The following is a 72,089-nucleotide window of genomic DNA, read 5'->3' on the forward strand; positions in this document are numbered from 1 at the left end:
AAACAAATCAACCAAAGAAATCCATAAATAAATCCGCTAGAACCCCACGATAACGATTAGCCCATAATCGGACTCATCATCAACGTGGGTTCGGATGAAAGCAAGGTATAATAAATGTAGTCTTTATAAACGAATAATAAACAAAGTATGAACAAGAGTATTGGTTTAAGAATAACAAAACTAACATCCAATATTACAACTTAAACAAAGAATCACAAGTTAAAACCAGATCTTCTTCGCCTTGGTTGAATTATGCTAAAACGATCTTCTTATGCCTTCTCCTTGTGCTCTCGTACGTCTCTCTCTGAAAAACGAGCTTATTTATGTATATATAGCAGCCCCATGCAGAGTAGAAGTCTTATGGATCAAAATCAGAATAGAAACATAATTTCTTTTCTCGACCTGGCTCGGCCGCGCGCTTGACCAGCGCGGGCGTGCTGAGCTTCTGGACTTTGGGCGCAGGCGCGGTGTCATAGCGCGGGCGCGCTGACTCCCTATATAAAAATATGACTTCTTCTTTTTCTTAATGATTTGAGCCAGTTTTCCAAGCGCTTTTATTCCAACATCATCCTAACACCCAATTTGCAGTAAAACCATGCTAATTCACCTGATCACCTGGAGAATTCCTGAAAATGCAAAAACACTAGAAAACACATTAAAACACCAAAAACTTGAGTACACATACACCAATTCAAAGTTTTACGGAGCGTAATAAAGTGTCATAAATGCCACTCAACACCAACCAATATTAAATTATATATTAAAGTTATAATGTAGTGTCATTTTTGAATCCTGTCAGAAACATGTATTAATTAATCAATTAAACATGTTTTATTTTATTTTATTAATTTTAGTTACATACTATTAAATATTTAAAGAAATTATAGTAATATGATGATTTATTTTTAATGTATTATTCTTTATAAAACTTAAATTTGCTATTCATATTTAAAATAGACTATATATGAATTTCGTTAAATTTAAATTTAAATTTATATTAGGGAAGAATTTATAATTAGAGTATTTATTGAAATATAAATAAAAATTTATAACGTTTATTAATCTATTCTAAACTATAATAACCTAATAAGGGTATAATTTGTAGTTGGTTAACTCCTAATTTTGGTTATCTCTTTCAGTTATAACCGTTAGATCTTTCAAATCAAGTTAATGAGAATTCTTAGATTTAAGTTTAAAGTTTGAACCAATGTATCAGTTCGAATCCATTTAACAACATGTAATAATAATAATATTAAAGTTATTATGTAGTCTCGGTTTTGAATCCTGCCAGCAACATGTATCAGTTAACAAATTAAACATGCTTTATTTTATTCAGTTTAGATATATATTAAATATATTTAAAGAAATTATATTTATATGATCATTTATTTTTAATGTATTATTCTTTATAAAACTCAGATTTTTTGTTTATTCCAAAAATAGAATAAATTGTGATATATATATATATATATCGTTAAATTTAAATTTATGTTAGGTATGAATTATAATAAGAATGATTTATTAAAATAAAAATAAAAATATTTACTATTAATAATCTATGTTAAACTATGATAACTGAACATGAGTATAATTTGTAGTTGAATAACCCTTGTTTTTTGTTATCCTTTCTATGACGCCCCCAAACCCACCTTTCTGTAATTCAGGTCGTCATGGTACCAAACTTCACACACCTATATTAATATTATAAACCATGACATAATATATCATTCCCTATGGACGCCACTCCACAATCTCATGATCTAGTCTCAACACACACCTTTTTATTACATACATAATAGAAACCCTAATACAGGTCTGTAAGATAAGGTACAAGTCCGAGAAAATCATATTACATTACTACATATAATAATATATAGATATATGGCTAAATGCTGCCACTGCGAACATGCTCCTTCCCTTTACATTGCCTTGCCTGATGATACGAATCATCTGCTTCATTATTTACTATTTTAGGAATATAAGAATAGCAAGATTGAGCAACCGAGCGCTCAATAAGTATAGATGACAAACACAAAATTTAGAAGATAATAATAAAGAATGCCAAGAGCAATAGAAATTCAAATTCAAAAGTGAATAATCAACATCACATCACAAGTTAGTAAAGAAACTCTTATCTGGCACTTCAATACTTGAGTTTTAGATTAACTGGTCATTTTCCATCCCCGATACATCAGTATTGTGATCAACTATCACAGTCTATCGTACTCCTGCGACTCTTACGCTCACCTGATCATGGCTCGTCGTAAAATTGCATAACACACACTTGCTAGCATAAAAGAAGGATTAATGTCTTAACCCTCGATCATACTCGAGTCGAATAACATGTCCACATTTTGGACTGTCACAATAAACACTGTAGGTCAAACCCCACGTTGACCAGTAAAGATGAACACATCTGGATTCAATTTCACCACCCATCTTTATTCACATAACAGAGGATTCAGAAGAATAAAATTACATATCTTAGATCGAACAATGCACCAGGATTTACTTGGTATCGTCATGAATAATATGCCGACACAATTCAATCACGGTGATTATCTCGAAATAATGAGAATAATCATATTAACTGAAATCCCGAATAATTTCAGGATATCAAAGACTTAAAAGTAATTTTAGTTGGAATATATCAAATGGATAATCAATTTATTATTCATGAGTTTTGGAGGGGTTCAATGAATTGATTAAAAATTAAATTAAAATTTGATATGAATTAATAGTCGACCCCAAGGATGGATCAATTTAAGAATTTAGAATAATTTAGACGAGCATAAAACTATATATATTCGTCTTATAGGAAATGAATTAACTGTCCTATACAGTGGGAGCAATCACTTAGAAAATAAAAGTTTTTATATCATTATAAATACGAAAGTTCGGATCGGGGAAAATTTTTTAAAAGAAAACAATTACTAATAAGGGCTCGAATATTAAATATTTAAATATTCACATCCAATATGCAAAACATATTTAAATGTCAAAATAGAAAAGGAGCATAAGAAACTTGCCCTATTTCCGATATTTAGCGAACTAGCCGTAAAGATTCACCTTCTCGAATTATATAATTCCACCTCAGAAAATTTCTAAAATAATAAGCCCATCAAATTATTTTAGCACAAAAATTTCAAAATAAATCCTTTTATGAACCTCAAAAAGTATTTTAATATTTATTGATCACTTAAACTTTTATTTTCTCGATTGCTATTTCTCGTAACTCATATTTCGTTAAAACTCAAATTAAATTTATTATCTATCGAGAGAATTAGTCGGCATTTGAGAATAACTCAATTAGTTATTCAAATAATCTAGTGGTACGCTCGTTCCCAAATTATATCTATTAAAATGTTCTTCCTTTTAAGTGAAGAAAATATCTCAAATTACAAAATATTAATTATTCGCAAATACATTTTTCGATTTAAATATGTCACTTCACTGCACACCTAAAATATTACTTTAATGGGCCAAATAACTCTTATTATTTTCTCATTTTATTTATCACAGGAAACATTCATTTCCGGTAAATCTATTATGGTCATTTAACGGTCTATAGCCAATTCTACACCGTCTCATTTTATTTATAGAACTATACTCCCTCTATCTCTTTCATTTCTATACAATATTAAAATTTTATAATATTAAAATTAACTACAATCACTTTCATCCATCACTTTCTTCCACTACACCCACTTTATATATTAAATATTATTTGGTCGAACACTTCACCCACTTTTCTTACTTTTCTCCACTAAATAACATTTTTTCTTAACCTCCGTGCCAAACCCTCAACATATACTATCTAGTGGGATGGAGGAAGTAATTATTAATTAAATCTCCCACTTTATAAAATATTATTACATACTAAAATAAAATTTCAAAATTAATGTATAGTGGCTGTTATGAGAAATTAATGATATCAGTATATAAACTATCAGAGTTTATTATTAGTATTTCATATCAGGATTTACTGAAGGTGACATCATCAGCATCTGTCTGTCAGTATTTGATGATCAACATTTGACGATCAATATTTAATCACATCAATAGATATCAAAGAAGGAAAGGGAATGCAGAATTCAAGGCGGTGAAGGACTTTACTTAACAGAAGCAATCATACATGTATATTTATTAGATTTCCTTATTGTAATAGAATAGGATTTTTTTATTGATTGTGTAACTGTGCATTATATAAGCACATATTAGGTTTACACTATGTGTGTTACGAATTATTATATCTTTCAGATAACCTAGCAGCTCTCAAGGATAATTGTTCATCCTTTGAGAGAGTACTTTTATAACAGTTTTTATCTGATTAATATAAAAACTGTTGATTCTGTTGAGCTTTATCGAATTGATTGCATAAACTGTATTCATCCCCTCTACAGTTTTATTACAGACCCAACAATTGGTATCAAAGCTTGTTTTTGATATACAAATAATTAAAATCTTAAAATCAATCTTTAATGGCAGACAAAGAACCACAACAGAATCCACCCCCACCCCCAGCCACACCACAGATTAACAATAATATGAGTAGGTATGAGGCTATCAAGGTTTCAATCTTAAAGATTCATGAATATCCAATCAGGAAGGTTAAGATGGCCATGTGCTTGGAAGCTACAGATCCTGAATATCTAAGTAGGATTATGAGGGTCCTCATAGGCCAATGAAGTTGGTAGTAGCAGTTTTTGGTGAAGAAGAAAAGATGGTTGATAAACCAAAGAAGGTCCATACTGCAGGATCTATCATCAATCATGAAAGATGTAAAAGTAAGACAAATTTTACATAGCAGTCTTGATGGTGTTATGTCCAATAGGGTTATTGGATGTAAAACAGCAAAGGAAATTTGGGATGCTTTAGAAGTAAAGTGTCAAGGTATTACTGCTATCAAGAAAAACAGGAGGACGGTACTTACTCAGGAATATGAGCACTTTGACTCAAGAGACAATGAGTCATTAACTGAGATCTATGATAGATTTCAAAATCTGTTGAATGACTTATCTCTGGTCAACAAGGAATATGACTTAGAGGACTCAAACTTGAAGTTTCTACTTGCATTCCCTGAAAAGTGGGACTTTAAGGTCACATCAATAAGGGATAATTATGAACTTGATGAAATATCTCTGGATAAGATTTATGGCTTGTTGAAGATTCATGAACTGGAGATGGATCAAAGAAGCAAGAGAAAAGGATCAAGAACTAGACCAGTTGCACTTAAATTTAAAGAGAAGCTAAAGGAGAAAGGTAGGAGAAAAGGTCACTCCAAAGGAAAAGTTATGATTGCAAAGTCTGATACTGAGTCATCAAACTCTGATGATGATCCAAACACTGATAGTGAATCAGATATTGTTAATGATCATGACAACAATGAAAACATTGAACAAATGGTTGCTCTATTGGTTAAAAGCTTCAAGAAGATGGTCTCAAAAACTTTAAAAAAGGGAAAAGATTTTCCAGAAAGGGTTCCAGTTCCTCAAACTCTGATAAGAGAAATGAAAGAATAAATATTGATTGAAAGAAAATAAAGACTGGAAAATCTGACAAGTCAAAGGAAAGATGTTATAACTGTGATGGAATTAGACTTTGTAGCTGATGGCAGAAAACCAAAAAATGAGAAGAAACAAGCCTTGATCACAAAAAAGAAAAACTGGGATGATTCATCATATTCAGATGATGGTGTGAACTATGCCTTCACGGCAAATGCTGAAACTGAGGCTGGCACTACTGAATTAAAGGTACCTCAAACCACAGTTTCTTTTGATACTGATAATATATGTGAATTAAGATTATTTCTTAAATCTCTACATGTTAGTTATAGATATCATACTTTAGAGAATAATAGAATCAAGAGTGAAAACTTTGAGTTAAAGAAGATGAATGATCATCTAGAAATTGATTTACTTTCCATGCTAGAAATTTAAAAAGAAAGAGATAATGTTGTTTATGTTAAAGAAAGACTGTTAGAAAATCATGCTTATCTAGAAAAGGAGTTAGCTAAAGAAAGAGAGGTAATTAAGCTTTGGACTAACTCAGTAAAAATAACTTAATAGATCTTGGAAAATGGTTATTGGGGATCAGGATTAGGATATGCAAATAGATCTAATTTTGATAAGAAAAATGGAAAATAAACTGAGAAGGTTAAACCAATAAATACTGATAATAAGGTAAAACTGAACAAAGTTCAGCTGAAGCCCATTAAGTTTAATTCAAGTGTTGATGCTGTTAAGTCAATTTATGAGGTAGGTTTAACATCAGCACCTAAATCAAGCTTAAATACTGATAAGATAGAACATGTTCACACAAAATCAGTAAATATTGATTTAATGACTCAGAAATAGCTTAAGCAAAAGCTGAAGGAATTACAAATGAAAGACAAGGAGAAAAAGTGTAGAAAAAATAGTAATGGTAAAGTAGGTGTTAATAAGAATGGTACTTATATAACTGCTCTCAATGCACCTAGAAAGACATATTTGAACTGTGGTAGTACTAATCATCTTGCTAATTCTTGCAGGAAGAATAAAGAGATAAATATTGTTCCTTCTAAATCAGAGTTTATGAATAGAACAGTTAGATATAAATCACAGAATCCGTGTTTTCATTGTGGTAATGTGTGACACTCTATTTATACATGTAAAGAGTATCACGGTTTATATTTTAATTATTATGAACTGAAACCCTCTTTAAATAAAGCAAAAACAATTTCTGCATGTGTAAATACTGATAGTAAGAATGTTAACATAAACTCTGATATGAAGTCTGTTGCTGCATATGTTAACAAAATTAAAAAGGCCAAAGGATCCAACCAAGTCTGGGTTTTTAAAAACACTAATTGATTTATATAATGATTGCAGGGTAATAGTAGAAATTCTCTAGTCTTGGACAGTGGATGCTCAGGACACATGACTGGTTATAAGTCCCTGCTATCAGAGTTTAAGGAGAAGGCTGGCCCAAGTGTTTCTTATGGAGATGACAACTTAGGAAAAAACTTGGGATATGGAAAAATCAATATTGGGAATGTGATAATTGAAAATGTAGCTCTGTTTGCAGGACTCAAGCATAATTTGATCAGTGTGAGTCAGATCTGTGACAGAGGATACCATGTAAATTTTTATGAGTAATATTGTGAAATTGTCAATAAGTATGATGGCAAGATTGCAATGACTGGTGTAAGATATGGTACTTATATGAAGCCGGAGTCTCCACAAATACTGATGGATCAAAAGTTTGTCTACTTAGTAGAGCATATATGGAAGACAACTGGAACTGGCATAAAAGACTTTCTCATCTCAATTTCAACACCATCAATGAACTTGTGAGGAAAGATCTACTAAGAGGATTGCCCAATGCAGTATTTACTCCTGATAACTTATGTAACTCATGCCAGAAAGCCAAGCAAAGGAAAACATCTTTTAAGAGTAAAAATGAATCCTCTATTCTTGAACCATATCATCTATTTCATATTAATCTCTTTGGTCCAATCAATGTATTTTCAAATTCCAAGAAGAGGTATGCACTTACAATTGTTGATGAATATACAAGATATACATGGGTATATATTCTGCACACCAAGGACGAATCTCCATCCATTCTTCTTGATCATGTGAGAGACTGGAAAAAGGTTCAACATACAAAGTGAAGATCATTAGAAGTGATAGTGGAACTGAATTCAAGAACAGTACTATGGAAGAATTCTGTAAATACAAGGGGATAAAACAAGAATACTCTGCCCCTGGAACTCCAAAAAAAATGGAGTTGTTGAAAGAAAGAATAGAACACTCATAGAAGCTACAAGAACCATGCTAGAGGAAGCAAGATTGCGTACCTACTTCCGGGCTGAAGCTGTGCAAACTGCTTGCTTCACACAAAATGCAACATTGATCAACAAGCGTGGAAAAACACCTTTTGAGATGGGGAAAGGAAAGAAGCCAAATTTGAAGTACTTTCACATTTTTGGCTTCAAGTGTTTTGTTCTCAAAACTCATCCAGAACAGCTTACTAAATTTGATCTAAAAGCTGATGAAGGCATTTTTGTTGGCTATCTATTGTCAGTAAAAGCTTTCGGAGTGTACAATATGAGAAAAAAGACAATCATGGAATTTATACATTTATCTTTTAATGACAAGAAAATCATAGTTCTAGAAGATGCAGATGACCATGATGAATTGAGATTTGAAAATGAAGTACCACTTGCTAAACAGTTAAAACCTGATATACTGATAAATCCTGATACAGTAAATCCTGATATCATTCTAAACTTTGATGATCCACATGTTAGTGGAAATCCTGCAAATACTGAAGCTCATATTGAGGGGAAGCAACATGATTCACATCAAAAGTCTTCTACAAGTGATTCAACTCGAGGAACATCAGTAAATAATTCATCAGACTCTAATTCCTCAAATATTGATGGATCAAATACTGACAGCACTGGAAACACTGATTCAAGGGGAGCATCTAGAAATGATAATGGTACAAGTCAAAGAGATACTAGAGAATTCATGGATCAAGGGGTAGGTTCTATTTCAAGGAGTTAACTCCCATCTGCAAGAAAATGGTCTAAGTCACACACACCTGAATTAATTATTGGAAATCCTGATAGTGGTGTAAAAACCAGAAAAATCACTCAAAATGAATGTCTCTGCCATTATTTTCTATCTCAAACTGAACCAAAGAAAGTGAAAGAAGCTCTTCAATATGCTGACTGGGTTACGGCAATGCAACAGGAGCTTAAGGAATTTGAAAGGAATAAAGTATGGACTCTTGTGTCGAGACCAAAGAAAAGATCAGTTGTTGGTACAAAGTGGGTGTTCAGAAATAAAACTGATAGTGAGGGCATCATTAAAAGAAATAAATCAAGACTGGTTGTAAAGGACTATTCACAACAAGAAGGCTTTGATTATGATGAGACTTTTGCTCCAGTTGCAAGGTTTGAGGCAATCAGAATTTTCTTAGCCTATGTTGCTTACATGAAGTTTAAAGTGTTCCAAATGAATGTGAAGAGTGCATTTCTGAATGGTGAACATGAAGAGGAAGTTTATGTTGAACAACCTCCAGGGTTCATTGATCCAAAATATCATGATCATGTCTATGAACTAGACAAAGCACTCTATGGAATAAAACAAACTCCAAGGGCCTGGTATGAAACACTTGATTTATTTTTATTAGAAAGTGGCTTCACAAGAGCTACAATTGACAAAACTTTATTTTATAAATACCATGGTAAGGACTTGGTATTAGTACAGATATATGTTGATGATATCATTTTTGCTTCTACTAATGATAAACTCTGTGAGAGGTTTGCAAAGCTAACGCAATCAAGATATCAAATGAGTATGATGGGAGAATTGAGTTATTTCCTGTGTTTAAAAGTAAAATAGACTGATGAAGGTATAAATCAATCTAAATACACCAGGAATTTGCTCAAAATATTTGGAATGCAAGACAGTTCAACTGTAACAACTTCAATGGCCACTACAACCAATTTAGATTTAAATACCGGTTCATCGGTAGATATAAATAACTACAGAGGTATGATTGGCTCACTCCTATATTTGACTGCTTGTAGACCTGATATCATATATGCTACTTGTCTCCGTGCAAGGTTCCAAGCTGATCCAGGGGAACCATATCTATTAGCTGTGAAAAGAATTTTTATATTTCTCAAAGGCACCATGAATCTTAGATTATGGTATTCTAGAGATTCAAACTTTAAGCTAATTGGATACTCGGATGTTGATTTTGCAGGATGTAAGATATACAGGAAAAGCACTACTGGAAGCTGCCAATTTCTCGGTGGCAGGTTGGTTTCTTGGTTTAGCAAGAAACCAAAGTCAATTTCCACATCAACTGCAGAAACTGAATATATTTCTCCAAGAAGTTGTTGTGCTCAAATTCTCTGGATTAAGAATCAATTATTGGATTATGGGTTAGAGTATTCTGCAATTCCTATATATTGTGATAATTAAAGTGCTATTGTAAAGACAGGAAATCCAGTTCAACATTCAATGACTAAACACATCAATATTAGGTACCATTTCATAATGGAGCATGTGATGGAAGGTATAGTGGAATTGATCTTTATTCCAACAGATCAGCAATTAGTAGATATATTCACCATGCATCTCTGTGAAGCTACCTTTACAATATTGGTGAATAAATTGGGAATGATATCAGGACATTTCTCAAACTCTGATAATTTGGAATAATTACTGATAATTAGAGTGTTGTGTCTTATTTTTTTGTATCGCGATTTGTTAAATACTTATTATAGTGTTAAAATCTGATTCCATGAAAGCGTGTAATTAGCTTCTATTAATCCCATCCAGTAGCTGCATGTTAAACTCTGATTATCTGTATAAGCTCTAATATTGGTCAAACTTGTGTTGACTAATAAATCCAGATAGTAGTTGTATAATCTCTGATATTGGTCAAACTTGTGTTGACTAATAAATAGTGATAGTGGTTGATTAAATACTGATATTGTTCAAACTCTGATTGACCATTATATTTTGATGATCATTTTTGAATTTATTCAAATATTTTTTTTAATCTGTAATTTAATTACAGTGGTGAAGTAATATGCATGTGGGTAATTTTTTTCATGATTAAAGTTGTTTACTGATGGCGTGAGGATATGTAAAAACGTTTGAGTAGGCACAAAACTTTATTCTAGGACACTGTGCGCACAGTAATTACCATTACTACACGTTCACATGATTTTTTTACAGTGAATAGCAGGCTGCCACGTATCCCACTAAACTGAAACGTTTCTGAATTAGTGGAGTGAAGTATTAAACAAAATTAATTATTGATTTCAAATTAACATTCTATGTAATATCTATCTTCTTCTCTACAAATTTTCTCTCTCTCTCTCTCTCTCTCTCTCTCTCTCTCTCTCTCTCTCTCTCTCTCTCTCTCTCTCTCTCTCTCTCTCTCTCTCTCTCCCGTAAACTCTGAAACCCTAATTTCTTCTCGAAACGTTTTCTTGCAAAATTACAATGACTTCACATGCCGCTTCCAAACCTTTCAACTATGGTGGTGCTAAGTTTGTTACTAACAATTACTCGGCGATACTGGATAACAACAGTGTCAATATTGATTTTCATATATTTCAGGACTTTTTGAGATCCAGTGAGATCGGGTTTGCTCTCACAGCTCCTCCCACAATCTCAGGTGACCAGGTACTATCTATCTGGAGAACTTGTATTGATGATGATGAAGGTGCCAATGGGACTCCAAGTTTGGTGTTTGAATTTTACAACAAGAAAAGGGTTGAACCTCCTCAAATTGTAAGAGATGCATTACAGTTGTCTGCTCATGACTCCTACACTGCTTTTGTGGGAGATGCTGAAATGAGGAGGTTTTTCAATGAGATAGTCTATGGCAATGACTTGAAGAACCTTGGTCAATTGAAGAGAAATGGGCTCATAAAGGAATGTAATTTATTTTTCTATTGCATCACAAAGGCTTTCAACAATAAGTCTTCCAACTTTGATACTCTTCTTATCATGACACAACAAATAGGGTACTTTCTAATATATGGTGCAAATTATGACTTTGGTAGAGTAGTCTTATATTTTATAGGTAAAAATTTTTACCGCTGATAGGAATACTGTATATTATGCTAGATTCTGTTAGTTGATTTTTAATATTTATTTCCCTGATATCCCTATCCCCTCTAATCAAACTGTGTCAGTATTTAAGCTTGCAAAAGGGCTTTTTTTGATCTCATCTCACAAGATCAAAAGAAAGAGGTTTTAGTTTCTTTGAGGTTGTCATTGGTTGCTAGGGACTTGCTAATCGCAAGGCTCACTGTGACTTATTGTTTGCCTAACAGACATAGTACTCAGCTGCAAGAATTTACCATTTAGAACCCCCTATAGCTCACCCCAACACAACAACCCATACACAAACACAAACATAAACCACCTTAGGTGCCTCTCAAAAGACACCTGTTATAAAAAGGAAGAAACCTGCAGTTGAGAAACCCCAAGAGGGTAGGAGATCAACTGCTACAAATACTGATGTAGCCAAATCAAAAGCTGATGCAACACAAGTTCCTCAATCCTCTAAAACCTCAAAATCTGTAAGGAGGAAGCTTGTGCTTGCAGGATTAGAATCAGATAATGATGAGGACAATGCTACCTTATCTTCAAAATTTCCATGCTTAAATCCTTATTCTTCTCAAAGACCAGTTGTTCTACCAACTGATGAGGGCACAGCTCATGATGCTGTTCAAAGTGCCAGAAGTACTGATGAAACTAGTACAAGCTCCAGGCCAAGGAAAAGGAAGCTTGCCAAAGCCTACTATGCTCATAACCTGATCAAGATAAAGAAAAAAATTTCTTAGAAGATACAAAGTGCATCTACTCCAATAAATCCTGAATTTCAGACAAATGCCGATGCACCTGTGGAATTGTCTGATTTTCCAGTGAAGCAGCAAAGGAAAAAAGTAAGGGAAATAACTCATGAGCAAGTAGAGGAAAGTGTCAAGAGGCTGCAAAGGGAAGGTCTTTTCCCTGGATCAAGCACACATGAACCTGTATCTCAAAGGGATACAACAGCTACAAATTATGATCCTATCACACAAGAACCTGCAATCCCAAGTAGTGCAACATATACTGAAAGAATAGAGCCTCTCGCTGAAAAGTTTATTCAACAATGGCATGGTGATGAATCTGCTAAGCTCACAGCTGAAGTTGCAAAGATTAAAGATTTTTGTCATTCAATTAAGAAGCATACTTCTAAGCAAAGAGCTGGTTTCGAACATGGAAAAGTACATGAGTTAGAAATTTAATCTAGGGAGAGGAGTACACAAAAACATGAATGTCAAAGTCATCCAGCAACTCTGAATCTCCATCCCCACAAAAACCATTGCATCAAAGTTGCAATGAAGGCTTAACTCCTGAAATAGTGATATTTGTTGTAGATGTTGAAGGCAAGATTCATCCATCACCACTATCTACTGATATCTTATCAGTACCACCATTGGATATCTTCAAATAAGCTGAAACTTCAGAATCACAAGGTAGAAATACCGATTTCACCTTATCAACATTTATTTTATATATTGATTTTATCTTATCATCATTTATATTTCATGTTATAAATCCTGTTAGTATGATTATATCTAGATCTTTATTTTAAGGATTACCTCTAGTTGTATGACCACAAACAACCTTTCTTTAGCCACCTCTTATTTATGTAGGACAAATTTATCTAAGCCTTCTCTGTGAGTTGTGTGAAAAGATTTAGAGTAAAAATAGAATATAAGAGAGGCAGGATCCTTCCTGGAAAAAGGAGAGGTAGATGAGAGTCAGAATTTAGTAATCCTTGTGAGGATACTCTAACTATTGAAAGTTATGAGCTATGTGGTGTGAGGAGTAGTGAGACTACTTTAAAAGAATAGAGAGATTAAGTGTTACTTGTTATATTTTCAGGTGCACAAAGGACAAAAGAAACAGCTGCTGAACAACAGTCTGTTGACCCTCGGTTAGACTCTGATGTACCAACTGTTGATAATCTCCCTGAAGGTCTAAGTAATAATACTTTCCTGTAGTCCACTCACTCTATCAATCCATCACCTGTTATTCTCCTTGTTGTTGCTGAAGATGTAAAAACACAACACTCCATTCAAGAAGATCTATTCATAACAGGGTCACCACAACACTCCACAGGAACTAAGGCCTTGGAGATAAATACTGAAGCTCTACCTTACATGTCTACTATTCTTGAAGATGTGGAGTTAAATGTTGATGGCATGGCAGTTTCTGAGGTAGCTGGATCACATACAGCACCAATTTCTGATTCCATCTTAAATGTCGAAGCTGGAGTTGAAGTTCAGCATATAGTTCAAGAACCAATTGCTGATGAAGGATCCGTTCATGAGAAAGAATCTAATGATGGTGAAGAGGTTAAAAATATAAATCTTAATGTTATTCTAGATCCTGAGGAGAATCTAGATGAACTATTCTTCCCTGAAGGTATGCCCACCCATGTGAGGCAACAAAAGTTGAAGGAGAGAAATGCCAAGAACAAGCAGGACTTCTTTGATGAAGTTTGGAATGGAAAATGGAAGGATGCTGAATATACAATATCAAAGGTCAATGATGTCAATCATTTGGAAACAGTTGAAAAGAAAATTCAGAATCCTGATATTCTCAATCATCTAAAAGCATCTACTCTTTTGGTCAGATCTTTACATACAGCTCAAGAATCTACTACTTCTCAAATTAATTAAATCATAGATTCTTTTGTTACTACAAAGCTGATTATTGGTAAGGAAATTCAGCAGTAGATTGCACCTATATTTGACTGACAGACTCGAATTGAAGCCAATCCGGCTAGATTAGAGGAAAATCATAAGATAATTCTGGGAAACTTACTGAGGTATAAACTTCAATGGAGCTGATTCTTTCCCTTCTACTTGGTGATAATGCCAAAAAGGGGGAGAAAACTAATAAATCTAAATGTAAGTAGCTAACATTGAGAGATGTCGATGATGAAAATCCTGATGAAGGGCATAAGAGGGACAGAAGGAAATTATAAGGAGAAGGGGTGGAGAGCTAGTTGGGACTAGTAGTTCATCAAAAACCACTAGGTTTAAATCTAGATAAAGTGGAGGGAATAGTAGAAGTGAAAGGAGAGTACAACCAAAAGAATAGAATGTGACTACTACAACTTAACAAACTCTGAAAGTCATAAATGCTGATGATGACCAAGGTATTTTGGAGATAGAAGTCGGTGTAGAAGCAAGTCAGTATCTACAAACTCTGAAAGTTAAAGGTAAAAAGATAACTCTTTTCTACATAGGCCCAAAGATTCAAGAATTTGATTCTGAGGTGAGTAAAAGAACATTTGAGAAAGAAAATCATGGAGTTGATCTTGAACAGCTTAGGCAATTGGAGGAAGAATTCAAATTCATGAGGACAACAAATACTGATATTACTATCTCTCAATTACCTTATGAAAATGATCCTTTAAACAGACCAACCAAAGGGGTAGTTAAGGGAGTTGAGTCAAGCAGATGCTAAAAGACCTCTCAGGTCCCAAGAAATATTAAATGCTGACATGAGATATAAGGGGAAAGAGAAGATGGGAGAAAATCCCGAGCAAAAGCCTAAAGTTAAAGCTGTTAAAAGGAAGTCAATATCTAAGGCATCTAAAATTCAAATACTGATAGATCCGGTCTATACAGTAGCTCAAGCTATTGATATTGAAGAAAGAGATGAAGAATAAGAATTTAGTCAAGTTCATAAAAGAAGAAAGATTTATGGAGCTGATTGGGCTGATAAACTGGAATTAACCTCTGAAACTGCTTAAGTTAATAAAGAAACAAATGCTGATGTTCAACCAGTCGCAACCTCTGATACAACTCAAGTTGTTGATATTTCAAATCCAATTCAAGATATTTCACAAAATCTTGATTCTGAGAATATAAACTCTGATATGCCAGAGCTTACTTTTGAAGAGAAAATGAAGTTTCTATGGGGAAACAAGAAGCCTGCACCTAAAAGAGATTCCTCCGAAACATTAAAGAAGATTTGCAGTGGGAGTTCTCATGCTAGAAGACCTGGAATTACAAGTGGTCTGGGTAGGTTAAGTGCTGATCCATATATAGCTAATGTTTTGATTCTAAGGAAGCATGAAATCTGACAGAAATTGGAGACAATGTGATGCTTGAAGACCTATAGAAGATCAAATCAGTACAAATTGTTATTGATTGTTTGGAGAAAAGATGATATATTTTCTAGAGTCTGGGAGGAGCTTGAGGTTGACACAAGAGCATATGAAAGATAAACCATGGCAGGAGTTGGAATTTGTTGCTACAATTCTTAAGGTAAACAACTATGTAACTGCCAGATGGTCTGCATTTTTGAAGAACTTAATATAGTTGAAGCAGATAGGGTTGACTTACAAGTCAAACTATATTCCAAAGTACATTGATGAACCATAATATTATGTTGATATGCCTATTGGAGGATCAAAAAAGTAGTAATAAGTCTAGGACAAGAAGTTTTCACTTTTAATCCTGATGGAAAGAGGGTTGGATTTTTGGAACTGGATGATCTATCACTTGGAAATTTAAAGCTACATGACCTCAGAGTAGCCATCTATCAAAATGATGAATCTACAGATAAGCTAAAATATATCAAACAGAGGATGCACTGGTACTTGGATGTTATGAAAGAAAATCTATTGAAGAAGTTCCTTGAAAAAGATGAAGACTGTGTTAGAGTTCAAGACTGAAGTTAAAGTCTGATAACCACTATTTGTAAGATTGTATATATTTAATTTTTACATTTAAATAGTTTTTGACATCATCAATTAAAACTTGTACATAACTACATAATACACAAGTTGGGGGAGATTGTTAGAAGAAATTGATGATATCAGTATATAAACTATCAGAGATTATCAGTATTTGATATCAGGATTTACTGAAGGTGACGACTGTCACAGCTCAAAACTATAACTAAAAGATAACAACTGATAAATATAATTATCACAAATGGCTTTATACAACATAATCCAAGATCGCAAAGGTTCAGTGTTTGAACAGTCCAACACTAGAAACTATTACTACTTTTACATAGCTACCGGTCCTCACACGAACGCTGGCTATACTACCTGAGCTCTCACATAATCCTCAACATCTCCAATGGACTTACAAGCAGTCTACTTGATTCTAACCATACTTGTTAGCTGAAATAACATGAATAAATAGCAAGAAGTGAGCCAAATGCTCAGCAAGCTATATAATAAGATAAAATTTAACAATAGAGAAATTCATAATTCGAAGTTCGGGTGGATGGCATCATTATTCAAGTAAAAATCATTTTTAAACCAAATCATTGTTCAAAAATCATTTTATAGTGCTACGGATTATAGCCGGTGATCAGCCCCGAAGTAATCCCGAACCTCGCCGAGTTCTAATAAATTTTAATTGGGATCCCTAGCCAACTTTTAAGCCTAATACAGTATATGTGAAAGGGACTTGCGTCTTAGTCCAATCCACTAATCTCACAAACATTTGTTTTATTTTGAAATTATCTTTTAAGCAATTTGTTTATAAAATCGATGCCAGAGGGAAATTTCAATGATTCTAAGTAAGGATATCAGTTATACCAATTCCAAGGGATTACGATCATCAATCAAATGATTAGAATTACGAGTTTCTAATCCAAAAGGGAAAATATCTTCTCACTAGTGGGGTCATTAAGGATGAATATCCATGATTCAGTAATAAAGGAAGAAAGTATTGAAAAGAATCATAACGATAATCAATAGGATAAGTCACAACGGTTGTATAAAGTAAGTTTGAAAGGGGGTGATACAGTTGCATAAATTGAAATCACGAGCGATAAGGTTGAGAGACTTGTATAATATAAATTGGAAAGGAAACGACACTTGAAATAATCATAATTTGGACAGTAGAATACTTGCATAAAATAAGTTATGAAAGAGAGCCACTTGTAATAACCATAAGTTGGAAAATAGAATACTAGCATATAATAGGTTTGACAAGGGAGGAACGCTTGCCTCTTTTAACGACCTTGGCTAACACAAAAGCAACCTTGAGCGTCCCCACTTGACTTTGATGGCAAGAGTATTTCCTCTATCTTCTCTTGAACCTACACGTATAATACAACCTCATTACTAAAGGTTCTATACAAAAATCGAAGGACTCTTATATGTTACTCAACTCTAATGCAACACGTAAGTATTACTTATACGAGTTCACTTATTATCATGCATTTTTATCACAAAATTACTTAGTGCACATAATCATATATAATTACAAGTAGTCACATAGCAACATGGCATATAGTTCACATAATCATACGAGTATCGAATGATCTCGAGAAACTCTACCCTTGATCACTCGATCCTTCCCATTTCTCATTTTTAGTCACCAAACCTAGAAATTCCTAAGTACTATACACCTAATTCTCTTGATTATTATTATCAGATTCCATTCTACTGACCTTTACCTATCTTATACATGATAATTCACACCTAGGCCTCACCTAATTGAACTCACAAACACCTCACACAAACCCATCCTTCCCAAGAGCACCATTCGGCACCACCTTGTGTGCCTTGGAAAATTCAAACCCTTCTTAGTGCATTCACTCAATTCTGACTTTTACTAACTCCTTACTCATAAAACTAACTCCCAAACTTGGATTGATACTAAGGCCTCACTTGGACTCACCTATGGATTCCTATGAAGTTGACATAATTCTGCAGTTGCAACTTAGAAAACTACCCTATTTTACCCAACTTGAAACCCCTTAATCTTGCCCTAAGGTTGGATCTAATGGCTTACTAAGCTTCCCTAGAATCCATTACCTCTTTACCTATCAAGGCCCGTAGTTTACTTACCCAAAACCAACCTAACTTGGACTCTAAACACACTAACTCCAAAATTGTCTCTGTTTTGGGTTACTCTCAGTTTTACACCATTGCACCCATTAAAACCAAAGAATTTCCTCAACCTATGGCCACTGAACTTAATATTATACTATAAACCAATATTATGGAGCTTGGGCCTTCTAGGGACTCACAAATACTCACTCAAAATACTCCAAAAGTTTGACCAAAACTTTAACTCAACACTCGAAGTCTCGAACTATCATATCCTTCCTTCCTTATCTCCATTCGACCTAAAACACTTCACCACAAGGACCACCAAAACTAAATCACAATCCCTCTTGTTCATCCTATTATATACTGAGGAAATCATTCCATACTCTAAAAATCGTGATAACCAGTGATATATAATCACACTAAGCATGCATGACACTTGACCACATTTCCAAATTTATCATGCATATATTCAAATATAATCCTCAAACCAATTCATGATATCCATGAATTAAACTCACTTAACAACTTATTATACTTTAATCTAGCAAAAAAAGTCATATCTAGTGCATGCAAAGCAACACCACGATCAAAACTTCATAAACTTGAACATATAGTCATGAAATCACTTATACTCAAAAGTACTCTACTAACACCTTTATTTCACATCCTAAAACTAACAGGAAAGCATTTATATCATCATATATTTATCAAAACATGGAATGCAAGAGTTTATTATAATATGCAATACTTAAAAGTATATATATCATTAACATGCATGAGTTTAAACAAAGATATATGCTTTGAAACATGATTTTTACACTAATGCAAAGAAGGAAACTAAAATTGGTTCCATTCGGCTCCTTTAAAAGCCATTTCTGAATGGTGAGGAGGGAAATGGTGGGAGTATAACACTTCACCAACCATTACCTTCTCCAAAAACAATGTATCTCTTGGTTTGGACCTTAAGTTCATAGGAATCAAGGCCTTCCACTTGAGTTGTTAAGTATACTAGGCATGAAACACATAATCACTTAAATTTCCACACAAAACATACAAAGATAACTTGAACAAGGGTTGGAGGGTTATATTACACTAGGATCTTGAAAGATTGAATAAAATTTGAGGATGTGTGTGTGTGTTGGGCTTCGGCCGAGAGAGAAGAAAAGAGAAAGGAGAAAGAGAGAAAGAAAGTGGCTTGGTTGAGTGTTTGATCTCCAAAAATGATTCCACTTAACAAGTTTATATGTGTTAATTAGATAGTTGAGTGTGTAAGTACCAAGTTACCCTTCCTCTATGTTAGGTCACACACACACTGTAGAGGGGGTGAATACAGTGTATAGTACACTCAAATCGAACTTTAAGAACTTAAGTAACAGAAAACATACTTTATTGAAACAATAAACTCTGTTACAGTATGGAACTGTTACCTCTCAGTGATGAACAATATCACGAGAGCTGCTAGGGTTACAATGAATAATCTTCTCGAATAATGATAACACTTATAGTGTAAACTCTATGTCTGTGTTTATATACTACACAGTTACAAGATAATCGCTAATTGATATGGAATATAATTCTGCTTCCTAAAATATATCAATCAGATATCTTTTCTTCCAAGTATTCCATTCTTTACAGAATTCCTTCTTCATGCATATCTCTTCTTATGTTTATCTTGATCTTCTTTCCTTTAATCAGCTATTGTCCTTATCTGATCGTCCTTCAGCACTTAAGTTCTGATATCTATCTTCTGATGATTATCTCCTGATAACATAAGTACTGATATCCTTAAGTCCTGACTTCCAGTATAAGTACTGATCAACAGTTAAGTACTGATTTATCCTGTTCAAGTAAGATCTGAAAGCTAAACATAAAACATATTAGCCATGACATTATCAAATATATCTAACAATCTCCCCCAACTTGTAAATTAGCATAATATACAAGTTTAATAGATATTTGATGATGTCAAAAACATTAAGTACAAATGCATGAGAATTAGACTAGATAACTACAACTTACAGTCCCTAAAGCTTTTACCAATTTCAACTTCTGATAACAACTTCAGTCTGTACAAATATCAGAATTTAAGCAGTTGTAGATCTTCGACTTGGTTTCATCATCTTCTGATCTCTCTGATGTCCGGAGTTGTTCTGAGATAGTTCTTCAACAAACATTTCTCAGCATATCTGAGTTCATCAATCATTCTCCTTTTGACATCTTTAAGCTCTGCAGTATCTTCACCAGTTTAAAAGATTGCAGCTCTGAGATCATTGATCTTTGCTTTTCTCAACTACTGATCTAGTCTTATGACATAAGCTTTGTCAGACTCCAGATTGAATTCAAGTCCCTTAATACCAAGATATGTTCTGATCTGTGCAGTATTAGGCTTCATATCAATAATATCACCATTGTGATCTCTGTACTTTGGAACATATGTACTGTCAGACTTAACAGAATAAAGCCTTTTTTGTCTCTGAATCTGTTCTTTTAAGTAGTTTGCAGCAGTCCCTGTTATTCTGTCATCCACTTGAAGTAAGAAAAGTACATGCTCCAATTCTTCAAAATACTTCAATGGAATGGCATTTTGTCTTATATGATAAACCCTACCATCTGTCATGAAATACAACATGATGTATTCTTTCAAGTAGGTATGGTAAACCATCTGTACAGATTCCAGTTGATTCAATCTCTCAGGAGTTGCTCCAATACCTGGTTCACTCAAGGAAGTTGGATCATTGGTAGTGTTGTGTACTCTTCTTTTATCAGCACTTCCCAATCTAGTTTTATCTCTTGCTTCCTTTCCAGTAACTACTCTTGCTTCAAAACCACTTGCAGTAGTCTTCAAAGATTGAGTCTGTTTTGCTTTAGTGAATCCTGGTAGGAGTGTCTTTGATCTATCTTCTGATATCAAGTTAACTTGAGCTATGTCAGAGGTTACTTGCTTCTTCTGAATATCAGAACTTACAATTTCTTGACTCTGAACAACTTGAGCCATGTTAGAGGTTGTTTTAAGAACTTTTCTTGAAGTCAGAGCAAGATCATCCTTTTCATCAGTAATTTCTTCTTCCTCAGGACATACATAAACCTTGATAGGTTCACCAACCTTTTCTTTACCCTTGGATCTTGGATCTATCTGTGGTTGTGATCTAGCCAATGTTGCTTTAGTATGTGTCCTTTCTTTGATCACAATGCCTTTGAGTTTTAGAAGTGGCTTTTTACGAGAAGCTTCAGCTTTAGATGTGACTTTCTCTGATTTAAGTCTGGCTTCTTCTTCCTTTAAACTTTCCAAGTCCATTTCTGGATTTTCTTGAAGAAATAACCATCATGACATTTCCTCATCAAGATCTAAAAGTTCATCAGAACTTAACTTTTTACCAGCAGCAGAACTTATTCTTTTCCCAGTATCAGAACTTGTCCTGTGACTAGCTTGTCTTGATGTTAACCTTCTACCTTGACTATGACCGCTACCCATTCCAGAGTATCCTTGGTCATCATTTCCATCATCATTTCCTTACAGTGTCTTTTTAGTTTTGCATTTGGACTTAATTACCTTCTCCCCCTTTTTGGCATCAGCAGGTAGTAAAAGAGAGATAAGTAATTCCACTGAGGATTGGATTTCAGTTAGTTGTGATTGCTGAGAAGCTTGATTTTTCAGAATTTCATCAATCTGAGCTTGTTGATGATCTTGAGTCTTCTCAATATAAGCAATCCTTTCAATGGTAGGTTGGAAGAACTTTTTCTTATCAATTTTCCAAACTTGTTCTCGTTTGATAAAGTTCTCCTGAATCTTGTGTAGCTCTGCATGAGTAGTTGAATGAAGACCTTGTAAATGTTTAGTACTCAATGCAGTGACTCTAAGCTGGGTTTTAAAATCATCAGAATTTAACATTTCATCAGCTTTAGTCAAGTGCTCAGCAAGATGCTTGTCAGTTGGAACACATGAAACTGAGTTTCATTCCTTAGTCCACTCCTGACCTGCAGGAGTTTCACTCCAAGGTACTGGTGCTTCCCCGGTAACAAACTTCTTAACCAGTTCAGACTTAGAAAGAGTCTATTGAGGAGTATGTCCTGAAGGACCTGCTTCATCAGCATCTACAGTTGGAGCAGCATCACCAGTATCTCCAGCATTTGCAGCATCAGAACTTAAAAAATCAGTATCTTCTGATAAGACAACAGTGTGAGTAGCAATGGAGGCTTCAACATCCTCTAATTGCTGATCTTGTTCTAAGTTCTGATCAACAGCCATATCCTGATGCTCACCTAAATTCTGATCATCAGCATCTTGATGCAGAGAAGGTGTTGTTGATAACTCTGGAGTTTGAACAGCATTAGTAACAGGGGTTGTGGAAAGATTTGGTGCTGTTGGAGCTTCTAAGAGAAATACTTCAGACACAACCAAGTGTTGAACATCAATATCAGCACTTGTGCCTGGATCAACAAGAGACACAGATGGTGAGTTAGCCTTGTCAGATACAGCTTCCTGAGATGGAGTTGATGGAGAAGAAGTGACTGGAGCAAATTCCTTGTCTTGTGAGATCAGAGATTCCTGATCCCCTTCCTTAGCTGCTTCCTCTTCATCATCTGAAACTGGCCTTTTTGCCCTCTGTTTCTTGTACTTCTTTATTGATTTGGATTCCTTGGGAGTTTCAGGAACTGTCATTCGTCTAAGCCTCTTGAGAAGCCTAGAACCCCCAATTTCAGAATCCTTCTGAGAAATCTCTTTCTCAGCTTCAGAAACAACAGGTTCTCTAGAAGAAACCTGTTCCTCAGAATCAGATTCATCTCTCAATGCAATCCTCCTTCTCTTTTGAGATGTTTTAGGAACATTCTTTGTCCTCTTTGGCTTGGAAGATGAATGCTTCACAGTAGGTGCTGAAGATGAAGGTTGAGCAGTCTGTGAAGTGGAGAGATAGGATTTGAGATATGTTCTGAGGGTAGGTTGAGTAGAATGAGTGGTAGGTGCTGAGGATGATGGTTGTTGGGTGTTTGTGGTTGGTTGGACATCAGAGTAAACAGATCTATAAGTATCAGGATCAGCATTTACTAGGATCTGTTTTACAGACTGAGGAATCTGTAATGGGCTAACCACTGTTTTCTTAGTATCAGCATTTATCAGATCATTAAAGTATCGTTTTGCAACTCTAAAAGGTGGGGTTGAGGAACTGACTAATTGAGGTTCATCAGTACAATAAGTGTAAATAAGTTGACAGAATCTAGCAAAATAAACAACATCTCTATCCTCTGTCATCCTATCCCCAATAAAACCAATTATTCCAGTTGCAAAATCAAAATGAGTTTGATGAATAATAGCATACCCTATGTGCTGACTTAGAATTGGGATAGCATCAAAATTCGAACATTTGTTCCCAAAAGCTTTGGTGATGCAATCAAAGAAGAAACTCCATTCTCTTCTGATATTAGCCCGTTTCAACTGTCCAAGTTTCGTCAGACTCTTTTCATATCCCAATTCAGCCATTAACTCCCGAAGTGCTGAGTCCTCTGGAATTGAGAAAGTACAATCTTCTGGAAGATGTAAAGCCCTGCGTACTGTACCAGGAGTGACTACAAAGGATGAATAACCCACTTGGAAGATAATACTGGGAGTTCCACGTTTACCACCATCATCAAAAAGTCCAGTCCTCCAAAACCTCAGAACTTGTTGGCTTGAAAAGAATTCAGGCTGTGTTAATGCATACCCAACCTCACTATGTGCAAGAAGATCTTGCATAAAGTGCAATTCAGATGGAGCTTCAGTGTGATCAAGAACTGCAGCATAGCTGTTGGGGACAAACTTAGCTCCATCAATGATTAAATCCTTTGGTGCCATGTGAAAAAATTAAGATTCAAGTATGCCTGTTAGGTGTTTGATATAATGTCTGTATGAAAAACCAACGTGAGAAATAAAGAGAAAGAGAGTAAAAGTAAGGAGAGAGATAAAATATGAAAAAAATAAAAGATTAAAGAAATCTTCTCTCTGTTGTACTTATACTCTGAACAAAAATGTTACCGTTGGACACCTGTCAGACATGCAGTAATAACGGACAGTTACTGGGCTCGAGAAAACAGGAATCATTACTTACCCATTTGCCTAGTTTCAAGGAAAAACTGTTCCATTTATCAAAAGAAACAGTTTTAATTCAAAATTTAAACCATTATCACTGATTGAATTATTTTTCACTGCATCATTAATATTCTGAAAATAAATCACATGAAAATGACCAAGATAAATTAGATAAGTAAGTGCTGAAAACGAATCAGAACTTAATATAAAACAAAATTTATATGGTCATCAGAATATCAATCAGGATTTATCAACACAAGATAAAATAACTCAGAGACAAAATCTTGAAGTGAAAACAACTTTCATTAATAGATCAAGACAATACATTCATGAAATGGAAATTACATCAATACTTATACAAGATTTTCCCTAAGCTTCTAAACCTAACATCAACAGCCTTAGTCCTAGCTAAGAAGCCTGACAAAGCTGATGATGAAGAAAAACAGGAAGAAGACGAGATTAAGTCATCTTCTTCTTCCTACTCTCGACAAACAGAATGGCGAGTCGGATGATTCGCTCTTGCTGGTGGAGACGATGAAGATGAAGTTCTCTTCGAATGGCCACCAGATCACGTTTGATAACCTCTGGAAATTGAATTCAGAGATTGTGAGGAATGTTGGTGATAGGCTATGGAGTTGGAATTCCATTCAAAAAGACATGCACAGTCTCATCACCATAATTGTAGAACCAGCCAAATGCAGCCATTTGTGATGATAAATGAAAAACGAGAGTGAGTTTGTGATAAAAGTGTGATGGGAAGGCTGATGTGAAGTGGTTGCTTATATAGGCAAGAGAATGCCAGGAGACGCAAAGAAATTGAATGCTGACAGGTAGAATTAATTCTACCTCGTCTCCCTAGACTTTGAAAAAGAATAACATTCATTGGAAAGAGGAATCATGGTTTAAAATGCACAAGAAACAAGAAACAGTGGATTGTTCGAGTATGAATACCATTAATCCTAATCATAGTGACTATTAATCTTCCACTTCAACATATTCTAGTTCGAACTGAGACTGTTACCAAATTTTATTCACAGATAAGCCAAGTAAAGGATTAGACTGAGAAATCAGAACTTAGACCTATACCAGAACTTAACAGTCATCAGAACATAATTTCTTAACTCGAAAAAGGAATGCCCATCTTAGTAAATCCTCATACAAGTTCTAAGTTATAGACTTCAGAACTTAATCATCAGAACGTGTAACTAGAACTTGTCCTCAGAATTTGTGCAAAGTGACATAGTGACTGTTTATCTAAAATAACATAGACCACCACAATAATTTTCATCATTCATATGGAGTGATTAGTGTGTGTATTAAGCTAAATAACAGACAAAGAGTAAAGTCTAATTCACTTCAGGACATCTTAGAAATAAGGCATAATTAAAATTTTGCTAAAGAGCTGTCATTGTCCTGAAACCTACTGATAAATGAGTTCATGCTTGAGTCCACCTCAACTGTTTTGTGCTAATTTATGCATCTTTTGAAATTCTATTTTACAGTGGCTTCTCAGTGTAAGTGAGTCACGACTGCTTATCAGAATTTATGCTATTATCAGAGTATTTCTCCAGTAATCATATAGTGTGAAAAGTCACCAAGAAAATATTTTGCTTTTCTAATGCATATTTACTTAATACCAGCAATGCACTTGGGTCGTCACTTCCACATTTTGACTCTAGATCTCAAAGGAGTACCTGATTTTATTCTTTGATCTTTTTGCTTTTTCTTTTGATAAGTGAGGTTTATCAGCACTTAGTACATTCAGCAGTTTTACTAGTATCAGAACTTAACAGATGAGTAGCATTATTCTAATTTGTGACTTAGTAATAAGATATACAAAGTAAACTCAACTAAGCTCAATTATTAGAATTTGCTAGTGTCATAAGATTTCCACTGAAATAATTACTTCTTACATGGAATCATTTATTTATTGAAGACTACTAGGTCAGTATCTAGCACAGTTGTCCTCATAGGATTGAATAATTACTTAAACAGACATATCACTTATCAGAGTTTAGAAACATATATCAGACAACAGTCAGTACTTAAAAACATTTATCAATTAAGCACAGAATACACAATGAGATTAATTCTGTAAATACTGAGCATAAAGTCTGATAACACAGAACAAGACTAAGCAGATTTAGAGAAAGAACCTGAAACCATTCCAAGTTCATTTACCAATCTTGTAAAAGTAGCTTCACATAGTGGTTTTGTGAAGATATCTGCTAGTTGTTGATCTGTGGGAACAAAATGCAATTCCACTGTACCTTCATCCACATGTTCCCTGATGAAGTGGTACCTGATGCTGATGTGCTTTGTCATAGAGTGTTGAACTGGATTACCTGTCATAGCAATAGCACTTTGATTATCACAGTAAATAGGGATTTTGAAATATGTTAACCCATAATCTAGTAACTGATTCTTCATCCAAAGAATCTGTGCACAACAGCTTCCTGCAGCAATATACTCTGCTTCTGCAGTTGATGTGGAAATTGACTTTTGTTTCTTGCTGAACCAAGAAACCAATCTGCCTTTAAGAAATTGGCAGCTTCCACTTGTGATTTTCCTGTCAATTTTGCAGCCTGCAAAATCTGCATCTGAGTAACCTATTAGTTTAAAGTCTGATTCTCTAGGATACCACAATCCCAGATCAGCTGTTCCTTTAAGATACTTAAAGATTCTTTTCACAGCTGTTAAGTGAGGTTCTCTTGGATTTGCTTGAAATCTTGCACAAAGACAGGTAGCATACATGATATCAGGTCTACTAGCAGTTAGATAGAGTAGAGAGCCAATCATACCTCTGTAATCAGTAATATCTACTGATTTACCAGTATCCTTATCCAGTTTTGTTGCAGTGGCCATGGGAGTGGATGCACTTGAACAATCTTGCATTCCAAATTTCTTCAGCAAGTTTCTGGTGTACTTAGATTGACAAATGAAAGTGCCTTCTTCATTCTGCTTGACTTGAAGGCCCAGAAAGTAGCTAAGTTCCCCCATCATACTCATCTGATATCTTGACTGCATCAGTTTGGCAAACTTCTTGCAAAGTCTGTCATTTGTAGATCCAAAGATGATATCATCAACATAAATCTAGACCAGAAGTAAGTCCTTTCCATGGTTGAGGTAGAATAGTGTTTTGTCTATTGTTCCTCTGTTGGATCCACTTTCAAGAAGAAATTGAGCTAAAGTCTCATACCATGCTCTAGGAGCTTGCTTAAGTCCATAAAGTGCTTTATCAAGCCTGTAGACATAATCTCGATGTTTGGAATCTACAAAGCCTGGAGGTTGTTCAACATATATTTCCTCCTCCAATTCTCCATTGAAAAAAGCACTTTTCACATCCATTTGAAAGACAGTAAACTTTTTGTGAGCAGCATAAGCCAAAAATATCCTTATGGCTTCTAACCTAGCAACTGGTGCAAATGTTTCATCATAATCAATTCCTTCCTGTTGAGAATATCCTTTTGCAACCAGCCTTGCCTTATTCCTTGTAATTATGCCATAACTGTCAGTTTTGTTTCTGAATACCCATTTTGTACCAACAACAGATCTATTCTTTGGTCTTGGCACTAGGGTCCAGACTTTGTTTCTTTCAAATTCATTTAACTCTTCCTGCATTGCTTGCACCCAATCAGCATCTTGAAGAGTTTCTTCAACTTTCTTTGGCTCAGTCTGAGAGAGAAAAGAATTGTAGAGACATTCGTTTGAAGTACCTGTTCTAGTTCTGACACCTGCATCAGGATTTCCAATTATCAAATCAGGTGTATGTGATTTTGCCCACTTCCTTGCAGATGGAAGGTTGTCTCTAGAACTGGATGCTCCCCCATTATCCATGCTATCTTCATTTTCATTTTCTGATGCTCCCCCTGAAACTATGCTCTCTGAGTTGGAGTCTTCAGTATTTAGATTTTCAGCATTATCAGAACTTGGCTTATCAGAACTTGACGAATCAGAACTTGAAGAGCCAGATGTATGTTCTGATGTTTCTTGAGCTGTGGTAGGATCTTGAGTATGCTCCCCCTGCATAGGTGCATCTGCCTTTGGCGTAGTTACCACAGTTTCAATAACATCAGAGTTTAATTCATCAGAGTTTACAGTATCAGGACTTAGACTGTCAGGAGTTTCAGTATCAGAATTTGAGTCTTTATTTTCAAATCTCAGCTGATCATGGTCAATGAAATCTTCAAGACCAGTAATCTTCTTGTCATCAAAAGAGACATTAATAGATTCCATGACCACTTTTGTTCTCAAATTATAGACTCTGAAGGCTTTTGTGGAAAGTGGATATCCAACAAAGATTCCTTCATCAGCTTTTAGATCAAACTTTGATAGCTGTTCAGGATGAGTCTTGAGAACAAAACACTTGCATCCAAATACATGAAAGTATTTCAGATTTGGCTTCTTTTTCTTCACCATCTCATCTGGTGTTTTTCCATGCTTGTTAATGAGTGTTGCATTTTGAGTAAAACAAGCAGTCTGCACAGCTTCAGCCCAGAAATAGGTTGGAAGCTTTGCTTCTTCAAGCATTGTACGTGCAGCTTCAATGAGAGTTCTATTCTTCCTTTCAATAACTCCATTTTGCTGTGGAGTTCCAGGAGTAGAAAATTCATGCTTTATTCCATGGTTTTTGCAAACTCTTCCATTATCAAATTCTTGAACTCAGTGCCATTATCACTCCTTAAAATTTTCACAGAATCTTTGACCATTTTATCCAGCTGTTTGACATGATCAATCAAGATAGATGCAGTTTCACTTTTTGTGTGCAAGAAATACACCCAAGTGTATCTGGTGAACTCATCTTGCCATTATCACTTCTTAAAATATTCACAGAATCTTTGACCATTTTATCCAGCTGTTTGACATGATCAATCAAGATAGATGCAGTTTCACTTTTTGTGTGGAAGAAATACACCCAAGTGTATCTGGTGAACTCATCCACTATGACCAACGCATACTTCTTCTTTGCAATAGACATGACATTTACTGGACCAAATAGATCAACATGTAGTAGATGATGAGGCTCAAGAATTGATGATTCAGTCTTGCTCTTGAATGAAGATTTTCTTTGTTTGGCCTTCTGACAGGAATCACAAAGACCATCAGGAGCAAATACTGACTTTGGCAGTCCTCTCACAAGATTTTTCTTGACCAGTTCATTTATATTATTGAAATTTAAATGAGAGAGTTTCTTATGCCAATTCCAGCTTTCTTCAATTGATGCTCTACTCATCAGACAGATTGCAGAACCATCAGTACTTGTTGAAAGCTTAGCTTCACAAATGTTACCACGCCTGTATCCTTTCAGAACAAATTTGCCTTTAGATTTACTCACAATTTCACAGTGTTCTTCAAAGAAATCAACATGATAACCTCTGTCACAGATTTGACTTATACTCAGTAGGTTGTGTTTAAGTCCTGAGACCAGAGCTACTTCTTTAATTATGACATTTCAAAGATTGATATTGCCATAACCCAATATTTTTCCAATGTTACCATCTCCATAAGAAACACTTGGGCCAGCTTTCTCCACAAAGTCTGATAGCAGGGCCTTATTTCCAGTCATATGTCCTGAACATCCACTGTCCAGAACTAGAATATTTTTCCTGTTGCCCTGCAATCACAAAGACCACTAATTATTAGTTTTAAGGACCCAAACTTGCTTGGATCCTTTGGCCTTATTAAGTTTGTTAACATTTGCAGCGGATTTAGCATCAGAGTTTATGTTAACATTTTTCTTATCAGAACTTACACTATCAGACTTTGAATCAGAATTTACACTAGAAGGAACAATGGAAACTTTCTTCAAAGAAGGTTTTATTTGATAATAATCATAGTACAAACTATGATATTCCTTACAAGTATAAATGGAATGCCATAAACTACCACAATGAAAACAAGGATTTTGTGGTTTGTATCTAACAGACTGACTCTTAACTCCTGATTTTGAAGGTAAGAAGTTAATATTCTTATTCTTCCTGCAAAAAGAAGCCAGATGGTTAGAACTTCCACATTTATGACATGTTTTCCTACGAGCATCAGGAACAGGTTTATAATTATTGCTTTTATTCACACCTTCCTTTCCATTCCTATTTTTCCTAGGTGATTTTACCTTGTTTGCATTCTTAACATTTTTCAGCTTATGCTTAAGCTGCTTCTTTGTCATTAAGCCTATGTTCACTTCAGCTATCTTTTCCTGTTTTAGTTTGTCAGAAGTTAATTCCTTTGTAACTTCTGATTTCTCATTTTCAGACTGTACAGTTACAAACTTAACAGGTTTTAACTTTGGCTTTTGCTTATCAACAGGCTTAATTTCTTTAGTTCCTTTATCATTCTTATCTTCTCCATAACCTAAGCCCTCTTTCCAGTTTCCACTACTTAGCAAATTTTGAGTTGTTTTTCCAGAGTTAGTCCAAGTCCTGATAATCTCTCTTTCCTTTTCTAACTCAGTTTTTAGAGATTCATTCATTTTTAGCACTTCATCCCTAACATAAAAAGCATCATCTCTATCCTTCTGAGTTTGATGGAACATGACTAACTCTTTTTCTAAGAAATCATTTCTTTTCTTAAATGCAAGATTTTCAGAAGTTAATCTTTCACATGTTAAAGTTTGATCTCTATAACTAACAAACATGGTTTTAAGATATCTTCTCAACTCATTAATATCATCAGTATGAAAAGCATAAGTAGTCTGAGGTACCTTTGTTTCAGCAGCTTCAGAACTGCTCTCAGCACTTTCTTTATTAGCATTTGCCATCAATGCATAGTTTTCCTCACTTTCAGAGTCTGAGGTGTCTGTACAGCTTTTCTGCTTTGTGACAAGAGCCTTTCCTTTGTCACCCTTTACCTTCTTGCAATCAGGAGATATGTGGCCTTTCTCACCACATTTATAGCATTTAACATTGGTGTAATCTCCTCTGTCAGACTTTCCTCCTCTGCCTTCAGATCTTCTGAAATTCTTCTTATCAGAACTTATGCCTTTCCTGGAAAACTTCTTTCCCTTCCTGAACTTCCTGTATGCAATCTTTGTGATTCCTTTCACCATAAGAGCACACAGCTTCATCATCTCCTCATCAACATCAGTCTCAGGCAAGCTTTCAAAATCTGAGTCATCATCACTCTCAGAACTTGATGACTCAGTATCAGACTTTATGAAAAGAGCTTTACCCTTGTCTTTCTTTGAGGAAGCTGCTTTGGGGGATTCTTCTTCAACCTTAAGAGCAACTGTCCTTGACTTTCCTCCTTTCCTCTTGCTTCTTTGTTCCATCTCAAGCTCATGAGTCTTGAGCATACCATAGATTTCGTCAAGAGTTGTTTCATCAAGATTATAGTTGTCTCTTATTATCGTTGCCTTCAAATCCCAGCATTCAGGAAGAGCTAACAGGAACTTAAGGTTTGAATCTTCAAGATCATACTCTTTATTAATCAATAACAAATCATTCAAAAGTTTGACAAATCTATCATATAAATCATTCAATGACTTATTAGTCTTTGAGTCAAAGTGTTCATACTCTTGAGTGAGTATTGTCTTCCTGTTCTTCTTAATTGTCTCCGTTCCCTGACACCTTGTTTCCAGAGCATCCCATATCTCCTTAGCAGTCTTGCAGTTGATTACCCTGTTTGACATTACATTATCAATGGCACTATGCAGTAAGTGTCGTACCTTGGCATCCTTAGCAATTGATGCTATATCTTCAGCAGTATAATCACTCTTCTCTTTTGGTACGGTCTTTGCTGCTTCACCTGCAACTGCAACAACGAGCTTGGTTGGTTTGTGAGGGCCTTCCTTGATTCTATCAAGGTATTCTGGATCTGTTGCTTCCAGGAACATGGTCATCCTTACCTTCCATATGGGATATTCAGATGGTCTTAGTATGGGAACTCTGATGGTCTCATACCGACTCTGAATTTGTGTCTTTGGTGGTTCCTCAGTTTTGGTAGGCTTAGTTGGAGTTTCTGTGTCCGACATGATTATGTTGGGATCTTTAACTGTATGTGTGTTAACAGATAGGCTCTGATACCACTTGTTAGGTCACACACACACTGTAGAGGGGGTGAATACAATGTATAGTACACTCAAATCGAACTTTAAGAACTTAAGTAACAGAAAACAAACTTTATTGAAACAATAAACTCTGTTATAGTATGGCACTGTTACCTCTCAGTGATCAACAATATCACGAGAGCTGCTAGGGTTATAATGAATAATCTTCTCGAATAATGATAACACTTATAGTGTAAACCCTATGTCCGTGTTTATATACTACACAGTTACAAGATAATCGCTAATTGATATGGAATATAATTCTGCTTCCTAAAATATATCAATCAGATATCTTTTCTTCCAAGTATTCCATTCTTTACAGAATTCCTTCTTCATGCATATCTCTTCTTATGTTTATCTTGATCTTCTTTCCTTTAATCAGCTACTGTCCTTATCTGATCGTCCTTCAACACTTAAGTTCTGATATCTATCTTCTGATGATTATCTCCTGATAACATAAGTACTGATATCCTTAAGTCCTGACTTCCAGTATAAGTACTGATCAACAGTTAAGTACTGATTTATCATGTTCAAGTAAGATCTGAAAGCTAAACATAAAACATATTAGCCATGACATTATCAAATATATCTAACACTCTAAAATAACCAAGTTTTTGTATGCAAGGCTATTCTAGTAAATTGGCCAGCGGAAATGTGACGCCCTCCAAAGCCGGGTCAGAAGTTTGGGGTTCACAACACACACACACACACCTTATATAAACCTATTTATAAAAATAATATATGCAATGACCCTACTTACCATAACCACGGATCCCGACAGGTTAAAGTATGCACATAAGCCACAACCTTATTTATATTCCAAACGTACCAAATCCCAACTAGTTTAACTTACGTTTGGAAATAAAACCTTCTTACAAACTTTCAAACTCAGACTAAGACAAAAGTCTTCCACTAGCTTATTCCATTTCAACCTGGAATCCTAGCGCGCACACTTGTCTGGGGATCCTCGCTACCAACAGTTTCCTTTTTAACTGGAAACGAACATAAAAAGATTTGCAAGAGTGAGCTAACTAGCTCAGTAAGCCACAGTGACAATACTAAGATTAAGCAATGATCATTTGAAATGATATAAGGAATCAAGTTTCTTGATAAGAAATGATTAAAATTGGATGTTCACTTTTCGTTTTAAAAACCAAGGTTCGGCTGCGGATCAGTCATGCACTAACCTCGAGCAAGGCACCCAAATATGCTCTATAAACTGGATCTAAGGCACATATTGGCCTAATATGACCAAGAATCTGGTCTGTAATAACCCCAATTTTTGAGAAATTTTGAAACCCTTATGAATAGTGTTTTTGCTGAACGAGAAAACTTTTCACGCCACGCTATGTAGGGGTTCTGTTATTGATCTTATGGGATATTATTAGTACTCTATGTGGTATATAAGTGTATGTAAAGATCGTCAGAATCCAATTCCGAACACTTTGATTTTTCCCGGAAATCCACAAGATATGGAGAGAATTGAGTATAAGGTAACAGGATAAAAAGGATTTAAATTAAAGGATTATAGGAGAGGATCATAAAAGGAATATAATATATTGAGAAAGGTTAAGGGAACCTAAGTAATAAGATCCCGGGTATGATCCCTCAAACGATAAACGAGAACGAAAGATAAGCGAACCGTAAAACAAATAAGTGACCAAGAGACAAGCTTGTACAAGAAGCCAGGGATTGTGACATCATCAAACCACAAGGTGTGGACAAGTGGGAGCATTATGACATGTGCAAGGTGACACAAGCATGACATGGGAAGGAAGGAGGTGTGGTGGCTTTTTAACCACACAAATTCAAGGGCAACAAGGTAATTAACTAAATCAAACACAAAAACAAGCCAACCAAGCCAAGCAAAATCATTTTCATCAAAATCAAAAAGAAACCAAGGCATGGTTCATCATGCTCTCGGCTTTTTACTATTGCAAATGGGCAAGAATTCAAAAACTCAAGATCCAAGCCTCCTAAATTGGTGAGTTAATTCCCTAATCATCTTCATGCTTAGTTAGGGCTATATCATGAGTTTAAGACATCAATTCCTTCTCCATCTTCTTCATTTAATCAAAGAAGAAGACTATGAATAGTGTTTTCAAGTTTTTAACTTGAAGTTTTTCTTGTTTTTCTTGAAGATCCAAGCATTCTTAAGACTTCTCAAAGCTTCTTAAGGCTTCCTAGCTCCTCCCACCACTCAAAGGAAGGTATACCATCTCCAAACCCTAGATTCCTATATATTATAAGATGATTTTGATTAGTAGGGTGCTATTGTAGCTTGTTGTTGTGATTTAGAGTTTGGGATTTGAAATGGTAGTGAAATGGAATGGTGAATGTTGTGGTTTTGATTAAAAGGACTTAAGTATGATTAAAGTTAAGCTTAGGCATAAGTATGAATGATTAAATTGAATTGGTTGGGGTTGTTATGATGTGATAAGGATGGATGTTGGTTGTATGTTGGATTTGAGGTTGATTTGGAATGGGTTTGAATGGTTTAAAATATTGGAAATCGCGTAAACATAGCCGTCGTAACGTCCGATTTTCTTTGGACTGTTTTTGTGCATAACATTAGGACCCGAGGACCCCCTGCTAGATTATGACCACTGCCATGTTTAGATAGCTCATGTTACGAGCTTCGTTTTGATATGTAGTTCGTTCGATTCCGATGCACGGTTTAGGAGAAACGACCGTTTCAAGTAACGACGTTTCGCGAACGAAACTTTTTCCCTCGCCTTACTTTGAAACATAGGTTAGAGACCAAAAAGGGTTAATTAATGTATGAAACATTTATGGTAAGTGTGCTAGGCAGTTGGTAAGACACTCGCGAAGGAATTGCTTTAAAACTCGTAAAGGTTAAATTATTAAAAATGGTGGAGCCGAGGGTACCCGAGTGACTTAAGCAAATCAGTGAGCGCAAAACAAGCGTTAGAGTCTAAGTTAGTTAAAGTATAGATTTACAAGTGATTTTGGTTTAATTCCAACTTACTTGTTGTTTATAGGTTACCAGACTCGTCCCGAGCCTTTTATCACCCCAAGTCGCTCAGGCAAGTTTTCTACCCGTTATACTGTTGTTGTGATGTAAATATATGTATATGCATTATCTTGTGATAAGTGCATGATTGTTATTAGCAATTTTTGCGATATATTGGAGCATGCTGATATGGTATATATGCATGTCTGTTTCGTAATCTGGTTATCTATCTGTTGATTTCAATGCTTATAGTTGCATAATACCTATGCTAGAAATAAGCAGTAGTTGCGTATACCCTTAGTATAGGGGACCCAAAGGTGAATATATTTCTAAACCGGGAGTCGATGTTCCCGAGTATATTATATATATATATTTATATATATATGGATATGGTTTTCAAAACTATTGATCGAATAAGGTTTATTCGATACCTTTATTTTACTTAATCGAATATTATTTCGAATATTCATTCGAGGGCTTATGACTCAGTTTATTTTATTATTTGAATATTATTTGAATATTCATTCGAGGGCTTATGACTCATTTTATTTTATTATTTGAATATTCATTCGAGGGCTTATGACTCAGTTTATTTTATTATTTGAATATCATTTGAGTATTCATTCGAGGGCTTATGACTCAGTTTATATTATTTAATGAATATTATTTGAATATTCATTTGAGGATCTATGACTCCGATTATTTGCTAAGATATTTTCTTTATTTTATTAAAGAATAAGGTGTCGATAATCAAACTTATTTTTGATTATTCAAATAAAGATAGTACTTTCGTATAAGTATATCTTTGGTTATTTAATACTCATTTCAAGTATAAGTTTTCCAACTTCTACCTCCATTATTCTTTATGGGAATATTATTTAAATAATAATATTCAGATATTTCTTTTATATTGAGACTGATTTACTTTATTAAATCAGCATTATTCCAAACACTCTTTAAAGTGTTTTCGAGTCTTCAAAATGATTTTAAAAGTTAGAGCGGATCCCAAAACTCCTTTTCCGATTTAAGATCTTCCTTTCGAAGGAGACTTGAATATTCACTCAAAAATCTCGGGGATCCGGCTCTGTGGTGTATTTTATATTCGCAACATGGTTGTTGTTTTGAGAAAACAATTTGATTACTTGCCCAATGTTCGGGAAGTAAGTCCATCTGATTGAGTCGGCATAAGCGACAGGCCGGGGTACGGTCTATAAAGTGTAAGTGGCTGGGTGGCAGTCCATCAACGCGTAAGAGGCCGGGTGGCGGTCCAGCACAAGGTCCTTATGTGGCCAGGGTGATGACCGGTGGGGGATTCATCCATCTACTAGTAGAAAAGGTTACTTATTGGTATCTTTGCCTGATCAGCAAGATATCTGGTTTATGCCAAAATTCTTTTCCTTCCAAATTCATTGGATATTGCAACTCTGTTCATACTTTACATGACAGAGGTTTTCAGGAAATGTATGGGAGATATATATGAATATATTTATATATCGGGACTTAATGAAGTATCTCGTAACTTCATTATTTATAATGATATTCAAAGATTGAATCTATTCAAATCTTGTCTTGTAGTCTCATCTATGTGATGAACCTTTGAAACTGATTATAACTTGAACGGGGGTAGTTCAAGTAGTATTTGGGAAAGATATAAGTATTTTGGGGTATCTTGTAACTTCATCTTTTAAACTTATATCTAGTTAATGATTGTCTTATGAATGACAAAGATTTTCGGAAAAATGTTGAGACAAGGTTAGATATATGAGATCACCTTGCAACGATATTTTTTATATATACAGTTATAAACTGGAACTCTGTGTGTATTATGCATGGAAGAGGACTTCCCATATTTTGAAAAGTATATATGTATATATATATATACTGAATATTTTGCGACTTCATCGCATTAAGATATCAACTTGGTTCATTTCTTTTGACCAAGACTTTCATGAGTGCTATGAGAAGGCTCATATATTGTTAATCATTATACATATTATTTTGGTGGGCTTGCTGCTCACCCTTGCTTTATTTCTTCATCACACAACAACAGTTAGGAAAGATGGCCAGACTCCAGCAGACCCAGCGCAAGCGCGTGGGAAGCGTCCCGCGTCTTCCCGTTGATGTTGTAGCTGCTATAGCTGCAGAGGTAGATCTATTGTAGATCAGACCATCTACTTTTGAGAATCAATTATGTATAATTATAACTTGTGGCAGATAATGGCAATTAACTGTAAATTTATCAAGTAATCATTTTGGGTTGTAATAACTTTTAAATTGTGGATAAGACTTGTACTTATTTAAATTTCATCTCTGAGACTATAACGGGTTGTGGTGTGTGTTAGTGTGGGGTCACAGCATAAGGTTATTATTATTAATTAAGTGAAGTGATATTGTGGAAAGAAAGACCGTGACGACCCGGATCCCCGACCCCGGATCTGGGGGTGTTACAGAAATGGTATCAGAGCTAAGCGTTATAAACCTCAGAGATGATGGGACGTTAAGATAATAAGTTCACTAAGATAATAAGAACTCTTGACAAGTTCATAGTCGGACTACCTAATGTAGTACTGACAGTTAAAACCCTTATGGGAACCCTTATAAATGTAGCGATAGAAGCGTAGTTCGTTATTGTATATCGTAGTGGGACTTCGAACCCTGAAGTTGAGGGACAACATCACGATGATATTTTATTACTAATTGGAGATCGGATTGTGGATCCGATAGAGTGTCCTAATGCAGGACCGGATGATGTTGATATTGAGGATGTAGCGGTTGAGGATGTTGTCCTAGAAGGGATAGTTGTTGAGGAGGATCCCATGGAGGATCCTGACAGGATTGGATAAAGGACCACTGATGAATTGATGACCATGGTTTGGTCGACTACCAGAGGTAGGATTGGCCGGTCACTACCGGAGGTTCGTTCAAGTTGTAAAGATAGTAGCCCCTTTAACGCGGCTTACTCGTAAGACTGAGAAGTTCAAATGGACAGAGAAATGCGAGAACAACTTTCAAGAACTGAAGCAGAGGTTGGTGATGGCCCCTATGCTGGCGTTGCCGGATGGAAAAGGAGATTTTGTGAAGTGTAGTGACGCTTCGCACAAGGGCTTAGGGTGCGTGCTTATGCAGCACGGTAAGGTAATCGCGTACATGTCAAGACAATTAAGGTAATATGAAATTCGATATCCCCGCTCATAAGCTTAGGCTCGTGGCAATAGTTTTACCCTAAAGATTGGAGGCACTACTTGTATGGAGAGAAGTGCGAGAATTACCTAAGCCATAAGTGCTCTAGTACATTTTCGCGTAGAAAGAGCTCAACATATGCCAGAGGAGGCAGTTAGAGCTAATCAAGAATAATGATTGGGAGATTCTTTATCATTCGAGGAAAGCCAATATGGTGGCTGATGCCCTTAGTAAAAAGGAGAGACTCAAGATGATAATGTCTTTTGGAGAGTTTATAAGAGATTTTGAGAAAATGGAAATAGAAGTGAAGGTAACCGGAGCCGGTACCGAAAAGTTGTTCGAGATTGCAATACAGCCCGAATTATTGGAAAAGAGCATATTATGCCAGAAAAAGTTATGAAGAAAGGCAGAGAGCCAACAATTAGATAAAAGATTAATATCGAGAAAGATGATAAGGGAATAATGAGGTATTCCTATAGAATTTGGGTTCCGAAAGTTCAAGAGCGTAAGGATGAGAACTTAGATGAGAGCCATAGTTTGAGGAATAAGATTTAGAGCAAACCCTGAACGTGATAGTCAGGGAGGTCGCCATCAAGATAGAAGGAACCCATGACATAATGGAGTGGAAAATGAGGATTTTAAATTAAAAGATGACCCCAATTATGGGGAGTAGGATGAAACATTTCATACTAAGGAAACAGAAAGTCGAGTAAGGAAAGGAGACCCGAGACGGTACTCCTATACGGCAATTCATGGACCTGTCTAAAAAGAACTTAGACTATTATCCCCAACCACCACCCTGAGGAGACAGTGCGGTGAGAAATTCTTTCAGGACCTTTAGGTCGCTAAGCTCTCAGAGTTCCATGGAACAAGCTGACCCAGCCGAGGCAAGAGCCTGGCTAAAGGAAATATAGGAATCATTTGAGATTTTAAATGATTGACGAATCTCAAAAGGACTGTTTTTGTCACTTACCCTCCTAAGAGAGAGACCACCCGCTGGTGAAAGACCAAGAAAGGCACGGAGCAAGAGATTATAATAAACTGATTTAAGTCCAGTCAATTGTTTTCGGGAAAGTAATTCCCAAAGATAAGGAGATAGTGTAAAAGCTTTAGAGCCAGAACAAAGGCAGACGAGTATGATAAATTATGAATCTAAGTTGTAAAAGTTGTCAAGATTCGTTCTGAGGACACGAATCCAGAATGACGGGATGTTTGAAATCAATGCTTATGTTGTGTTGGTTCATGAAATAACGATAAGAGAAAGGAAAATAAAAAGAAACTGAAGTGGAAAGGAATATAAAGGCAATAGAGTTTGAGGAATGATAAAGGAATTGGGTATGAGGAAACCCTAAAGACTCGTAGCAATAGAAATAGAAAAGTATGTAATCGTCAGGATGAGGGTGATTCACCATGAGTTAAAATTGCTGGGTGAAGGCATAAGAGATACATATATTTTATCCCCTGTAAGTTGGGAGGATTTGAGGAAAACTTGAGATAGTTCGAAGGTTAAATATGAGACGCGGATAGACTGAGGAGACAAGGAAGTAAGAAATTAGGAAAATTGGATGAAGGAAGTGACCTTCAAGAATGTGAAGTGTAAGACCGGTGGCTTGATACCCAGAAAGGGAGACGCCAGGTATGAGAGATATCCCAACATTGAGGTGACTGTTGAGAAACAACAAAAGTAAATAAGGAATTATTAAGAAGAAGTTCACGTTGAACATGACCAATATCTTTCAGAACCTCCATGTTATCATTACCAAATCAGGAAAGAAAAGCGGATGACCATTGTTATCTTTTGGAGGCCATATGGATTGACCTCAATTTGAATAAGGATGCTATTATGAAGTTAGGTATAGACTATCGAGGTGGGAATGATTGAATAAGATACCCCTATCAGGGATATATGACTTTATTTATCCATGGAAGGATGCTTGTACCTTTTTAAAGGTGGAATTAAGGATAGAACATCGGTAACTTAAAACGAATCCTAGGGGAATGCATAAAGGTTGGCATTTCACCCTTAATAGGGATAGTATGAGTTTTGACAGTATGAATTGGAAAGGATTAAGGTAATAATGACCTTTAAGGATCAGTGGAGAAATTTTTCAGAAGTATATAGACAATGGTTCTAGTATTAGTAAATGGTATTTTGATATGCCCTGTATATAGGGAATACAGGAGGAACGATTGAACGATAACCTTAGAGGTTTTACAAGGAGAAAGGAAATATTCGAAATTCTCAAGAATAAAAATGTTGATAAAGGAAATATGACATAATTATAATGATGCCAAGTGGGGCACGTGTTAAACCATGAGAAAGTATGGATCGAACCAGTAAAGGTCGAAATTGTTCAGGGCAAGTAGGACCTAAGATAAAAGATGTTCTAAGTATGATTGAGAGTCAGTCGTGACAGTGATTAACCTCTAAAGATTGAGGCAATAACTTATGGAAAAATGGTGATATTTTTTTTTACTTATCAGATTTTAAGGAAAACATCTTCACATAAGCTGTGATTGAAATGAGGTAGAAAATTTAGTTGAAGGTGGTTAAAAGACATTGACTGTAAGGAACTATTACTATCAGGAAAGGCCAAAGAGGTGGCCGACACTTTAACGGTAAAAGGAAAAATTATAGGCGCGTGTGCCAAAAGAATACAGTGATGATGGTTAAAAATGTGAAGGTTGAATTATGGTTTGGAAGATTGACATTCCTTCTGATGACTGTGCAATACCCAACCGTAACAGTAGTTGGTAAAGGTTTAATTTGTGTAATCGCCATGAACGGGCTATCTATCTTAGAAGGTCATATCTTGAGATAAGCCAGGACCATGTTTCAAAAAGGACCAAACAAACCTTTGAGTTAAGTCTTCTATTGAAGGCATATGATTAAGAATGGTATTAACCTGCTATCGTTGCTTTGATTGAAACTCTTCTGCAATTTTATATGCTTCATGTCATGTATGTATGTCAGGATCAGGAGTGTACTCCATGAATCATGAATGGTGATTATGTTACCTCCTTAGAAGGATTTGATACGACATGTATGGACTCCGTATGGTTAGCTATTAAGACTTCATGGAAAATGAATGACGACAGTAGGTCAGTGGTGGACCATAGTAAGGCAGCAATGATTCTGCGAGTATTGAGCTGATTACAACCGTGAGAGTTGTATTGGAATGGGTGTTGAGATTGAGTACCACTAATCGGGTCGTGGTAGTGTATAAGTTATCATTGATAGACTAATTAAGTAGAGTATCTACCTAGTGAATAATTATTCTTTCTTATCAATAGAGAGTCGTATTATTATACGAGGAAGGTTGCGGTGCAAGCATAGAATTCTAGTAACGATGATGTATAGAATGAGATCCCAGATTCGATTTTCGATGTCGAGGGAGTTTCAAAGGTGATTATGTATAAGCTCGAGGAAGAGTGTGGGTCCATAGAATGATGGACGGGATAGCGAAAATATTTAGGCATGGGAAATACGAGGCTATAATGCTTGATGCTGATATAAATACGTATATGTTTTGTTCTCCTATGACAAACCTCTATAGTTCAGAGGTAGGTTCCAAGCCAGATATTTTGTGGCAGTATATTTTTTTCATATATACAATTCTCTTCAGTTCGTTCTTTTCTCTTCTTTTCATTTCATGTAAGCTGAGAAGAACAACCCTTCCAGAAGGGGAGGTATTGCCGAATGACTATCTATCTTTGTGATAGAAGCCTAGTAGGATACCACATGTTGTTTAATTGCTTGTCAAGTACTAAAGGCTGGCCATCTTCTGTACTAACTATGCGATATAACAAGTGTTCATGATCATAGTGATCTCTCAACAAATTCCTTTACTTCTATATGATTAATCAAACTTTGGAAAATAGAAATAACTGAAAAAGGAGTAATAAAGTGGTGGTAGTATGCGGAATGGAAACACATTCGTGATACTAAGGTTGACGTGGTTATTAAAAGGTTATAGAACGCTAACGAGCAAAAGTATAACCCGTATAATATTAGGAACGGAAGGTAGTAGCGATTACGAACTGGAAAAGAATGGGTATTGAGAAGCAAAAGTTCTAATGATAAAAGCTATAATGAGAGTCTGTGCAATAGACTTGAAAGAATTTGGAATGTTCACTTAATTCGGATTGAGTTATCTTACGACAATAGATCATATGTCATTATCGAGATGTCGCCTTATGAGATCCTTGAGGGAAGATAATGTCGATCTCCCTTATGTTAGGATGAAGTTGTAGAGCGCAAGATGCTCGGACCCGCAGTAGTCCAAAGGACCAAGGATATGATAGATCTAATCAGAGGACGGCTGGTAGTAGCCCAAGATGGACATGATAAGTATGTTGATTTGACACGAAAGGATAAAGAGTATGAAATAGGGGACCTAGTAATGTTATAGGTATCCCTTGGAAAGGATTGATGAGGTTCGGAAGGAAAGGAAAGCTAAGTCTACAATTTGTTGGACCCTTGGATATATTAAGACGTTTGGGAAGTTAGCATATGAGCTAGCCCTAACCCAGAACATGTAGCGAGTCATAACGCGTTTCACGTATCAATGTTAAGGAAGTGTAATTCAGATGCCAGATAAATAGAGGCATATGAGCGCATAGATATGCAACCCGACGTAACCTATATGGAGCAACCAGGAAGGGTTATAGAGTGAAAAGGAACAAGTGCTTAGGAGAAGGATTATCAAACTAGGCAGAGTTTGGTGGTAGAACCACAATGTGGAAAATTGACTCGAGAGTTAGAAAGTGTAATGCTAAGAAAGTATCCCCATTTATTTTCTATCTGATTCCGGGACGGAATCCTTTTAAGGAGGGGAGACTGTAATAACCCCAATTTTTGAGAAATTTTGAAACCCTTATGAATAGTGTTTTTGCTGAACGAGAAAACTTTTCATGCCACGCTATGTAGGGGTTCTGTTATTGATCTTATGGGATATTATTAGTACTCTATGTGGTATATAAGTGTATATAAAGATCATCAGAATCCAATTCCGAACACTTTGATTTTTCCCGGAAATCCACAAGATACGGAGAGAATTGAGTATAAGGTAACAGGATAAAAAGGATTTAAATTAAAGGATTATAGGAGAGGATCATAAAAGGAATATAATATACTGAGAAAGGTTAAGGGAACCTAAGTAATAAGATCCCGGATATGATCCCTCAAACGATAAACGAGAACGAAAGATAAGCGAACCGTAAAACAAATAAGTGACCAAGAGACAAGCTTGTACAAGAAGCCAGGGATTGTGACATCATCAAACCACAAGGTGTGGACAAGTGGGAGCATTATGACATGTGCAAGGTGACACAAGCATGACATGGGAAGGAAGGAGGTGTGGTGGCTTTTTAACCACACAAATTCAAAGGCAACAAGGTAATTAACTAAATCAAACACAAAAACAAGCCAACCAAGCCAAGCAAAATCATTTTCATCAAAATCAAAAAGAAACCAAGGCATGGTTCATCATGCTCTCGGCTTTTTACTATTGCAAATGGGCAAGAATTCAAAAACTCAAGATCCAAGCCTCCTAAATTGGTGAGTTAATTCCCTAATCATCTTCATGCTTAGTTAGGGCTATATCATGAGTTTAAGCCATCAATTCCTTCTCCATCTTCTTTATTTAATCAAAGAAGAAGACTATGAATAGTGTTTTCAAGTTTTTAACTTGAAGTTTTTCTTGTTTTTCTTGAAGATCCAAGCATTCTTAAGACTTCTCAAAGCTTCTTAAGGCTTCCTAGCTCCTCCCACCACTCAAAGGAAGGTATACCATCTCCAAACCCTAGATTCCTATATATTATAAGATGATTTTGATTAGTAGGGTGCTATTGTAGCTTGTTGTTGTGATTTAGAGTTTGGGATTTGAAATGGTAGTGAAATGGAATGGTGAATGTTGTTGTTTTGATTAAAAGGACTTAAGTATGATTAAAGTTAAGCTTAGGCATAAGTATGAATGACTAAATTGAATTGGTTGGGGTTGTTATGATGTGATAAGGATGGATGTTGGTTGTATGTTGGATTTGAGGTTGATTTGGAATGGGTTTGAATGGTTTAAAATATTGGAAATCGCGTAAACATAGCTGTCGTAACGTCCGATTTTCTTTGGACTGTTTTTGTGCATAACACTAGGACCCGAGGACCCCCTGCTAGATTATGACCACTGCCATGTTTAGATAGCTCATGTTACGAGCTTCGTTTTGATATGTAGTTCGTTCGATTCCGATGCACGGTTTAGGAGAATCGACCGTTTCAAGTAACGGCGTTTCGCGAACGAAACTTTTTCCCTCGCCTTACTTTGAAACATAGGTTAGAGACCAAAAAGGGTTAATTAATGTATGAAACATTTATGGTAAGTGTGTTAGGCAGTTGGTAAGACACTCGCGAAGGAATCGCTTTAAAACTCGTAAAGGTTAAATTATTAAAAATGGTGGAGCCGAGGGTACCCGAGTGACTTAAGCAAATCAGTGAGCGCAAAACAAGCGTTAGAGTCTAAGTTAGTTAAAGTATAGATTTACAAGTGATTTTGGTTTAATTCCAACTTACTTGTTGTTTATAGGTTACCAGACTCGTCCCGATCCTTTTATCACCCCAAGTCGCTCAGGCAAGTTTTCTACCCGTTATACTGTTGTTATGATGTAAATATATGTATATGCATTATCTTGTGATAAGTGCATGATTGTTATTAGCAATTTTTGCGATATATTGGAGCATGCTGATATGGTATATATGCATGTCTGTTTCGTAATCTGGTTATCTATCTGTTGATTTCAATGCTTATAGTTGCATAATACCTATGCTAGAAATAAGCAGTAGTTGCGTATACCCTTAGTATAGGGGACCCAAAGGTGAATATATTTCTAAACCGGGAGTCGATGTTCCCGAGTATATTATATATATATATATTTATATATATATGGATATGGTTTTCAAAACTATTGATCGAATAAGGTTTATTCGATACCTTTATTTTACTTAATCGAATATTATTTCGAATATTCATTCGAGGGCTTATGACTCAGTTTATTTTATTATTTGAATATTATTTGAATATTCATTCGAGGGCTTATGACTCATTTTATTTTATTATTTGAATATTCATTCGAGGGCTTATGACTCAGTTTATTTTATTATTTGAATATCATTTGAGTATTCATTCGAGGGCTTATGACTCAGTTTATATTATTTAATGAATATTATTTGAATATTCATTTGAGGATCTATGACTCCGATTATTTGCTAAGATATTTTCTTTATTTTATTAAAGAATAAGGTGTCGATAATCAAACTTATTTTTGATTATTCAAATAAAGATAGTACTTTCGTATAAGTATATCTTTGGTTATTTAATACTCATTTCAAGTATAAGTTTTCCAACTTCTACCTCCATTATTCTTTATGGGAATATTATTTAAATAATAATATTCAGATATTTCTTTTATATTGAGACTGATTTACTTTATTAAATCAGCATTATTCCAAACACTCTTTAAAGTGTTTTCGAGTCTTCAAAATGATTTTAAAAGTTAGAGCGGATCCCAAAACTCGTTTTCCGATTTAAGATCTTCCTTTCGAAGGAGACTTGAATATTCACTCAAAAATCTCGGGGATCCGGCTCTGTGGTGTATTTTATATTCGCAACATGGTTGCTGTTTTGAGAAAACAATTTGATTACTTGCCCAATGTTCGGGAAGTAAGTCCATCTGATTGAGTCGGCATAAGCGACAGGCCGGGGTACGGTCTATAAAGTGTAAGTGGCTGGGTGGCAGTCCATCAACGCGTAAGAGGCCGGGTGGCGGTCCAGCACAAGGTCCTTATGTGGCCAGGGTGATGACCGGTGGGGGATTCATCCATCTACTAGTAGAAAAGGTTACTTATTGGTATCTTTGCCTGATCAGCAAGATATCTGGTTTATGCCAAAATTCTTTTCCTTCCAAATTCATTGGATATTGCAACTCTGTTCATACTTTACATGACAGAGGTTTTCAGGAAATGTATGGGAGATATATATGAATATATTTATATATCGGGACTTAATGAAGTATCTCGTAACTTCATTATTTATAATGATATTCAAAGATTGAATCTATTCAAATCTTGTCTTGTAGTCTCATCTATGTGATGAACCTTTGAAACTGATTATAACTTGAACGGGGGTAGTTCAAGTAGTATTTGGGAAAGATATAAGTATTTTGGGGTATCTTGTAACTTCATCTTTTAAACTTATATCTAGTTAATGATTGTCTTATGAATGACAAAGATTTTCGGAAAAACGTTGAGACAAGGTTAGATATATGAGATCACCTTGCAACGATATTTTTTATATATACAGTTATAAACTGGAACTCTGTGTGTATTATGCATGGAAGAGGACTTCCCATATTTTGAAAAGTATATATGTATATATATATATACTGAATATTTTGCGACTTCATCGCATTAAGATATCAACTTGGTTCATTTCTTTTGACCAAGACTTTCATGAGTGCTATGAGAAGGCTCATATATTGTTAATCATTATACATATTATTTTGGTGGGCTTGCTGCTCACCCTTGCTTTATTTCTTCATCACACAACAACAGTTAGGAAAGATGGCCAGACTCCAGCAGACCCAGCGCAAGCGCGTGGGAAGCGTCCCGCGTCTTCCCGTTGATGTTGTAGCTGCTATAGCTGCAGAGGTAGATCTATTGTAGATCAGACCATCTACTTTTGAGAATCAATTATGTATAATTATAACTTGTGGCAGATAATGGTAATTAACTGTAAATTTATCAAGTAATCATTTTGGGTTGTAATAACTTTTAAATTGTGGATTCAAAGACTTGTACTTATTTAAATTTCATCTCTGAGACTATAACGGGTTGTGGTGTGTGTTAGTGTGGGGTCACATCATAAGGTTATTATTATTAATTAAGTGAAGTGATATTGTGGAAAGAAAGACCGTGACGACCCGGATCCCCGACCCCGGATCTGGGGGTGTTACATGGTCCGATCACGAATCTGGTCCACATTTAAAAATAATCCAATTCTATAATATCAGCATGATAAATAATATAAATCAATAAGCAGAATCATAAACAACGTTCATCTCAAAGCATAGGGTGATTTGTAAACATATAAAGGTATAACAGGGTATGTACAATGATTGGCTTCCAGCTTGTAAATGAATCAGATGATAGAAGAACAAAGGTTTACTGGTTACAAGGATTAATCTTCTGATGTATAAGATAAGAAGGTTGGTATATTAAACAATCCCATTTCAGGGATCTGTGTATGGTATATATATATATATGTGTGTGTGTGTATGGAGTAGTATTGTATATATATGTTAGGTCACACACACTGTAGAGGGGGTGAATACAGTGTAAAGTACAATCAAATCGAACTTTAATATCTCAAGTAACAGAAAACAAACTTTATTGAAACAATAAACTCTGTTACAGTATGGAACTGTTACCTCTCAGTGATGAACAAATATCACGAGAGCTGCTAGGGTTACAATGAATAATCTTCTCGAATATGATAACACTTATAGTGTAAACCCTGTGTCTGTGTTTATATACTACACAGTTACAAGATAATCGCTAATTGATATGGAATATAATTCTGCTTCCTAAAATATATCAATTAGATATCTTTTCTTCCAAGTATTCTATTCTTCATAGAATTCCTTCTTCATGCATATCTCTTCTTATGTTTATCTCGATCTTCTTTCCTTTAATCAGCTACTATCCTTATCTGAACATCCTTCAGCACTTAAGTTCTGATATCCATCTTCTGATGATTATCTCCTGATAATATAAGTACTGATATCCTTAAGTCCTGACTTCCAGTAAGTACTGATTTATCCTGTTTAAGTAAGATCTGAAAACTAAACATAAATCATATTAACCATGACATTATCAAATATATCTAACAATCTCCCCCAACTTGTAAATTAGCATAATATACAAGTTTAACAGATATTTGATGATGTCAAAAACATTAATACAAATACATGAGAATTAGACTAGATAACTATAACTTACAGTCCTTAAAGCTTTACCAATATTTAACTTCAGATAACAGCTTCAGTCTTTACAAATATCAGAATTTAATCAGTTGTAGATCTTGACTTGGCTTCATCTTCTGATCTCTCTGATGTCAAGAGTTGTTCTGAGATAGTTCTTCAACAAACATCTCTCAGCATATCTAAGTTCATCAATCATCCTCCTTTTAGCATCTTTAAGCTCTGCATTATCTTCACCAATTTGAAAGATTACAGCCCTGAGATCATTAATTTTTGCTTTTCTTATATCCTGATCCAGTCTGATCAAATAAGCTTTATCAGACTTAAGATTGAATTCCACAGCCCTGTAACCCAGAAAGGTAGTTATAATCTTAGCAGTATTGGGCTTCATTTCAACTATATCACCCTTGTGATCTCTGTACTTTGGAACATATGTGCTGTCAGACTTAACAGAATAAAGCCTTTTCTATCTCTGAATCTGATCCTTCAAATAGTTTGCAGCACTTCCTGTCAATCTATCATCCACTTGAAGTAAGAATAGTACATGCTCCAATTCTTCAAAATACTTCAATGGAATGGCATTTTGCCTTATATGATAAAACCTACCATCTGTCATGAAGTACAACAAGATGTGTTCTTTCAAGTAGGTATGGTAAACCATTTGTACAGATTCCAGTTGATTTAATCTCTCAGGAGTTGCTCCAATACCTGGTTCACTCAAGGAAGTTGGATCATTGGTAGTGTTCTGTATTCTTCTTTCATCAGCACTTCCCAATCCAGTTTTATCTCTTGCTACCTTTCCAGTAACTACTCTTGCTTCAAAACCACTTGCAGCAGTCTTCAAAGGTTGAGTCTATTTTGCTTTAGTGAATCCTGGTAGGAGTGTCTTTGGTCTATCTTCTGATATCAAGTTAACTTGAGCTATGTCAGAGGTTACTTGCTTCTTTGGAATATCAGAACCTACTGTCTCTTGACTCTGAACAACTTGAGCCATGTCAGAGGTTGTTTTAAGAACTTTTCTTGAAGTCAGAGCAAGATCATCATTTTCATCAGTGATTTCTTCATTCTCAGGAGGCACATAAGCCTTGATAGGTTCACCAACCTTTTCTTTACCCTTGGATCTTGGATCTATCTGTGGTTGTGATTTAACCAATGTTGCTTCAGTATTTGTCCTTTCTTTTATCACAATGCCTTTGAGTTTTGGAAGTCTCTTTTTACCAGAAGCTTCAGATTTAGATGTGACTTTTTCTGAATTAAGTCTGGCTTCTTCTTCCATTAAACTCTCCAAGTCCATTCCTGGATTTTCCTGAAGAAATACCTGTCTTGACATTTCTTCATCAAGATCTAAAAGTTCATCAGAACTTATCCTTTTACTAGTAGCAGAACTAATTCTTTTTCCAGTATCAGAACTTGTCCCGTGACTTGTGATTTCAGCTTTTCTTGATGAGAAACCTCTACCTTGACTATGACCTCTACCCATTCCAGAGTTTCCTTGATCATCCTTTTCATCATCCTTCCCTTTCAGTGTCTTGTCAGTCTTGCATTTGGACTTAATTACTTTCTCCCCTTTTTTGGCATCAGCAGGTAGCAATTCCACTGAGGCTTGGATTTCAGTAAGTTGAGATTGCTGAGAAGCTTGATTTTGCAGAATATCATCAATCTGACCTTGTTGTTTCTCTTGAGTCTTCTCAATATAAGTAATCCTGTCAAAGGTAGGTTGGAAGAACTTTTTTTTTGTCAATTTTCTGAATTTGGTCCTGTTTGATGAATTCTTCCTGAATCTTGTGTAGCTCTGCATGAGTAGTTGAATGGAGACCTTGTAGATGTTTAGTACTCAATGCAGTGACTCTAAGCTGGGTTTTGAAATCATCAGAATTTAACATTTCATCAGCTTTTGTCAAGTGCTCAGCCAGATGCTTTGCAGATGGAACACAGGAAACTGAGTTCCATTCCTTAGTCCACTCCTGTCCTGCAGGAGTTTCACTCCAAGGCACTAGTGCTTCTCTGGAATTGGAAAATTACATCCTTCTGGGAGATGTAGAGCCTTGCGTATTGTACCAGGAGTGACTGCATATGGAGAATCACCCACTTCGAAAACAATACTAGGAGTACCATTTTGACCACCATTATCAAAGTTTCCAGTCCTCTAAAGTGTCAGAACTTGTTGGCTTGAGAAGACTGAAGGTTGGGTCAATGCATACCCGATTTCACTGTGTGCAAGAAGATCTTGCACAAAATACAATTCAGACGGAGCTTCAGCATTATCAAGAATTGCAGCATAGTTATTTGGAACAAATTTAGCTCCATCAATGATTAAATCCTTAGGTGCCATAAAATTAATCGAGATTTAAAAGTGCCTGTTAGGTGTTTGATAGAATGTCTATATGAAAAACCAACGTTAAAAGAAGAAAGAGAGCAAAAGCAAATAGAGAGAAAAAGTATGAAAGGAAATAAAAGATTAAAAAATCCTCTCTCTGTCTTACTTATACTTTTGAAAAAAAATGTAACTGTTGGACACCTGTCAGACATGCAGTAAAAACGAATAGTTAATGGGCACGAGAAAACAGTAATCATTACTTACCCACTTGCAATTTTTCAAGGAAAAACCGTTCCACTTACCCAGTTATTCCATTAATCAAGGTGAATCAGTTTTAATTCAGAATTGAAACTGTTCCCACTTATTTAATTATTTTTCACTGCAACATCAGTATTCTGGAAAAAAAATTCGAGTGAAAATGACCATAATAAATCAGATGAGCAAGTACTGATAAAGTAAAATCAGAACTTAAGTTAAAACAAAATTTATATGGTCATCAGAATATGAATATGTATCAGGATTTATCAATGCATTACAAAATATCTCAGAGACAAGATCTTGAAACAAAAACAAATTTCATTAATATATCAAAAGAATACATTCATAAAATTTAAATTACATCAGAACTTTTTACAAGATTGCCCTAAGGTGCTAAACCTAACGTCAACAGCCTTTGTCCTAGCTCAAGAAGCAGGGAAAGGCTGATGATGAAGAAAAATAGGAAGAAGAAAATAAATTATTTCTTCTTCCTACTCTCGACAAACAAAATAGCGAGTCGAATGATTCGCTCTTGCTGGCGGAGAGCTTCCAGCCTTTCCTCCTCCAATCGCTCCAGATGGCAATGGTAGTCCATGTAGAAGAACAGGAGGTGGGTGAGTACCTCTTGGGGAACTGAGTCCCATATCTTATCAGGAATGGCAGTGACGTGCCATTCCTGCTGCCAATCGGCACAGCTCAGCTCCATGTTGAATGTTTCGTAGTTCAAAAACATATTGTAATTGACCATAGTGTTTTTGATATAAAGATTATGAAGGTGAGTTTGTGATAAAAGATTTGATGGGAAGGCTGATGTGAAGTGGTTGCTTATATAGGCAAGAGAATGCCAGGAGACGCAAAGAAATTTAATGCTGATAGGTAGAATTAATTCTACCTCGTCTCCCCAGACTTGGAAAAAGAAAAACATTCATTGGAAAGGGAAAACATGGTTTAATGCGCACAAGAAACAAGTAAAAGTTGACTATTCATGTACGAGTACCACTATCCCGAAATATAGTGACTGTTAATCTTCCACTTCAACATATTCTGGTTTAAACTGAGACTGTTTTCAAATTTTATCCACAAATAAGTCAAGTAAAGAATCAGACTTTAATATCAGAACTTAGACTTATATCAGAACTTAACGGTCATTAGAACATAATTTCTTAACTCGAAAAATGAATGCCTATCTTAGTAAGTCCTCACACAAATTCTGATTTATATTCTTCAGAACTTAATCATCAGAACATGCAATCAGAACTTGTCCTCAGAATTTGTGCAATGTGACACAATGACTGTTCATCTAAAACAACATAGATCACCACAGTGATTTTCATCATTCATATGGAGTGTTTAGTGTGTGCATTAAGCTAAATATCAGACAAGAAGTAAAGTCTAATGCACTTCAGTACATCTTAGAAATAAGGCATAACTAAAATTTTACTAAAAACCTGTCATTATTCTGAAACCTTCTATTGAATGAATTCATGCCTGAGTCCACCTCAACTATTTTGTGCTAATTTTATGCATCTTTTTAAATTCCAGTTTACAGTGGCTTCTCAGTGTAAGTGAGTCACGACTGCTTATCAGAATTTATGCTATTATCAGAGTATTTCTCCAGTAATCATAGAGTGTGAAAAGTCACCAAGAAAATATTTTGCTTTTCTGATGCATATTTACTTAATACCAGCAATGCACTTGGGTCGTTCCTTCCACATTTGTACTCTAGATCTCAAAGGAGTACCTGAATTTTAATCCTTGATTCTTTTGCTTTTTCTTTTGATAAGTGAGGTTTATCATCACTTAGTACATTCAACAGATTTACTAGCATCAGAACTTAACAGATGAGAAGCAATATTCTAGTTTGTGACTTAGGAATAAGATAGACAAAGTAAACTCAACTAAGCTCAATTATTAGAATTTGCTCGTGTCAATAGATTTCCACAGAAATAATTACTTCTTACATGGGATCCCTTGTTTATTGAAGACTACTAGGTCAGTATCTAACACAATTATCCTCATATGATTGAATAGTTACACAAACAAACATATCATTTTTAGAGTTTAGAAACATATATCAGACAACAGTCACTACTTAAGCACATTTTTCAATTAAGCACATATATACAAGGAGAGTAAATTCTGTAAATACTGATCATAAAGTCTGATGCATCAGAACAAAACTAAGCAGATTTAGAGAAAGAACCTGAAACCATTCCAAGTTCATTTACCAATCTTGTAAAAGTAGCTTCACACAATGGTTTTGTGAAGATATCTGCTAGTTGTTGATCTGTTGGAACAAAGTGCAATTCCACTGTACCTTCATCCACATGTTTCCTGATGAAGTGGTACCTGATGCTGATGTACTTTGTCATAGAGTGTTGAACTGGATTACCTGTCATAGCAATAGCACTTTGATTATCACAGTAAATAGGGATTTTGAAATATGTTAACCCATAGTCCAGTAACTGATTCTTCATCCAAAGAATCTGTGCACAACAGCTTCCTGCAGCAATATACTCTGCTTCTGCAGTTGATGTGGAAATTGACTTTGTTTCTTGCTAAACCAAGAAACCAATCTACCTCCAAGAAATTGGCAGCTTCCACTTGTGCTTTTCCTGTCAATTTTGCAACCTGCAAAATCTACATCTGAGTAACCTATTAGTTTAAAATCTGATTCTCTGGGATACCACAATCCCAGATCAGCTGTTCCCTTAAGATACTTGAAAATTCTTTTCACAGTTGTTAAGTGAGGTTCTCTTGGATCTGCTTGAAATCTTGCACAAAGATAGGTAGCATACATGATATCAGGTCTACTAGCAGTTAGATAGAGTAGAGAGCCAATCATACCTCTGTAATCAGTAATATCTACTGATTTACCAGTATCCTTATCCAGTTTTGTTGCAGTAGCCATGGGAGTGGATGCACTTGAACAATCTTGCATTCCAAATTTCTTCAGCAAGTTTCTGGTGTAGTTAGTTTGACAAATAAAAGTGCCTTCTTCATTCTGCTTGACTTGAAGGCCCAGAAAATAGCAAAGTTCCCCCATCATACTCATCTGATACCTTGACTGCATCAGTTTGGCAAACTTCTTGCAAAGTCTGTCATTTGTAGACCCAAAAATGATATCATCAACATAAATCTGGACCAGAAGTAAGTCCTTTCCATGGTTGAGGTAGAACAGTATTTTGTCTATAGTTCCTCTGTTAAATCCACTTTCCAGAAGAAACTGAGCTAAAGTCTCATACCATGCTCTAGGAGCTTGTTTAAGTCCATAAAGTGCTTTATCAAGCCTGTAGACATAATCTGGATGTTTGGAATCTACAAAGCCTGGAGGTTGTTCAACATATACTTCCTCCTCCAATTCTCCATTGAGAAAAGCACTTTTCACATCCATTTGAAAGACAGTAAACTTTTTGTGAGCAGCATAAGCCAAAAATATCCTTACGGCGTCTGTAATAACCCCAATTTTTTTGGAAATTTTTGAAACCCTTATGAATAGTGTTTTTGCTGAATGAGAAAACTGTTCATGCCACGCTATGTAGGGGTTCTGTTATTGATCTTATGGGATATTATTAGTACTCTATGAAGTATATAAGTGTATGTAAAGATCGTCAGAATCCAATTCCGAACACTTTGGTTTTTCCCGGAAATCCACAAGATACGGAGAGAATTGAGTATAAGGTAACAGGATAAAAAGGATTTAAATTAAAGGATTATAATAGAGGATCATAAAAAGGAATATAATGTATTGAGAAAGGTTAAGGGAACCTAAGTAATAAGATCCCGGGTATGATCCTCAAACGATAAACAAGAACGAAAGATAAGCGAACCGTAAAACAAATAAGTGACCAAGAGACAAGCTTGTACAAGAAGCCAGGGACTGTGACATCATCAAACCACAAGGTGTGGACAAGTGGGAGCATTATGACATGTGCAAGGTGACATAAGCATGACATGGGAAGGAAGGAGGTGTGGTGGCTTTGTAACCACACAAATTCAAGGGCAAGAAGGTAATTGACTAAAACAAGCACAAAAACCAAGCAACCAAGCCAAGTAAAATCATTTTCATCAAAAATCAAAAGCAACCAAGGCTTTGTTCTTCATTGCTCACGGCTTTTCACTATTCAAAAGGCAAGAGAATTCAAAAATTCAAGATCCAAGCTTCCTAAATTGGTGAGTAAATTCCCTAATCATCTTCATGCTTAGTTAGGGCTATATCATGAGTTTAAGCCATCAATTCCTTCTCAATCTTCTTCATTTAATCAAAGAAGAAGACAATGAATAGTGTTTTCAAGTTTTTTTAACTTGAACTTTTCTTGGTTTTCTTGAAGATCCAAGCATTCTTAAGACTTCTCCAAGCTTCTTAAGGCTTCCTAGCTCCACCCACCACTTCAAGGAAGGTATACCATCTCCAAACCCTAGATTCCTATATAGTATAAGATGATTTTGATTAGTGGGTTGATATTGTAGCTTGTTGTTATGATTTAGAGTTTGGGATTTGGAATGGTAGTGAAATGGAATGGTAATTGTTGTGGTTTTGATATAAAGGAACTTAAGTATGATTAAAGTTAAGTTTAAGCATAAGTATGAATGATTAAATTGAATTGGTTGGGGTTGTTATGATGTGATGAGGATGGATGTTGGTTGTATGTTGGATTTGAGGTTGAATTGGGTTGTGATTGTGGGTTGATTGTGAGATGATTTGGAGTTGTTTAAAATTGGGTAATCGCGTAAACATAGCCGTCGTAACGTCCGATTTTCTTTAGACTGTTTTTGTGCATAGCATTAGGACCCGAGAACCCCCTGCTAGATTATGACCACTGCCATGTTTAGATAGCTCATGTTACGAGCTTCGTTTTGATATGTAGTTCGTTCGATTCCGATGCACGGTTTAGGAGAAACGACCGTTTTAAGTAACGGCGTTTCGCGAACGAAACTTTTCCCCTCGCCTTACTTTGAAACATAGGTTAAAGACCAAAAAGGGTTAATTAATGTATGAAACATTTATGGTAAGTGTGTTAGGCAGTTGGTAAGACACTCGCGAAGGAATCGCCTTAAAACTCATAAAGGTTAAATTATTAAAAATGGTGGAGCCGAGGGTACCCGGGTGACTTAAGCGAATTAGTGAGCGCAAAACAAGCGTTAGAGTCTAAGTTAGTTAAAGTATAGATTTACAAGTGACTTTGGTTTAATTCCAACTTACTTGTTGTTTATAGGTTACCAGACTCGTCCCGAGCCATTCGTAACCCCAGTCGCTCAGGCAAGTATTCTATCCGTTATACTGTTGTTGTGATGAATACACGTGTATATGCATTATCTTGCGATAGATGCATGATTGTTATTAGCAAATTCTTGCGATATATTGTAGCATGTGATATGGTATATATGCATGCCTGTTTCATATTCTTGAAATATATATCTGTTGGTTCAGTTGATAATACCTATGCTAGAGGATAGCGGTAACTTGCATATACCCTTAGTATAGGGACCCAAAGGTGAAAATATTTTCTAAAACCGGGAGTCGAGGATCCCGAGTAGATTTTATATGGATATGGATATATATATATATATTTATATATATATATGGTTATAGTTTTCCAAACTATTAATCGAATAAGGTTTATTCGATAACTTTAAACTTCATTTTATTATTGAATATTATTTCGAATATTATTCGAGGGCTTATGACTCTTTTATTTATTTATCTGAATATTATTTGAATATTCATTCGAGGGCTTATGACTCTTTTATATATTATTATTGAATATTATTTGAATATTCATTCGAAGGCTTATGACTCTTTTATATTATTTATGAATATTATTTGAATATTCATTTGAGGATCTATGACTCCGATTATGTGCTGTAATATATTCTTTATTTTATTAAAGAATAAGGTGTAAATAATCAAACTTATTTTCGGTTATTCAAATAAAGATAATACTTTTATATAAGTATATCTTTGGTTATTTAATATTCGTTTTAAGTATAAGTTTTAAAACTTCTACTTCAATTATTTTTATAAAGATTATTCTTTATGGGAATATTAATTAAAATAATAATATTCAGTCATTTTCTAAAATATTCTGGGGACTGATTTACTTCATTAAATCAGCCTTACTCCAAACACTCTTTAAAGTGTTTTCGAGTCTTCAAAATGATTTTTAAAAGTCAGAGCGGATCCCAAAACTCATTTTTATATTTAAGATCTTCCTTTTAAGGGGATTTAAATACTCGCTCAAAACCTGGGGAATCCGGCTCTGTGGTGTATTTTATATTCGCAACAAGGTTGCAGATTTGGTAAATGAATTGATTACTTGCCCAACGTTCGGGAAGTAAGCCCCTCTCATTGAGTCGGCATAAGCGACAGGCCGGGGTACGGTCTATTATTGTGTAAGTGGCTCAGTGGGAGTCCATCAAATGCATAAGTGGCTGAGTGGCAGTCCAGCATAGGTCTTAATTATGACCAGGGTGATGACCAGTGGGGAATTCGTCCATCTACTAGTAGAAAAGGTTACTTATTGGTATCTTTGCCTGATCAGCAAGATATCGGGTTTATGCCAAAATTCTTTTCCTTTCCAAAATTCATTGGATGTTTTAAACTCTGTTCATACTTTACATAACAGAGGTTCCAGGAAATGTTTAAGAGATATATATATGTGGATATATATATATCGGGACTAAATAAAGTATCTCGTAACTTTATTTCATTCAATAATATTTCAAAGATTGAATCTATTCAAGTCTTATCTTGTGGTCTCATCAGTGGGATGAACTTTTGAAACTGATTATAACTTGAATGGTGGTAGTTCAAGTAGTATTGGGAAAGATATAAGTATATTGGGGTATTTGGTAACCTCGTCTTTTAAACTTATATCTAATTAATAATTGTCTTATGAATGACAAAGATTTTCAGAAAAACGTTGAGACAAGGTTAGATATATGAGATCACCTTGCAACGATATTTTTATACAGTTATACACTGGGATTTTGTGTATATTATGCATGGAAGAAGACTTCCAATATTTTGAAAAGTATATATGTATATATACTGAATATTTTGCGACTTCATCGCATTAAGATATCAAACTTGGTTCATTTCTTTTGACCAAGACTTTCATGAGTATTATGAGTAGGCTCATATATTGTAAATCATTATACATATTATTTTGGTGGGCTTGCTGCTCACCCTTGCTTTATTTCTTCATCACACAACAACAGTTAGGAAAGATGGCCAGACTCCAGCAGACCCAGCGTAAGCGCGTGGGAAGCGTCCCGCGTCTTCCCGTTGATGTTGTAGCTGCTATAGCTGCAGAGGTAGATCTATTGTAGATCAGACCATCTACTTTTGAGAATCAATTATGTATAATTATAACTTGTGGCAGATAATGGCAATTAACTGTAAATTTATCAAGTAATCATTTTGGGTTGTAATAACTTTTAAATTGTGGATTCAAAGACTTGTACCTATTTAAATTTCATCTCTGAGACTATAACGGGTTGTGGTGTGTGTTAGTGTGGGGTCACAGCATAAGGTCATTTATTATTAATTAAGTGAAGTGATATTGTGGAAAGAAAGACCGTGACGACCCGGATCCCCGACCCCGGATCTGGGGGTGTTACAGAAATGGTATCAGAGCTAAGCGTTATAAACCTCAGAGATGATGGGACGTTAAGATAATAAGTTCACAAAGATAATAAGAACTCTTGCCAAGTTCGTAGTCGGGCTACCTAACGTAGTACTGACAGTTAAAACCCTTATGGGAACCCTTATAAATATCGTGATAGGAGCGTAGTTCGTTATCGTATATGGTAGCGGGACTCCGAACCCTGAGGTTGAGGAGCAACATCGCGATGATATTTTATTACTAATTGGAGATCGGATTGTGGATCCGATAGAGTGTCCTAATGCAGGACCGGATGATGTTGATATTGAGGATTTAGCGGTTGAGGATGTTGTCCTAGAAGGGATAGTTGTTGAGGAGGATCCCATGGAGAATCCTGACAGGATTGGATAAAGGACCACTGATGAATTGATGACCATGGTTTGGTCGACTACCAGAGGTAGGATTGACCGGTCACTACCGGAGGTTCGTTCAAGTTTGTAAAGATAGTAGCCCCTTTAACGCGGCTTACTCGTAAGACTGAGAAGTTCGAATGGACAGAGAAATGTGAGAACAACTTTTAAGAACCGAAGCAAAGGTTGGTGACGTTCCCTATGTTGGCGTTGCCGGATGGAAAATGAGATTTTGTGAAATGTAGTGACGCTTCGCATAAGGAATTAGGGTGCTTCTTATACAGCACAGCAAGGTAATCGCGTACGCGTCAAGATAATTAAGGGAATATAAAATTTGATATCCCCACCCATGAGCTTGGGCTCGTGGCAATAGTTTTTCCCTAAAGATTGGAGGCACTACTTGTATGGAGAGAAGTGCAAGATTTACACAAACCATAGGAGCTCTAGTACCTTTTTACGTAGAAAGAGCTCAACATACGCCAGAGGAGGCGGTTAGAGCTAATCAAGAGTTATGAGTGGGAGATTCTTTATCATTCGGGGAAAGCCAATGTGGTGGCTGATGCCATTAGTAAAAAGGAGAGACTCAAGATGATAATGTCTTTGGGAGAGTTGATAAGAGATTTTGAGAAAATGGAAATAGTAGTGAAGGTAACCGGAGCCGGTACCGAAAAGCTGTTTGAAATTGCAATAGAGACCGAATTATTGGAAAAGAGCATATTGTGCCAGAAAAAGGTGATGAATGAAGGCAGAGAGCCAACAAATAAATATGAGATTAATACTGAGAAAGATGATAAGGGAATAATGAGGTATTCCTATAGAATTTGGGTTCCAAAAGTTCAAGAGCGTAAGGATGAGAACTTAGATGAGAGCCATAGTTTGAGGAATAAGATTTAGAGCAAACCCTGAACGTGATAGTCAGGGAGGACGCCATCAAGATAGAAGGAACCCATAACATGATGAAGTGGAAAATGAGAATTTAAATTATGTAAGATGACCCCAATTATGGGGAGTAGGAAGAAATATTTAGACTGAGGAAACAAAAGTCGAGTAAGGACAGGAGACCCGAGATGGTACCCCTATACGGCAATTCATGGACCTGTCTAAAGAGAACTTAGACTATTATCCCCAACCACCACCCTGAGGAGACAGTGCGGTGGGAAATTCTTTCATGACCTTTAAGTCGCTAAGCTCTCAGAGTTCCAAGGAACAAGCTGACCCAGTCGAGGCAAGAGCCTGGCTAAAGGAAATAGATGAATCATTTGAGATTCTAAATGATTGACGAACCACAAAAGACTGTTTTGTCACTTACCCTCCTAAGAGAGAGACCACCCGCTGGTGAAAGGCCAAGGAAGGCACGGAGCAAGAGATTATAATAAACTGATTTAAGTTCAGTCAATTGTTTTCAGGAAAGTACTTCCCAAGGTTATGGAGATAGTGTAAAAGCTTAAGAGCCAGAACAAAGGCAGACGAGTATGATGAATTATGAATCTAAGTTGTAAAAGTTATCAAGATTCGTTCTGAAGACACGAATCCAGAATGACGGGATGTTTGAAATCAATGCTTATGTTGTGTTGGTTCATGAAATAACGATAAGAGAAAGGAATATTAAGGCAAGAGAGTTTGAGGAATGATAAGGGAGTTGGTATGAGGAAACCCTAAAGACTCGTAGAAATAGAAATAGAAAAGTAGGTAATCGTCCGGATGAGAGTGATTCACCATGAGTTAAATTGATGGTTGAAGGTATAAGAGATACATATATTTTATCCCCTGTAAGTTGGGAAGATTCGAGGAAACATTGAGATAGTTCGAAGGATAAATAGTGAGACGCGGATAGACTGAGGAGACAAGGAAGTAAGAAATTAGGAAAATTGGATGAAGGAAGTGACCTTCAAGAATGTGAAGTGTAAGACCGGTGGCATGATACCCAGGAAGGGAGACGCCAGGTATGAAAGATATACCAACATTGAGGTGACTGTTGAGATAAACAACAAAAGTAAATAAGGATTTATTAAGAAGAAGTTCACGTTGAACACGACCAATATCTTCCAGATCATCCATGTGATCATTACCAAATCAGGAAAGACAAGCGGATAACCATTGTTATCTTTTGGAGGCCATATGGATTGACCTCAATTTGAATAAGGATGCTATTATGAAGTTAGGTATAGACTATCGAGGTGGAAATGATTGAACAAGATACCCTTATCAGGGATATATGACTTTATTTATCCATGGAAGGATGCTTGTACCTTTTTAGAGGTGGAATTAAGGATAGAACATCGGTAACTTAAAACGAATCCTAGGGGAATGCATAAAGGTTGGCATTTCACCCTTAATAGGGATAGTATGAGTTTTGACAGTATGAATTGGAAATGATTAAGATAACAACAACCTTTAAGGATCAGTGGAGAAATTTTTCAGAAGTATATAGACAATGGTTCTAGTAATAGTGAATGGTATTTTGATATGCCCTGTATCTAGGGAATACAGGAGGGACGATTGAAGGATAACCTTAGAGGTTTTACAAGGAGAAAGGTAATATTCAAAATTCTCAAGAATAAAAATGTTGATAAAGGAAATATGACATAATTATAATGTTGCCAAGTGGGGCACGTGTTAAACCACGAGAAAGTATGGATCGAACCAGTAATGGTCGAAATTGTTCAGGGCAATTAGGACTTAAGATAAAAGATGTTCTAATTATGATTGAGAGTCAGTCATGACAGTGATTAACCTCTAAAGACTGAGGGGATAACTTATGGAAAAATGGAAATTTTTTTCTTTCCCATCTGATTTTAAGGAAAACATCTTCACTCAAGCAGTGATCGGAAATAAGGTAGAAAATTTATTTGGAGGTGGTTAAAATGACATTGACTGTAAGGAAATTTTACTATCAGGAAAGGCCAAAGAGGTGGCCGACACTTTAAAGGTAAGTGGATAATTATAGGCGCGTGTGCCAAAAGAATACAGTGATGATGGTTAAAAATGTGAAGGTTGAATTATGGTTTGGAAGATTGACATTCCTTCTGATGACTGTGCAATACCCAACCGTAATAGTAGTTGGTAAAGGTTTAAATTGTGTAATCGCCATGAACGGGCTATCTATCTTAGAAGGTCCTATCTTGAGATAAGCCAGGACCATGTTTCAAAAAGGACCAAACAAACCTTTGAGTTAAGTCTTCTATTGAAGGCATATGATTAAGAATGGTATTAACCTGCTATCGGTGCTTTGATTGAAACTCTTCTGCAATTTTATATGCTTCATGTCATGTATGTATGTCAGGATCAGGAGTGTTCTTTATGAATCAGGAATGGTGATTATGTTACCTCCTTAGAAGGATTTGATAAGACATGGATAGACTCCGTATGGTTAGCTATTAAGACTTCATGGAAAATGAATGACTACAGTAGGTCAGTGGTGGACCATAGTAAGGCAGTAATGATTCTGCGATTAATGAGCTGATTACAACCGTGAGAGTTGTATTGGAATGGGTGTTGAGATTGAGTACCACTAATCGGGTAGTGGTAGTGTATAAGTTATCATTGATAGACTAATTAAGTAGAGTATCTACCTAGTGAATAATTATTCTTTCTTATCAATAGAGAGTCGTATTATTATACGAGGAAGGTTGCGGTGCAAGCATAGAAATTCAAGTAACGATGATGTCTAGAATGAGATCCCAGATTCGATTTTCGATGTCGAGGGAGTTTCAAAGGTGATTATGTATAAGCTCAAGGAAGAGTGTGGGTCCATAGAATGATGGACGGGATAGCGAAAATATTTAGGCATGGGAAATACGAGGCTATAATGCTTGATGCTGATATAAATACGTATATGTTTTGTTCTCCTATGACAAACCTCTATAGTTCAGAGGTAGGTTCCAAGCCAGATATTTTGTGGCAGTATATTTTTTTCATATATACAATTCTCTTCAGTTCGTTCTTTTCTCTTCTTTTCATTTCATGTAATCTGAGAAGGACAACTCTTCCAGAAGGGGAGGTATTGTCGAATGACTATCTATCTGTGTGATAGAAGCCTAGTAGGATACCATCTATTGTTTAATTGCTTGTCAAGTACTAAAGGCTGGCCACCTTCTGTACTAACTATGCGATATAACAAGTGTTCATGATCATAGTGATCTCTCAACAAATTCCCTTACTTCTATTTGATTGATCAAATTTTGGAAAATAGAAACAACTGAAAAAGGAGTAATAAAGTGGTGGTAGTATGCGGAATGGGAACACATTCGTGATACTAAGGTTGACGTGGTTATTAAAAGGTTATAGAACGCTAACAAGCAAAAGTATAACCCGTATAATATTAGGAACGGAAGGTAGTAGCGATTACGAACTGGAAAAGAATGGGTATTGAGAAGCAAGAGCTCTAATGATTGGAAGCTATGATGAGAGTCTGTGCAATAGACTTGAAAGAATTTGGAATGATCACTTAATTCGGATTGAGTTATCTTACGATAATAGATCATATGTCATTATCGAGATGTCGCCTTATGAGATCCTTGAGGGAAGACAATGTCGATCTCCCTTATGTTAGGATGAAGTTGTAGAGCGCAAGATGCTCGGACCCGCAGTAGTCCAAAGGACCAAGGATATGATAGATCTAATCAGAGGACGGCTGGTAGTAACCCAAGATGGACATGATAAGTATGTTGATTTGACACGAAAGGATAAAGAGTATGAAATAGGGGACCTAGTAATGTTATAGGTATCCCTTGGAAAGGATTGATGAGGTTCGGAAAGAAAGAAAAGCTAAGTCTACAATTTGTTGGACCCTTGGATATATTAGGACGTTTGGGAAGTTAGCATATGAGCTAACCCTACCCCCGAACCTGTAGCAAGTTCATAACGTGTTCCACGTATCAATGTTAAGGAAGTGTATTCGGATGCCAGATAAATAGAGGCATATGAGCGCATAGATATGCAACCAGACGTAACCTATATGGAGCAACCAGGAAGGGTATAAAGTAAAAAGGAACGAGTGCTTAGGAGAAGGGTTATCAAACTAGTAAGAGTTTGATGGTAGAACCACAATGTGGGAAAATTTACTCGAGAGTTAGAAAGTGCAATGCTAAGAGAGTATCCCTATTCACTTTCTATCTGATTCCGGGACGGAATCCTTTTAAGGAGGGGAGACTGTAATAACCCCAATTTTTTTGGAAATTTTTGAAACCCTTATGAATAGTGTTTTTGCTGAATGAGAAAACTGTTCATGCCACGCTATGTAGGGGTTCTGTTATTGATCTTATGGGATATTATTAGTACTCTATGAAGTATATAAGTGTATGTAAAGATCGTCAGAATCCAATTCCGAACACTTTGGTTTTTCCCGGAAATCCACAAGATACGGAGAGAATTGAGTATAAGGTAACAGGATAAAAAGGATTTAAATTAAAGGATTATAATAGAGGATCATAAAAAGGAATATAATGTATTGAGAAAGGTTAAGGGAACCTAAGTAATAAGATCCCGGGTATGATCCTCAAACGATAAACAAGAACGAAAGATAAGCGAACCGTAAAACAAATAAGTGACCAAGAGACAAGCTTGTACAAGAAGCCAGGGACTGTGACATCATCAAACCACAAGGTGTGGACAAGTGGGAGCATTATGACATGTGCAAGGTGACATAAGCATGACATGGGAAGGAAGGAGGTGTGGTGGCTTTGTAACCACACAAATTCAAGGGCAAGAAGGTAATTGACTAAAACAAGCACAAAAACCAAGCAACCAAGCCAAGTAAAATCATTTTCATCAAAAATCAAAAGCAACCAAGGCTTTGTTCTTCATTGCTCACGGCTTTTCACTATTCAAAAGGCAAGAGAATTCAAAAATTCAAGATCCAAGCTTCCTAAATTGGTGAGTAAATTCCCTAATCATCTTCATGCTTAGTTAGGGCTATATCATGAGTTTAAGCCATCAATTCCTTCTCAATCTTCTTCATTTAATCAAAGAAGAAGACAATGAATAGTGTTTTCAAGTTTTTTTAACTTGAACTTTTCTTGGTTTTCTTGAAGATCCAAGCATTCTTAAGACTTCTCCAAGCTTCTTAAGGCTTCCTAGCTCCACCCACCACTTCAAGGAAGGTATACCATCTCCAAACCCTAGATTCCTATATAGTATAAGATGATTTTGATTAGTGGGTTGATATTGTAGCTTGTTGTTATGATTTAGAGTTTGGGATTTGGAATGGTAGTGAAATGGAATGGTAATTGTTGTGGTTTTGATATAAAGGAACTTAAGTATGATTAAAGTTAAGTTTAAGCATAAGTATGAATGATTAAATTGAATTGGTTGGGGTTGTTATGATGTGATGAGGATGGATGTTGGTTGTATGTTGGATTTGAGGTTGAATTGGGTTGTGATTGTGGGTTGATTGTGAGATGATTTGGAGTTGTTTAAAATTGGGTAATCGCGTAAACATAGCCGTCGTAACGTCCGATTTTCTTTAGACTGTTTTTGTGCATAGCATTAGGACCCGAGAACCCCCTGCTAGATTATGACCACTGCCATGTTTAGATAGCTCATGTTACGAGCTTCGTTTTGATATGTAGTTCGTTCGATTCCGATGCACGGTTTAGGAGAAACGACCGTTTTAAGTAACGGCGTTTCGCGAACGAAACTTTTCCCCTCGCCTTACTTTGAAACATAGGTTAAAGACCAAAAAGGGTTAATTAATGTATGAAACATTTATGGTAAGTGTGTTAGGCAGTTGGTAAGACACTCGCGAAGGAATCGCCTTAAAACTCGTAAAGGTTAAATTATTAAAAATGGTGGAGCCGAGGGTACCCGGGTGACTTAAGCGAATTAGTGAGCGCAAAACAAGCGTTAGAGTCTAAGTTAGTTAAAGTATAGATTTACAAGTGACTTTGGTTTAATTCCAACTTACTTGTTGTTTATAGGTTACCAGACTCGTCCCGAGCCATTCGTAACCCCAGTCGCTCAGGCAAGTATTCTATCCGTTATACTGTTGTTGTGATGAATACACGTGTATATGCATTATCTTGCGATAGATGCATGATTGTTATTAGCAAATTCTTGCGATATATTGTAGCATGTGATATGGTATATATGCATGCCTGTTTCATATTCTTGAAATATATATCTGTTGGTTCAGTTGATAATACCTATGCTAGAGGATAGCGGTAACTTGCATATACCCTTAGTATAGGGACCCAAAGGTGAAAATATTTTCTAAAACCGGGAGTCGAGGATCCCGAGTAGATTTTATATGGATATGGATATATATATATATTTATATATATATATGGTTATAGTTTTCCAAACTATTAATCGAATAAGGTTTATTCGATAACTTTAAACTTCATTTTATTATTGAATATTATTTCGAATATTATTCGAGGGCTTATGACTCTTTTATTTATTTATCTGAATATTATTTGAATATTCATTCGAGGGCTTATGACTCTTTTATATATTATTATTGAATATTATTTGAATATTCATTCGAAGGCTTATGACTCTTTTATATTATTTATGAATATTATTTGAATATTCATTTGAGGATCTATGACTCCGATTATGTGCTGTAATATATTCTTTATTTTATTAAAGAATAAGGTGTAAATAATCAAACTTATTTTCGGTTATTCAAATAAAGATAATACTTTTATATAAGTATATCTTTGGTTATTTAATATTCGTTTTAAGTATAAGTTTTAAAACTTCTACTTCAATTATTTTTATAAAGATTATTCTTTATGGGAATATTAATTAAAATAATAATATTCAGTCATTTTCTAAAATATTCTGGGGACTGATTTACTTCATTAAATCAGCCTTACTCCAAACACTCTTTAAAGTGTTTTCGAGTCTTCAAAATGATTTTTAAAAGTCAGAGCGGATCCCAAAACTCATTTTTATATTTAAGATCTTCCTTTTAAGGGGATTTAAATACTCGCTCAAAACCTGGGGAATCCGGCTCTGTGGTGTATTTTATATTCGCAACAAGGTTGCAGATTTGGTAAATGAATTGATTACTTGCCCAACGTTCGGGAAGTAAGCCCCTCTCATTGAGTCGGCATAAGCGACAGGCCGGGGTACGGTCTATTATTGTGTAAGTGGCTCAGTGGGAGTCCATCAAATGCATAAGTGGCTGAGTGGCAGTCCAGCATAGGTCTTAATTATGACCAGGGTGATGACCAGTGGGGAATTCGTCCATCTACTAGTAGAAAAGGTTACTTATTGGTATCTTTGCCTGATCAGCAAGATATCGGGTTTATGCCAAAATTCTTTTCCTTTCCAAAATTCATTGGATGTTTTAAACTCTGTTCATACTTTACATAACAGAGGTTCCAGGAAATGTTTAAGAGATATATATATGTGGATATATATATATCGGGACTAAATAAAGTATCTCGTAACTTTATTTCATTCAATAATATTTCAAAGATTGAATCTATTCAAGTCTTATCTTGTGGTCTCATCAGTGGGATGAACTTTTGAAACTGATTATAACTTGAATGGTGGTAGTTCAAGTAGTATTGGGAAAGATATAAGTATATTGGGGTATTTGGTAACCTCGTCTTTTAAACTTATATCTAATTAATAATTGTCTTATGAATGACAAAGATTTTCAGAAAAACGTTGAGACAAGGTTAGATATATGAGATCACCTTGCAACGATATTTTTATACAGTTATACACTGGGATTTTGTGTATATTATGCATGGAAGAAGACTTCCAATATTTTGAAAAGTATATATGTATATATACTGAATATTTTGCGACTTCATCGCATTAAGATATCAAACTTGGTTCATTTCTTTTGACCAAGACTTTCATGAGTATTATGAGTAGGCTCATATATTGTAAATCATTATACATATTATTTTGGTGGGCTTGCTGCTCACCCTTGCTTTATTTCTTCATCACACAACAACAGTTAGGAAAGATGGCCAGACTCCAGCAGACCCAGCGTAAGCGCGTGGGAAGCGTCCCGCGTCTTCCCGTTGATGTTGTAGCTGCTATAGCTGCAGAGGTAGATCTATTGTAGATCAGACCATCTACTTTTGAGAATCAATTATGTATAATTATAACTTGTGGCAGATAATGGCAATTAACTGTAAATTTATCAAGTAATCATTTTGGGTTGTAATAACTTTTAAATTGTGGATTCAAAGACTTGTACCTATTTAAATTTCATCTCTGAGACTATAACGGGTTGTGGTGTGTGTTAGTGTGGGGTCACAGCATAAGGTCATTTATTATTAATTAAGTGAAGTGATATTGTGGAAAGAAAGACCGTGACGACCCGGATCCCCGACCCCGGATCTGGGGGTGTTACAGCGTCTAACCTAGCAACTGGTGCAAATGTTTCATCATAATCAATTCCCTCCTGTTGAGAATATCCTTTTGCAACCAGCCTTGCCTTATTCCTTGTAATTAAGCCATCACTTTCAGTTTTGTTTCTGAATACCCACTTTGTACCAACAACAGATCTATTCTTTGGTCTTGGCACTAGGGTCCAGACTTTGTTTCTTTCAAATTCATTTAACTCTTCCTGTATTGCTTGCACCCAATTAGCATCTTGAAGAGCTTCTTCCACTTTCTTTGACTCAGTCTGAGAAAGAAAAGAATTGTAAAGACATTCGTTTGAAGTACCTGTTCTAGTTCTGACACCTGTATCAGGATTTCCAATTATCAAATCAGGTGTATGTGATTTAGTCCACTTCCTTGCAGATGGAAGGTTTTCTCTAGAACTGGATGCTCCCCCATGATCCATGCTGTCTTCAACTTCATTTTCTGATGCTCCCCCAGAAACTATGCTCTCTGAGTTGAATTCTTCAGAATTTAGATTTTCAGAACTATCAGAACTTGGCTTATCAGAACTTGACGAATCAGAACTTGAAGAGCCAGATGTATGTTCTGATGCTTCTTGAGATGTGGTAAGATCTTGAGTATGCCCCCCCTGCATAGGTGCATCTTTCTTTGACGTAGTCACCACATTTTCAATAACATCAGAGTTTAATCCATCAAAGTTGGCATTATCAGGACTTAGATTGTCAGGATTTTCAGTATCAGAATTTGAGTCATCATTTTCAAATCTCAGCTGATCATGATCAATAAAATCTTCAAGTCCAGTAATCTTCTTGTCATCAAAGGAGACATTGATAGATTCCATGACCACTCTTGTTCTCAAATTATAGACTCTGAAGGCTTTTGTGGAAATCGGATATCCAACTAAAATTCCTTCATCAGCTTTTAGATCAAATTTGGATAGCTATTCAGGATGAGTCTTAAGAACAAAACACTTGCATCCAAATACATGAAGGTACTTCAGATTTGGCTTCTTTTTCTTCACCATCTCATATGGTGTTTTTCCTTGCTTGTTAATGAGTGTTGCATTTTGAGTAAAACAAGCAGTCTGCACAGCTTCAGCCCAGAAATAGGTTGGAAGCTTTGCTTCTTCAAGCATTGTACGTGCAGCTTCAATGAGAGTTCTATTCTTCCTTTCAACAACTCCATTTTGCTGTGGAGTTCGAGGAGCAGAAAATTCCTGCTTAATTCCATGGTTTTTGCAGAACTCTTCCATTATCAAATTCTTGAACTCAGTGCCATTATCACTCCTTATGGTTTTCACAGAATCTTTGACCAATTTATCCAGATGTTTGACATGATCAATCAAGATAGATGCAGTTTCACTTTTTTGTGTGCAAGAAATACAGCCATGTGTATCTGGTGAACTCATCCACTATGACCAACACATATTTCTTCTTTGCAATAGACATGACATTTACTAGACCAAATAGATCAACATGTAGTAGATGATAAGGCTCAAGAATTGATGATTCAATCTTACTCTTGAATGAAGATTTTCTTTTTTTGGCCTTCTGACAAGAATCACAAAGGCCATCAGGAGCAAATACTGACTTTGGCAGTCCTCTCACAAGATCTTTCTTGACTAGTTCATTTATATTATTGAAATTTAAATGAGAGAGTTTCTTGTGCCAATTCCATCTTTCTTCAATTGATGCTCTACTCATCAGACAGATTGCAGAACCATCAGTACTTGTTGAAAGCTTAGCTTCATAAATGTTACCACGCCTGTATCCTTTCAGAACAACTTTGCCTTTACATTTACTCACAACTTCACAGTGTTCTTCAAAGAAATCTACATGATAACCTCTGTCACATATTTGACTTATACTCAGCAGATTGTGTTTAAGTCCTGAGACCAGAGTTACTTCATTAATGATGACATTCCCAAGATTGATATTGTCATATCCCAATATTTTTCTAATGTTGTCATCTCCATAAGAAACACTTGGGCCAGCTTTCTCCACAAAGTCTGATAGCATGGCTTTATTTCCAGTCATATGTCCTGAACATCCACTGTCCAGGACTAGGATATTTTTCCTGTTGCCCTGCAATCATAAAGACCACTAATGATTAGTTTTAAGGACCCAGACTTGCTTGGATCCTTTGGCCTTATCAAGTTTGTTAACATTTGCAGCGGATTTAGCATCAGAGTTTATGTTAACATTTTTCTTATCAGAATTTACACTATCAGACTTTGAATCAGAATTTACACTAGAAGGAACAATGGAAACTTTGTTTAAAGAAGGTCTTATTTGATAATAATCATAGGATAAACTATGATATTCCTTACAAGTATAAATGAAATGCCATAAAATACCACAATGAAAAAAAGGATATTGTGGCTTATATCAAACAGACTGACTCTTAACCCCTGACTTTGAAGGTAAGGAGTTTATGTTCTTATTCTTCCTGCAAAAAGAAGCCAAATGGTTAGAACTTCCACAGTTATGACACATTTTCCTAGGAGCATCAGGAACAGGCTTATAATCATTGCTTTTATTCACACCTTTCTTTCCATTCCTATTCTTCCTAGGTAATTTTACCTTCTTTGCATTCTTAACATCTTTCAGCTTATGCTTAAGTTGCTTCTTTGTCATTAAGCCTATGTTTACTTCAGCTGTCTTTTCCTGTTTTAGTTTGTCAGAAGTTAATCCCTCTTTAACTTTTGATTGCTCATTATCAGACTTTACAGTTACAAACTTTACAGGTTTTAACTTTGGTTTTTGCTTAACAACAACAGGCTTAATTTCTACAGTTCCTTTATCATTCTTATCCTCTCCATAACCTAAGCCATCTTTCCAATTTTCACTATTTAGCAAATTTTGAGTTGTTCTGCCAGAGTTAGTCCAAGTCCTGATAATCTCTCTTTCCTTTTCTAACTCAGTTTTTAGAGATTCATTCATTTTTAGCACTTCATCCCTAACATAAAAAGCATCATCTCTATCCTTCTGAGTTTGATGGAACATAACTAAATCTTTTTCTAAGAAATCATTTCTTTTCTTAAAAGCAAGATTTTCAGAAGTTAATCTTTCACATGTTAAAGTTTGATCTCTATAACTAACAAACATGGTTTTAAGATATCTTCTCAACTCATTAATATCATCAGTATGAAAAGCATAAGTAGTCTGAGGTACCTTTGTTTCAGCAGCTTCAGAACTGCTCTCAACACTTTCTTTATCAGCATTTGCCATCAAAGTATAGTTCTCCTCACTTTCAGAGTCTGAGGTGTCTGTCCAGCTTTTCTTCTTTGTGACAAGAGCCTTGCCTTTGTCACCCTTCACTTTCTTGCAATCAGGAGATATGTGGCCTTTCTCACCACAGTTATAGCATTTGACATTGGTATAATCTCCTCTATCAGACTTTCCTCCTCTGCCCTCAGATCTTCTGAAATTCTTCTTATCAGAACTTGTGCCTTTCCTGGAAAACTTCTTTCCCTTCCTGAAATTCATGTATGCAATCTTT

The sequence above is a fragment of the Apium graveolens genome, chromosome 2 (assembly GCF_009905375.1).
Source record: "Apium graveolens cultivar Ventura chromosome 2, ASM990537v1, whole genome shotgun sequence".
Classification (NCBI taxonomy): domain Eukaryota; kingdom Viridiplantae; phylum Streptophyta; class Magnoliopsida; order Apiales; family Apiaceae; genus Apium; species Apium graveolens.